The 72,089-nt window shown below is 31.9% G+C and overlaps 2 protein-coding genes and 1 long non-coding RNA gene across 3 annotated transcripts in view; 2 read left to right on the top strand and 1 right to left on the bottom strand.

Moving 5' to 3' along the window:
- The window catches only part of LOC143078437 (uncharacterized), a 15,819-nt gene extending 14,060 nt beyond the window's left edge, over positions 1–1,759 (top strand). The window contains exons 12-14 of the mRNA XM_076253307.1: positions 272–333; positions 987–1,070; positions 1,452–1,759. Of these exons, the coding sequence (XP_076109422.1) occupies positions 272–333; positions 987–1,070; positions 1,452–1,605 (300 nt within the window). The 3' untranslated portion in view covers positions 1,606–1,759. The remainder of the gene's footprint in view (positions 1–271; positions 334–986; positions 1,071–1,451) is intronic.
- A 9,401-nt stretch (positions 1,760–11,160) lies between these two features.
- On the bottom strand, positions 11,161–14,295 carry LOC143078438 (uncharacterized). Its single transcript, XR_012979222.1, has 3 exons — positions 14,088–14,295; positions 13,419–13,655; positions 11,161–11,391 (listed from the first exon to the last, which is right to left on the bottom strand). It is a non-coding gene; the product is annotated as an uncharacterized LOC143078438 (long non-coding RNA).
- A 10,231-nt stretch (positions 14,296–24,526) lies between these two features.
- On the top strand, positions 24,527–51,645 carry LOC143080809 (23 kDa integral membrane protein-like). The gene is made up of 7 exons (XM_076256866.1): positions 24,527–24,706; positions 25,100–25,327; positions 34,877–34,951; positions 39,039–39,146; positions 47,234–47,410; positions 48,633–48,716; positions 50,287–51,645. The coding sequence occupies exons 1-7, from the start codon at positions 24,635–24,637 to the stop codon at positions 50,347–50,349; spliced, it is 807 nt and encodes a 268-aa protein (XP_076112981.1). The 5' UTR covers positions 24,527–24,634; the 3' UTR covers positions 50,350–51,645.
- The last annotated feature ends 20,444 nt before the right edge of the window (positions 51,646–72,089 follow it).

Below are 72,089 nucleotides of genomic sequence, written 5' to 3' on the forward strand. Positions count from 1 at the left end.
AATTTATAAGACAAAAATGATTCTAAATATATATTAATCTTTAATATGTACAATCAATATGTGTTCAAGTAAATTGGCGCAAATGAGTTCCGAAAACTGGCACAAATGATACATTTGAAGAAAAAAAATTGGTGCAAATGATACCCCTGAAAAACAGTAATTGGCGCAAAAGGAGTGCTGCCTTAGTTCGTAAGCGTTTATTCTTATTTTTGATAATTTCGTTTCTATAAACAATTTCATTTTAACCGTAATAAGTTTCATTTAATTTCAGCTGGTCTATGATATTGGTTTAACTCTATCGCAGAAATTATTGTATTATCCGAAACTGCCAGGGTAAGTTGTCATTTTTATGCCTCATCAAGTAAAAGATGGGGTTGATATTATTTATCCCTGCATGTCCGTCCTTCTGTTTCATCATGGGCATATACTAGTAGTTAATTATAACTCCTCCAACAGTTTAAAATGAAGTAAGTTTTCACTGTGCTGGCTGTTTGTACATATATATTGATGGTGAGCATGTGGTCAGGGTTTTAATTTTTTTTTTAAAACAAATATTTGTTCTTTTTGGAAAGGGGGCTTAATTCGTTTCTACTGGAATCACTAACCAGTCAAACATTGAGGTTATGAGTTCGAACCCCGTGTTGGTGAACTCGACTTCCATGTTAGTTGACTAACCGGGATTGTCAGTTCTCCGATCGAAGGTCAGTGGTTTTCTTATAATGAAAAACTGGACACCACGAAAGAGTCTAAAAGCGTTAAAAACAGAATTAAACAATCAATTCATTTGGGAGACTGTTTAACTTCGTCGGTTTTTTTTAGTATTTACTTGCATATATGAGGAACGTTTTTTACACGTTTTAATTGTTTCTATACTGCACTACGTGCTCTTAAATATTACTATGCATGTCTTTTTAAATCTTTCTTAATATTTGTAGCAAAACGACTCCAATAACTATTCCAGTAATCATTTTTAAATCTCGTTACAGGAAACCATACACCTCAGCAGTAGTAGAGCAGATACGGGGACTTGCAGACTGCAAATTAAAAGAACTGTTTACTGTTAATACTACGTATGTATTGTTTTGGTTTGGTAATTTTATAAGAATATCTATTAGATTCATAGACAATGCGACGTTGCTTAGAAAGATTGACAAACAAACAAAATATTAAAAAGAAAACCAAGGCACACGAATCAAATAGGCACTTATTAATTTTTAAAAAGCGAAGAAATTTTAACATGTCAATTATAAATATTAAATGAATAATACTTCATTTTAAAAATTGTACTGTGTAAAATAGGATTACCTATGAGACAGCATCCCAGCAGAGACAAAATGACATAACAGTTTAGCCACTACGCTACGTATCGTTTTAGAATGCATACTCTCCATTGTGTAAATGTTGTCGTTTGATTACGCATTTATTACATTTTTTTTTTAACTCTTTTTCAGTTTTGCTTCAAAGTACATCAGAGACGTGGTCTTGAAGGAGATAATGATTTGGCTATTGTGCCGAAGCAGCAAATGTCCATACCAATTTGCCAACAATAAATGTTTGTCAACAGAACATCGAGTTGTGAGGAAAGGATTGAGAATTTCGATTTAAATGTGTATTCACGTCTCAAAAAATCAATTTGTAGCTAAAGTTTATTACTTCTTAAAAATACATAACAGACGAGACAAAAAACAACTATAAAAACTCTGATAAAAACCGATCTTCTTCTATCTATAGCATTTATAATAATAAAAGCCTTGAACAATACGCAATGGCACAATTTGAAAATAAAATATAAAATATATTACTATATAGTGTTTCCATATTATTGCGAAAAGGGAATATTAAACAATTATGAAAAACGGTTTTCCTTTTTTCCAAAATTTGTGTCTTTATAATTTAAAGAATGAGATTATCAAATGACAACTGCATGTGGTTTATTGATCCGATTTCTTTTACGAAATCTTTTCAAATTTTCCTAACTTGTCGGCTATTACGTATTCTTTCATGGTAATTTTTCGCGATACACCGAATGTTTAGTTGCGAGAAAAGCATGATTATTTAATTTTTAGGAACTGATTGTACTTGTATTTTTATGATTATCTGGCTTTCTTTAAATGACATTCACAATGAAATAATCAATAATGAATATGCACAAGAGAACAGTTGCAGATATGTTTAAATGTATTTATCTTTAATCTTTCGTCTTGTTTTTGTAAATGTGCAGTGGGTATGTCTTGATCCAGTGTCAAAGTTTATTAGTGTTCTTCTCAACAATAGGTGTACATTCATGCCAGGAAGATATCAATAATACATTGGGGTGGTGCTTATCTGTAAAATGTTTCGTAAATGATTGGTTCTGGTTGTATTTTGGTCACTCCTCCCAATCATCCAGATTGATGGTTGTAGTAATTATTTGGACTGATATCATTTCAAGCTCGATTTGATATGCTTAATAAAATTTCTACAGGTCATAAAAATTGTATTTTGGTGTACGTTTAATATGTATTAGATATAGTTAATGATTATTTTGTGTGCCCAATAATGTTTTTATTTACTCAAGGATTTGTTAACACGTTTTGTTTATCAATGTTTTTTCAGTGTCAACTTATTAAGAAAAGAATAAGAATAAGAATTTTATTAGGCTGAAATCCAAACAATCGGATTGTTATTATGCATTTGTATCATTCAACAATATTCTTTTATAACTGCTGTGTACTTTATTCTGAAAGAGATCGAAAACGAAATCCCGCCACTAGGGATATAATCTTTAATGTTATTATTTACCCCAAAAAATTAAAAACAAATTAGATATTAAATGTTTAAGTCATTTTCGACCATAAATCAATCTTTTTATATTTTCTATTAATACATTTGAGAACATTTGATATCAAAATATGAACAAATAATCGTTTTCAATATTTAAAATTGCACAACAGAACATATGCTCAATTTAGATGTGGAGTTGCGCCTTTAAAATTGAAACTGGTCGTTACAAAATACTAGATTTCGATAAACCATCGTGTTTCAATTGTGATAATATAGAAGATGAAAACATGTTTTGTTAACATGTCATTCATATGAAGATCTAAGCCAGTCTTTATTAATTGATATAAATCATCACCATAATTATATGTTTTTAACTTTATCGGATGATAAAAATGGAAATGTTTGTAGTTCTGTAGCAGAAACCTGCCATAATGTGACGAAATAGTATTACTATTGTTTACAATGGTCTTATGGAGATGATATTTTTTTATGTGCAAATGTATATACATGTATTGAATGTGCATGGTAATACTGCACTTTTTGTTGTTTTATCTAAATAACAAAACTATGTTTTATTCTGATGTTTTAATATTGTAAATAACAGTGTCTAATAGTTCTTATAAAAATGACACATGCATTCTAAATTTTATGAATGTACATTGAATTTCATAGTGTGTTAATATTTGTTTGTATGTGATAAGACTATAGTAAACTATTATACTTTAATCAGAGACATATATGTCTCTGCTTTAATATAATAGAAGCGGAAGCGGATTATGTAAAATGTGAAATGTCAAAAATTAATTTTATGGGTCAATAAATTCAAAATAAATTATTGCCATTCATTATAAATAAATTTCTACCAAAAATAAGATTCAAAGAACTTTTTATTATTCATATTAACAATAACAACGTACGTACACACATGTTGGCGTATGAATACACAACGTCAGAGTGGGCGTATCGCCATAAAAATTGACAACATTGAAAATAAAACTAATACTTTTAACCAATCAGAAGACAGTAAATACTACAAATTTATTTATTAAGACATGTTCCAAAAATAATCAGTTATTGATTAAAAAAAAATCCGCAACTTATATACGAATAATAAACAAATCTGAGAATGTATTTTTGTAGTTATAATGACGATGTGCACAGAACAAAATAAAGTTTACAATTTATAGTATTATAGTTTTTATTTATACTTATTACATTTTCTTTGTTCATTGTTAGTCTGATTTCATTGTCTAAATACGTAAAATGTCTATCTGATGATTAAATGATTCATTGCTGGGTAGCTGGTGGCTTTACTTCAGTGGCAAATATTTCAGGCATATTCAGGGCAAGTTTACAATTTAAACAAACCATACATATACGATACGGAATGAGATGAGTTCTTCTTTTATTTTTTATAAGAATTACGAAAACATAGTTTTTCTATATAGTATGCACGCCCGTAACGGTGTGAAAAGGGTTCATTATCAGCAGGTCATATATTAGCAGGTGATGTTATAAGTGAAGAAATAAATGGTCGATAGATGCCTACAGGGAGGGGCAATATCTGCAGTTGATGTTAAAAGTAAAGAAAGAACCTATGCAGGAGCAGATCAAGAATTTAAGGTTAAGGGGGGCACAAACGTTAATTGTTTTCAAATAAAATCAAAGTTTTATTTTATTTTCTCGATACATTGTTAACGGTCGCAGGACATTTTGACGAACAAATTTTAACTACTAGGCGACATTTGAGCGCCGACATTTTAGCGAAAACTTACCTGTTTATACTTTGGGCATAAGTTCAGTGTAGTTCATAGCGAACAATTAATGGTCAAGAGTCGTTCCATGCCAATTATAATGAATAATGTCATAGTTGTCACCCAGCTATTATGTTGTTTTTTCATTGATACTACTATCAAATTGTAAGCAACAACATATTAAATAATAATACGAAGTATAGACAAATGTGCAAAATCTAGACAAGATAACCAAATGCTAGAAGAAATTTTTAACGTGTGATTAAATCTTTTAGACATGCAGTGCTGTGTTTTAATGGACATCATATGTTTTATTTTATGCTCTCCTCCTGGGTATGAGTTATAGTGCACCCTTGAGACCAAGTATCAAGTGAATGACTGACAGATGGACGGAGAATATATCCATGTTCCGCGAGAGCCTCTGAGTTATTATGGTTAATTCTACTTCATTACAATCTCAGAACACCCCGAACTTATGCCCTAATGGATTAATATTGCATATTCGAGTTTATAAAGCTACATGCAGTTATAAAGCTGCAATCCAAAACAGACGCCAAGGATCATGCGAACATTAATTTTATTTTGATTCTGAGTTTCTCTGCAACCTAATCTACATCAAGACACCAGGATTTGTTGAACCCTTATCTATATAGTAATATCAGGTAATATCTTAAGATGCATTTACGAAGTTGTGCTGGTGGGTGTATATTTTGTTTAGGGATCACATGCATGTAGTACGGTTGCACGGCTCGAGGGCCTTGATAGACCCTTTGATAGTTTACAAACTTTCTCAATTTGATGGAGAGAAAAATATTGTGGTCAAGCAGATAACAAAATTGTTTGTCAATCAGTAATTATTTTCAAGATCTTTTTTAACTGGTAAATAATAGGGAAACGACAATGAAACAATGAAAATCACAAAGGTGAAGCCATGTAACAGTAACAGTGAAAGGGAGATAACACTTTTATACAAATATACACCAAGCGTATTTTGTTTACTTTTCTTCAAAATCATTAATTGTTTTTTTATAATATAATTTTCTTTTCGTAAGTCATCTAAAGTGATATACCGACTAGACCAATGATTATATTTACATACAAACACGCTTTCTCGACCAAACCAATAACAACGTTTTATACCTGTTGTTTACAATTTGGTTCTTAGTAGCCGTATCTATATGTATGGTATTAAGACATGAATTGGTTCTAGAATTACTTCCGGTTCTGCAATAACTTGGTTCTAAATTAACACACGCTGACGTCTACTTATCGATTATTTTTCAAATTTTTAGACATGAGCGCCAACGTAGACCACCATGATATTTTATTATGTGAAAGATACATAAGAGTACAGTTGATGGTTGAAAATTTCAAGATGGTCTACGTTGGCGCTGATGTCAAATTTTGTCTCCGAACATGACGAAATTGTAGATTTTTTATACTTTTCCGTCGTTAAGGGCTTTTCAAGGTCTCAGTTTGAACATATTTGAGTACATAACACCTAAAAATAAGGTTCTACATGGACGGTCAGATACTGCAGTTCATTACACAGGCATGATGGGTTTCAACTTCAAAGTTTAAAAATTCTGGAAAAAGGGGGCAAGAAACGGCCCTTATCATACCTTGTCCTTTACTTCTACCTATTATCTTGGATGTAAAATCTAGGTGGCGCCAGCGATCTATATTTACTTCCTTTTAACCTGTAACGTAAGGGTACCCAAATTGCACCGAGTACCCAAATTGCACCTATTTAGAAAAAAATAGCAACGGAAATCTTACAAGATTTCCTAGAGACTAAACAATTTGTATTTTTATGATTTGATACTATGCACTCTTTCAACATAGGTAAACATTATATAAATAACACATAGCTGAGAGGGTGATAGAGCAGATTGGTACCCCGAGAAAACATTGTCAACCGCGGCGAAGCCAAGGTTGACAATGCTTTTTCAAGGGGTACCAATCTGCTCTATCACCCTCTCAGCTATGTGTTATTTAATTTATTATACTGAACGTCCTACCATTTTTGTCTTTTACAGATAAATTTTATTTCAAAAGGATTTTCTATGACGTCACGTACATAACAGCGTTACGAGTATTAGAAATAAACAACAAGATGTTTTTTTTTTTATTTTGACAGTTAAATAATAAAATTTGATCCAAAACGTCAAACTTAAGCATTGTATTCAACTACTTGATGTAAATTCAATCCATTGTCCTTTAAATTGTCGATTTTTGATTGGTTGAGACGAGAGGGTAACATTCCAAAAAATTGTCACCCTCTCAGCTATGTGATAGAGTAAAATGACACCCTCGTATTAGCCAATCAAAATATGGCATTTTAACGTGAAGTATAATAAATTTAAATATACACAAAACGTTCACAGTATTTATCACACTGATTTATCAACAGATGGACTGTTTACTGGAAAAGCAAAATGTACGAAAACGTCACCATGCGACGTCATCAAAACGTCATCTTTTTAAAATTAGCAAATACAATATATTGTAAGTATCCATTTCGTAAAATATGAAGAGTAAGCATGGACTAATATCCAATTGTTCAAAATATTTGAAGAAATTAGACAAAAGCTCGGTTATTAGAATTTTGACGATGTGAATTTAAGCATGGATGCAATTTGGGTACTCCTCATTACAGAATCATGGATAGTTTGGAGGTTGATTCAAACCCATTTTTTTATAACTCAATATGGATTAAAAATTAAATTGGTGTACCTATACAATAAAGAAGGATAGGGCTACAAAATAAACACAGTATGGACATTTTTTTCTTGATCATAAAAAAACGTAGGTGAAAAAATTGTCAAAATAGGTGCAATTTGGGTACCGTCACGTTAGCGTCTACCATTGGAGGTAGCGAAATTGCATGATTTGACAGGAGAGCGAAATAAACAAGGGGAGCAATTTTATCGAACCGCATTCCGGACTGGCCAAACAGTGACTAAATAAAATACTGTACAGAATTCAAAAATGAACACACTAATATCGTTCAGCATATTCATTTGATGTTTTATAACGACGTTGAAAAAACATTGATGGTATCATTTATGATGATTAACTCTCTTTCAGATTTAACCCGGCGTTTTCCTATAAAAGAATATCGAAAATTCGTTCTGTATTACACATAAGGAGTTCTATTATCATTCGCACTTTCGAATACAATTTACCTTATTGGAATACACTTACCACAACTTAAACAGTCTTTATGATTCCATATTTCTACTCTTTCAACCAGGTATTTCCTTCCCAAATATACCCACCAGAAAGGATTTCTTTCTCTATTAGTAACTACCATATACACGATTCCACTAGGTAATAGTCTTTCTACACCGTGACTAGAATTATACTGTGCAGTAGGACTGTATGTTGAACTTTGACCTGTTGGATTTTTATGTGCAACGTCTTCGACACATTTTTCACTTTTTCTCCCTGTTTGGTGGAAAATTATATCTATTATTATTTTCATTTGTAATGGTTATGGTTTGGGTGCCAACAAAATCTTTTTGGTGTAAATGTTTATTATCTTAAAAGAGTGAGAAAATCTGTATTATTTGAAAAGAGTGAGAAAATATAAAAAATAACAATATCATAAAGATCGTATGTAAGTTCTTTATATGGATATCTCTCATTCATTGGATGTTCTTATTTAATAGAATATGTAATTGTTTGGGTATTCATTATTGATTAACTTAATCGCATGCATGAAATCTCACCAAACAAGTTATAAGCAGTTTAGTTGCTTTGATTCATTACGTCTTCAAATTGAAAGGACAACTAAAAAATATAAGTAATACTTGAAATAAGCATTTTGAAAATGCGAACTGGTTTTACCCAAAGTTACATACCTTGACAGTTTTTGACGAGTACATCTTTGAGTATTTGTGTTTGTTTTGTAATTGTCGAGTTAACGAAGTCCATCATTTTTTGAAAATTTAAATCATCACACTTCTTAAAATCTTCACCAGTGTTGCCTGAAATGGTAAAATGACAGCCAGAAGACAGAGTATACATAGATAACAAAGAAACCCACACATATTAATGTCCCCATTACAGAATCTTGTAGCATTGCAGAGGGTGTTTGAAAAGTAGTCATTTGTTGACAAATATAAAAGTTTAACAACAAACTGTCACGCAAACTAATCATTTGTTATTTGATAGCACCATCTGTGTAAACTTGATTCTTTGAAATATACATTCTTTCCGTGTTATACCTACAATAAACAGTAAAAATGGACGACGATGCTATAACATTTGCCTACATCTTTCAGTGTCTGGTTCGACTGACTGTTCTCTTCGTTTGTACTCACATTGCCCAAAGACAAAGATTGCATTTTCGTTTCGTGTGTCATCGGTTTATCAAAAAGACTAAAACAGTCAGTCAACTTGAACCAAACGTTGCCATAAAGTTCCAAACAGTTTAAAATTATTCCAGAAGGAGTTTCTAATGAACCAGCATGGGTGTTGACACAAAATTTCAAAATTGTATTTGTTGTACCGTCTCAATTGTATTTTATGTTTTGTTATCTCTCTTCTTTTCTTATTTAACTTAGAAATTTAAAAAAGGCGAGATGCTTGTTTTACTGATATTGAACAACTCCAATTTTGTTTTGATAAAAACCCACGCGCACACAATATAAGTGGAGTCTTGTTTCATATGAAATTTGATTGATAAAAGAACACCTTGAACTTGCAATACTTTATAATAATATCAATGCAATAAATCACCAATTCTTCAATGGTAGAATAGAAGGAATTCGATTCTTCCGTTTGTTCGGTTATTTCAGTACCGTTGTGGTCGTCAAATTCAGAACCTTTTCCATGTGAAATCAACTGCCCCTAGTTTTATTGTTTTCGACACTATTTAGATCGATGCTATTAACTTAACTATATATACTTTCTATTTTTATTTTATGAAGACATCACAAGAAACTCTCAGTTAGACGACACATAAGGCATACTACACTTACTATAGTTAACAAAGACACTGGAATAACATACCACAGCTACCTGTCACATCGGCTAATCAACCTGAATTATAATGTATATTATACACATAAAATCACATTTTACCAACATGTCATCAGTAGTTCTGTGACATTTCAGGGAAATAAGTCGCAAACCGTAGAAGGTGTTGATTACACAGATAAGGTACTTTCTTTCCCTATCGACCTGCCCGCCCAGCCTAAATTAACCAAGGAACTTTTTATTTACAACATGTAGTCTTCAACTGTTGGCACATATGGAGCACGATCTGCTTACCATTCTGGAGCACCTGAGATCATCCCTAATTTTTGGTGGGATTCGTGTTGATTAGTCTTCAGATTTCTATGTTGTGTCTTGTGTAGCATTATTTATCTGTTTATCTTCTTTCTTTTTTAACCATGGCGTTGTCAGATTGTTTTCGATCCATGAGTTTGAATGTCCATCGGGTATCTTTTGTCCCTCTTTTGGCAAGTATATACAATGGCAAGTTGTAAATCGCCTGAAGTCCACTTCAGTATATCATAAATTAAACAGAAACAATCTAAGGTCTTCAATAATCATTAACTTATTCATAAAACAAAGAACACACTAGGATTTGCCACATATAAACCATTTATCAGGTTCCTGATTTGCAAGGTCACATGAATGATAGTTTTGATGATCTCAATTCTCCCTTTTTTATTCAATCAGGTTTGTCACAAAACATACATAAAAGACAGTACAGAAAAGAAGAAAAGTACTTAAAACTGTGAAATAATGGTATAATAGAAAACACAACTCAAATTTAGAATCAATATTATACCTTAACACAGATTCTACAGAGTTTCTGAAATGCCAGCTCAATGTACTTTTCTGCTTATAAATCATTCCGCCTCACTCTGAAATTGATAAAATTTTCCAAAAAACTCATCATTGTTGACAAGTTGACACGTCGACAGGAAGACAATATGACTACAACAAATACAACTCTTTCAACAATGTCAACTTCAATTTGTGTGTATATGTCCGTATACTCCAGTTGACCAAAAGATACAATGTTCGCTTTATTATTTAGAAAGAGTGTTTTTGCACATTCAAAATACCATATACGTTATTCCATTTAGTAAACATTTTACATTATTGAATTCGTCATCAAGATTCTTCAACTTCGTACTATATTTGACAAACATTTAAACTTTTTATTATTTTGTAAATATAACGGATCTATAAACAGGAGGTTTAGATACTTTATAAACAGGATTTACCTACAATTTTCGTTGGAAAATTCCTGTACCATGTTAGGAACATTTTCATTTGTTCCGTTGATTGTCAAAACGATTGCTAATCACAAAGCACAATACATATAATCATTAAAAGTCTTTAAACCAAAACGAACACATAGTTTAAACAGTCTACGACAAATCATACTAAACGAGTTCCAAACTTTCGTTTCAAATATGATTAATTATGAAACATCCCTTAATGGACACGCACACTTCATGCAATAGCACTGACTGATTCCAATAATGAGAGTCACAAAGAATAACATCGCCACATAGAAAATGCAATATATTAAGAACACGCCTACAAGTTATAACTTGAGCGAAGGGAACACGATTTTGAATGATAATGATAACAAATGTATTACTCTAGTTATGACATTGACTTTTATTTCAATTTGAACAAGTTTTCAAAGCAAATACTTTGACTTCAAGTAGATTCAAAGCTACAGTCCCTTGGATTTGGAGCTTGACGTAACGACCCCTCATTCTTTTGGTACATCCGAGCACTAAGTGTTCACCTTTCTGGCTTGGACCTTTGTAGTGTGCACATAACTTCATATCGTTCAAAGTTGGTCCCACAGTAACATCCATGTTTCGAGTTCGTTCGGCTAAATATAAAACAGACAGGATTAGGTTGTCAAAAGTATTTATATGTCAAACTAGTTATAAAATAATTGGTAGTATGTTTGATGATTCTTTTGTATTATGATTTTGATGTCATTATTTTAACATATGCGAATATTGTTCTTCACAGTAGGGACAGTGTCTGACTGGAATCGTGTTTTTTTTTAGCGTTTTGATTTTTTTAATGAGACCACGTTTTTTTCGAGAGAAGTCCTGGTTGTTTTAAGTGCGGTCAAGGTTTTTATCGAGGGAATAAAATCAAATAAAACTGGCTTTAATTGTTATATGTGAGTGCAAATAAAGTTCTTTTCAAAGTATGAAAAGGTTAAATAAAGTATTACGCCAATTTGATAATGCTGTATTACAATTCACGTACATTTAAGGAAAACATCTGTCATTTTGTATATATTATTGTTTGACACTTCTTATAAAAGAGGAACGAAAGATACCACTGTCTGTCATGATGACAGACTGCTTATTCGTCGTGCTTAAGCCAACCCATTTACTCCTGCCCCGCAACTTAGACACCGGTCGTGTTAATTGTTCACACATTGATTATTATTTTTCATAGATGCCACCTAACAGAAAGGCACCGTATATTAAGGTTTCCATCTAAGTGAAAGTCAAACTCATAGATGGAAAACAAACTGACAACGCCATGGCCAAAAAATAAATACAAACAGACAAATAATAGTTCAGAAGACACAACATAGAAAACTAAAGACCAAGCAATGTAAACCCCACCAAAAACTGGGGGCTCTCAGGTGCTCCGGAAGGGTAAGCAGATCCTGCTCCACATGTGGCACCCGTCGTGTTGATTATGTTATTACAAATTCGGTAAATAGACTATAAACTACATGGTCTCCACCATATGCATATATTACTATATTTATCAAATATGTATGCGCGCAAATGAAGACTGTTCAAAGCATGCACTCTCACTGTATTCAACTCGCTTGCGTTTACCTTAGGTACTAGTTTGGATCGATCTCACATGTCCAAACCCATGGTCACATGATTGAATCTAAACCATATTTAATATTTTACGTAGGGAACCAAGATTTATTTTCGACTCCGTATAATAAATACGTGATGTGAACAATCTTCGAGTTAGAATACCGATATTGATTCCGTACAGGAATTATTGTAATGTAGACAATATTTATGTGAGCACAAACAAATATACATAAATGGGGAAATGTTGTATGATTGCAAATATTAAGACAACTTTCCACAAAAGTTCAAACGACCTTCAAAAATGAGAAAAACACATAATTTATAGAAGGCTTTAAAGGTCCTCGACATAAAAAAATGTGAAACAATTCAAACAAGAAAACTAACTACATAATTATTACATTGCAATTCCCCCCTAAAAAATATAAAAGACATGAAATCAACAAAAACCACTGATTACAGACTCTTGGCTTGGCGAGGCACCTTTAGAATGTGGCGGGTTTATATATGTTTGTAAGCGCCAAATCATAGATCTCTAACTTTGGACAATGGTGTGACAGCACATCATAAGAACACTCTGTAAAAACAGTTGCAAATGTTTCATTTACTATATGTTTTGATAATAATTTGTTTCATCGTTCTAGAAAGAGAAAACAAAATCTACTATATATACTCTGTGATGGGATGATATTCACATTGAAGAAGGGTAAATATGATAAATTTCCACGTAGGTGACTTATATAAAAATATAAGCATGTAAAGTTATAAATGCATGTCTGTTTGCTTCGTTTTCTTCGTAACAATTTAGTTAATTGTTATTTTTTCAATGAAACAAGCAAAAGAAGGATGAAAGAAAAACGCAAATTAAGCAGACAAATTGAAATATTCTATAGCAACGGCATAATTTATGTACAAAACATCAAACGGAAACAAAAATGTTCGTTATAGTATCTAAAATATCTAAGCAACATCTTGCGAAACAACTTTATTCCAAGTAACGAGTCCTTTTATTAATAGCATTTGTTGAAAACAGTTTATCTTATTGGAATTCACTCACCACAACAAATTTCACGATTCCATATTTCTACTCTTTCAACCAGGTATTCCCTTCCCAAATTTACCCACCAGAAAGGATTTTTCTCAGTGTAAGTATGTATCATATGCTCGTAACCACTAGGTGTAAGACCATCTACACCGTGACTTGAGTTATAATCAGCGCTAGGACTGAGTGTTGAACTTTGACCAGTTGACTTTTTGAATGAAACATTTTCCACGCATTTGTTCATTCTCCTTTCTGTTTGGTGAAAAAAATACATATACATTACTAGTATTTACGTTTATAACGGTTCTGGTTTCCATGACTAAAGACCTCCTTTTGTGCAAAATGCGTTAATCCTACAAAAAGAGTCAGAAATCGATCATTACTATATGACTGTACATTACATACAAAAAAGTCATGTGTAAGTTCTTAATGTGATTTTCAGTTTGCTAACATACGTGGGATTTCCCGAATTTAAGATATGAGTTTGTAATTGTTTGTGTATCCATTCATGTTTTGTTACAGTATTAATAAACGTTATTGTATACATGTAGTATCACAAAATAAAATGTGATCAGTTTATATTTGCTTTGATTATAACGTCTTCGAATTGAATGGATATCTAAAAAGTGAATCTTGAATTGAGCGTTTTGAAAATACGAAATTATTTTCTTCAAATTTACATACCTGGACAGTTTTTGACGAGCATATCCTGTAGTATTTGTGTCTGTTTTGTTATAGTGAGGTTAACATAGTTCATCGTTTTTTGTAGATTTGAATCATCACACTTCATAAGATTTTCACCATTTTTGCCTGAAATGGTATTATGACACCCAGAAGACAGAGTATACAAAAGTAACAAAGAAACCACAAATATTAATGTTTCCATTACAGAATCCTGTAGCATTGTAGAGGGTGTTTGACATGTAGACATTTGTTGACAAATATAAAAGTTATAACAAAAAACTGTCACGCAAAATAATCATTTGTTATTTGATAGCACCATCTGTGTAAACTTGATCATTTGAAATATACATTCTTTCCGTGTTATACCTACCATAAACAGTAAAAATGAACGAAGATGCCATAACATTTGCCTTCCTTTTTCAGTTTCCGGCTTCGACTGATTGTTCCTCTTCGTTTGTATTCACCTTGCCAAAAGAGAAACATTGCATTTTCTTTTCGTATGTCATCGATTTATCAAAGAGACTAAAACATTCAGTCAACTGGAACCAAACATTGCCCTAAATATCCAAACAGTTTTAAAATTGTCCCAGAAGGAGTTGCTAATAAACCAGCATGGGTGTTGACACCAAATATAAAAGTTGTATTTTGTACCGTTTTTATTGTATTTTATGATTTTTTTTCTTTCTTCTTTTCTTATTTAACTAGCAATATTTAAATAAGGCATGATTCTGGTTTTAATGACATTAAACAACTCCATTTTATTTTATAAAACCTCGCGTACACAATATAGGAAGATGTTTCATAGAAAATAAGATTGATAAAAGAACACCTTGTACTTTTGTACATTACTAATTATATAATCCTTTTTAACAATAGCAATGCAACATATTACCAATTGTTCCATGGTAGAATAGAGAGATTTATATTCTTCCGTCTGTTCGGTTATTTTTGTAGCATTGATATCGTCAAATTCAGAATCTTTTCCATGTTAATTGCCCGTATTATTCATTGTGTTCGACACTTATAAGATCGATGATTTTAAAGTTACTATATTTTCTATTTTGTTTATGAAGGCAACACAAGAAACTCTCAGTTAGACAACTCATAAAGCATATCATACTTACTATAATTGACCAAGAAACTAACACATTGTCTAACCAACCTGTAATGTATATTATACACATTTAATAATTTTTTACCAGCATGTTAGCAGTAGTTCTAAGACATTTTTGGGAAATAAACCGTAACCTGTAGAAGGTGGTGATTACACAGATAAGGTACTTTCTTTTCCCTTACCGACCTGCCTGCCCAAACTTAACTTACCAAAGCATTTTTAAATTACAACATATAGTCTTCAACTTTTGGCAGGTCTATACAATGGCAAGTTGTTAATCGCCCCAAATCCATTTCAGTGTATCATTGATTGAACAGAGATAATAAAAAGTCTTCAATATTCATCAAATTCTCCAATAACAAAGAACACGTTATTGTATGCCGTTAATCAACCATTTGCTAGGTTCCTGATTTGCAAGGTCACATGAATAATAGTTTTGGAGATTTCAATCCTCCTTTTTTTATTCCACCAGTTTTGTCATAAAACATACACAAAAGACCTTATGTCCGCATACTCCAGTGGACCCGAATATAAAATGGTTGCCTTATTATTTACAAAAAGTGTTTTTGCACATTCAAAATACTTTATAAGTAATTCCATTTCGTAAACATTTTATAATATTGAATTCGTCCTAAAGGTTCCATCTTTGTACTATATTTAACATTAAAACTTTGTATTATTTTGTCAATATAACGGATATATGAACAGGAGGTTTATAATATGTACACTGCTCTCAACTCCCTACATGTAATTTCTGTTGTGTATATATTCATGTATATCATCTAATTGTAACAAGACATGTTGTATCAACAGGTTCATATTATAAACAAATATTTACTCACCATATCTTTGATATTAATCCCTATTGGAAATCAAAATCATTAATCCATTTTTTTTATGAATGAACTACACATCCCTTTAACAAATCGCACGTGGTAAATGATCACTCGACCAGAAATTTAATGTAATCGAAATTAACATAACAAAAGACTTGATGTACGATAAAATTGAAACTGCTTAATAAATACAGGTAGCCTTTGTGAGAAATAAATGAAGATAAAAAAACAAACTTTATTCAAATAATTATATATGGTGAGATGTATAGATATATAGATCGATATTGATTGCAGGTACATGTACATTTGTACAAGGATAGATAATATTTATAAAGGTTGATGTTAATAATTTATCTAGTGGGAGTTTTTTTCTCATTTGCTTTTCCCCGACAAATGAGACTGTAAAAATTGGGCCCCCTTAGTTGCTTCCCTGGGCAACTGAGGGTTGATGAAACAGGTGATTGTTAATAAAATATGTTTAATATTAAAAAAAAAAAAAAAAAAAAATAAAACAGGAGGTTTAGCTAGCTTTATAAACAGGCTTTACCCATAATTATCGTTTGAAAAAAATTCCTGTACCATGTCAAAAACGACTTTCACTTGTTCTGTTGAATTTTTAAAATACCAATTAAGGATATTCTAACTCAGGAACAGATAACCTTTGCTGCCAAACTTTGAGGAATAATTCGGTCCATAATGCTCTTCTACTTCGTACTTTATTTGGCATTTTTAACTCTTTTTGATTCGAGCCTCACTGAATAATCGTTTGTAGACGAAAAGCGCGTCTAGCGCAAACGCAACATTTCAATCCTGGTATCTATAATAAGTTTATTTACAACCACTGGGTCGATGCCACTGCTGGTGGAGTTTTATTCCCCGAGGGTACCACCAGCCAAGTAGTCAGCACTTCTGTGTTGACATGAATTATCAATGATATGGTCATAATTATAAATTATCTGTTAACAAAACGCGTATGGCGCAAATATTTTTTTTTATCCTGGTATCTATGATGAGTTTATTTGATTGATAGCGTTCGAATTTACCAGATTATATGGACATCCCTTTTTTTAATTTACTTTGGAGTTCGTTTTTTTTTTGCAATTTCTTACTTGATCGTCAATGACCAAGGATTTAAAAGAGTGATCGCGCTTCTTGCAAACAAAACTATACGCCTGGTATCTTTGATGATTTCTTTTTTACATTTCTAATACTTAATACTTTTATATCCCAAATTCATGTATTTAGTTTTGATATTATATTTGTTATTCTCATCGGATTTTGCTTAGTTCGTTTATGTGTGTGTTACATTTTAATGTTGTGTCGTTGTTCTCCTATATTTAATGCGTTTCCCTCAGTATAGTTTGTAACCCGGATTTGTTGTTTTTTCTATCGATTTATGAGTTTCGAACAGCGGTATACTACTGTTGCCTTTATTTTACAATTATATTCAAATCCATTAAAATTTCGCTCACCTACAATAATTCCATAGGTTATATAAACAAGGTCCACCTTTGGTGAAACAGCACGTGCTGTATTATAAAGTAGTTTCATACAAAAGTAAAATCACAAAAATACTGAACTCCGAGAAAAATTCAATCTGAAAGTCCCTTATCACATGGCAAAATCAAATGAAAAAACACATCAAACGAATGGACAACAACTGTCATATTACTTACTTGGTATAGGCATTTTCAAATGTTGAAAATGGTGGATTTAACCTTATTTTATAGCCCTAAAGCTCTCACTTGTACGACAGTCTCATCAAATTCCGTTATATTTACAACGATGTGTGAACAAAACAGACATAATAAATAAAATAGTCAAAATAAGGGTACAGCAGTCATCACTGTGTTACAATCTTAAACATCATTTACAAAAAAGTACAACTAATAATCAGTTCATTATCACTGAACTAGTATATATTTGTTTAGGGGCCAGCTGAAGGACGCCTCCGGGTGCAAGAATTTCTCGCTACATTGAAGACCTGTTGGTGACCTTCTGCTGTTGTTTTTTCTATGGTCGGGTTGTTGTCTCTTTGGCACATTCCCCATTTCCATTCTCAATTTTATCATCGCCCTCCGATTTGTATACTTCTTTTCAGGTCCTTTCAGTAAAGACATTCTACATAAAAAAAAGATGTAAGGTCAATTTCCCCTGAATCCATTCTACAGAAGTTCTATTTTCTAAACGTTAATTGTATTTACTAAAATTGATGTATCAAAATTCATTTACGTCGTATTGACCACATTTTGTCGTATTTTTGACCAAATTATTATTACTTTAAATGCTTCAAAACAGCAATCTGTATTATCAAAAATAAAGTTTTGAATAGACGATGTCACTGAGAAATTTGCAATAAAGGAATGACAAATCATTTTCATAGGGTGGAGAACTCTAAGGAAAATTCAAAACGAAAATTCCCTTAATGGCAAAATCAAATGCTCAAACACATCAAAAGAATGGAAAACAATTGTCATACTCCTGACTTAGTACTGGCATTTTCTTATTTAGAAAACAGTGTTTTAAACGTAGTAAGCTAGCTAAACATCTTACTTGTATGACAGCTGCAAGAAATTCCTTTAAATAATCAAACGTTTTGCATCTTTTTTTTTCAATTGAGACAATAAACTACCAGTACTTAATATGATCAAAATTAGTTAAAAAAAACTTTCTGATTTCGAACATGTATGAAATACAAATACAAGGTAAATTGGTCCTATTTCTTTCAAGTAGAAAAACAAACAAAACAGTGGTGAAAGACAAAAAGCCAATCTATAGTCATCAAAACCTTCAAATTACAACTAAATGCAGTATGAATCAAAAACTTTGGTAACAGTGCTATACATAGAACGAAGATGATGACACATTTAGTTTTGGAATGAAAACAATGTTCCTTTATTATTATTAAAACTATTTAAGAAGATAATGTTACGCCACATGTACATACATGTGTGTATATATGATAGTGATTATAGCGAATAAATAAATTGGCTATCCGGTGACTTTTCTTTCTTTTTAATTTGCAAGTGGAAAACTATTTGAGAACGTTCCATCTACATAATTGTGAAGGATCTGAATTGGCCAGCCTTTCACCGGGCATTCAATATTGTGTTTATAAAATAATATGTGGTTTGAACTATTGACCATAGATCAAATAAAATTGATGACAGCATCTATATGTCACCGTAACATCCCATACTGCATTGCAAGCGATAGCTACAGAATATGTCAACTCCTATTATCGCAATAGAACAAATGTTAAGATTTTTAAAAATATAAGTTCAACCAGGTCTTGATTTGTGTTTTATTTTAAAAATACCTAATAAATTAAGAAAAAGAGTTATAATATTTATTATTCAAATCACGGGCCGTTGATAGACAGCATGATTCCTTTCACTGATTTGGCTACAAGCTTACCTTTTATGAAATCCGCGTTTCTTTAAATCAGTAAAGAAATTGGCAGATGCTACACTCTTGGACGAAACATTTTCCAGTAGGAACATCAAACCATGGGCTGATTATACGCTTTGGGACGAAACGTCTCTGAGTAAGTACATCGACCCATGTACTGGGTAAAATATTATTACATGAAGATAAAAGCATATATAACGATTTTCTTTTTGCAGTTAAAGAGAAAGTATCATCGCGGTCCAAATAATCTTAATGTTTATAGATCAATTACTTTCAACCTGTTTGAACCAGCCTGCACCTACCAACATTTAATGAAAATAGAGTTATCCCGCTTATTACCACGTATTTGACGATGCTATCATATAACAAATGAGCTGCGACGGATATAAATCGATCATTTGCAAGTGCACGTATACACGTTTTTAATTAATTTTGAAACATTATGAAATAAGAAATAAATGATGAATTTTGAGAATTGTATAGGTTTCTTTAATCACTTATTTTGCAAACAGTAACAGACCTTCCGTAGTGGTTTATCAACCCGAAATAGGTTAACAGACGAATTGATATTCATTTGCATAAGGCAAATTTTTTTCCGACGCCTCTCAATTAATGGGCAAATGAGATAGAAAATACTGTACCAAGCCAACTAAATGAAGGCGACTTCGTACATATATATATATATATTTTCATCGGATCTTTTGCATTTTGCAATATTCCTTTACATGTTTTATTAAAGAAATACCATTTTCTGCAGTTTATAAAGATGTTTCTTGAGTCCGTTTTGATCATTTGTAAACTAAACATACAAGCTTGATTCTCACACTATAATTAATATTATTGCTGCTATCAGATGAATGGGTATGTAGAAATAAATTAAAGATGACCATCTTCTCTAAATGTCGTTAAATCTTTTTTTTTCATTTGAATATCACTGCTCATTAATTCATGTCAAAATGAATTCAATTAAAACAAACAATTTTTGAACTCTTAAAAAGAAATCAAACATATAGCGATTGTTAAAGTACACTATTTCCATGCAATATAGTTAGTTTATTTCAAACCAAAAGCAATACAGCTTATAGGTATATCATAAATATGTACATGTATATCATAACAGAACATTTTAAATACAATAGGAGGCAAGACTACATAGTATAAATCATTCAGAAGATTGTCATGAAAATTTTATATGCAAACACAGGTGACGAAGGAATTTTTAGAAATCTTTCCCTACTTTATTAACATAATGGGAACACAGAGTGGATTGTGTCGGATAAAAAGGTGTTCAGACTACATAATTGAAAAATACTGAAGCATTTCATTAGACTGGTAATTTATGCATGGTTCGCTTTGTTTAGTTTTAACTGTATACAGGTGTATTACCACAATTAATTTTCCCCTATTAGTCTTTGATAAATTTGCACTTTTCAAAAAATTGTGCAGTTTATCTGTTTCAAATAACGGAATACTTGGCACGAGTACAGTTTTATCCTGTCCAGTACAATAGAAAAAAATTCACATAAAATTTCATTGCATATTAGATAATAACTTTAACTGGAAGTTAATACATCAAATTTTCCCCTTATTTAACTTGTGTAAGAGCTTTAGAAACCATGTAACCTCAAGTTTTCAAAATATTCTATAGAAACCCAAAATAAAATAAAAAAACAATGGTGCTTTGACATTTTTATGATCCAGAAATGTTTTACTGCAATAAAATGTAGGATTAATTACCTACAATTCAACCGAATATTTCTTTTGACCTATTTTCGTATGCAACCAGATGTGATGTTCCATGATTTGGTGGTATTACACCTGAAGCTATTTTGATCCTTCAATTATTAATACTATTCTCTGACAGAATAACAAAGTATACAATCAACAATCAATATCAGTAAATGACTTTAAAGTGTAATCGATTCACTACATTTCCTATAATTCACATCATGCATAGTACCGCAACTGAAAAATTCCTTTGATTATGTTAGAAAAAAAAACGTTTTTTTATTTATGTATATATAAATTATGCATTGCCTCTTTTCTTTTATACCTTACCATTCTCTATCATATATTATGAAAAAATGTCGGGGTAAACGACCTTGTTAAAACAATTTTCAATATTTTTTTTCCTTGAAAAGCATGCTACATACATCTCCTTGATGTTGCTTTATATTCGAGCTGTATGAGATATTTTTCTCTTGCGGTATTTTTTTTTTAGCTTGTATGGTGGGTGATACATGTTGTATTTTGAAACAGATTTTATTTTCTTTACACCAGACTAGTGTTTTGTCTACAAACAAAACTCACAAGGGGCGCTCGGAACAAAATAGTTGTGAAACAAAATAAATCCAGAAAGACGTTGATGAAGATAAAATAAATAAATAATAATGAACCGAATCGACTTAAAGCCATGTTTTTTACCGACAACGAAAAAAATTAATAATATGAAATTTCATTTCCAAAAAGTTTACCCCGAAACAATAACGCAACATTTTCATTCCATGTCACCACAGTGTTGATGTGAACTTATGAACAGGAACATCAACGGTCTAATATTAATATATATTAAAAAAACGAGAGCCACTTATGAACCACATCAACAAACGAAAACCACAGTACAACAAGTTCCTGACTTAGGACAGGTGCAAACAAATGAAGCGGATTTAAACTTTTTAATATTATTGCATTTCCGACTATTGCATGTTTTATGTTTTTATACTTCAAGTTGGCTTATTGCAACAAATATAATTCTTTAGAGATAATTTACTCTACAGATTGAATTAATAGGATAAAAATAAAATAAGATGTAAAAGGAAATTACCTTCTTTGTGGTTTTATTAGTCTCAAAATTGAAGACGACATGTATTTTTGTGCGACTTTATATTGTGTATCACAATATTCACTTTCCCATGTTCTATAAGGTCATTTGAATCTTATTTTCAGCACTGATTGCTCGAGCCTCATTGCTCAACTAAAAGTTATATTGTTTGATGTCTTTAATACTCAAACAAAATTAGATTATGTTGACATTCAATAAAAGTAAGATAACAATTGCACACGCAAAACTGTCATTTGCAGTTCAATTCTATACGTCAGTCCAATTATGTAACTTTTATATACCTCAAAAGTGCAGTTGTAAAGTACACGATATGCAGGAGTGGATCCAGGAGGCTTCATATGGTAGAAAATTTGCGTCTTTCAGTATGTTTGTTCTTTATTTGACTCCCGTTTTCTTTTAATTTGGTAGGCTTCGCCGTGTCTTCCTTTTGGAATGTTCTGGATTCGTCACAGATATGCTATGCAATAGTATACCAATACTCAGAATCATTCAGATGTTTATACTATTAACCAACCTAGAACATGCCTCCAACACAATTAATCAGGATTCTCTCATAACATTTGATACATATTTGATGATCATTAGAAACATAAAGTAATACATTTCTAAAAACAAACAATTGTAGAAAGTGATAATTATTTTTTTTTACATTCAATTAATTCAATAGCAATATTTATAGTTGTATTGACCAACTTCAAGCGTAATTTGAAATTAAATGTAATTGATATTTCATTGTAATTTTTCTGACGATGTTTATGGCATCTTTTTTTCCCGTTTTTTTATGCATTATTTATTTATTTTCCTTCTATCAGTTACTTTTTGTGCTGTAATATGACTCACACGTAACAACATTGTTGTTTTGAAGCATAACATCATATTATGTTTCATCCTTTTTACTCTACAGCATGTAAACTAGAATTATTACATCACATGTATGTTTCATAAGAATCCCTTCTTTTGATTGGTTGACAACAGTCGAAGGGCATAAGAATATAATATTTTATATGCAATTAAACCAAAACATTTATGGCAGCATGAGTTAATGGTGACAACGTCAGAACAATGCTAAGAAAACAAACGGAAAAATTGATATAACTTCTGCACTTCATTCAAAATGTACTTCTGCCAACGCTTTTACATCCGAAGAAATTTAAAAAAAGAAGCATTTAATACGTTGATAAAGATTACACAAAATTAAAAGCAAATTTATAAAATAATATAAGTTCACACAGATAGACTGAAATGTAAAAAAAAGTCATTTCAAACAAAAATATACGAAATAAGCAAAACTTTGGAAAAAAGCATCGTAAAAGATTTTCATTATCATCATAAGAGTATAATTGTAGTGTTAAACACTTGTTTAGAAAAAAAAAAAAAATTGGATAAAGAAAGTAAAATATTCTCATTTAGGTTTGACAAAAAGAAAACAAACCAGGCATTATTATAATTTAAGCTGTTTTTTTTTTGTGAGCGATGAATGCGTCTTTTTGATAGCAGTCTTACTATATGTTGTATTACATCATATAACAATCTTTCAATAAAATAAATTCATCATAGATCAGGATTTTGTGATCAGTCCAAACCTGTTTGTGGTTTTCTTTATTTTTCAGGTATTTTAACTATTCATCTTACTTTCATAATTAGTTTTTGAAGACTAACTTTTAATATCACTCAGATATACTGTTGCTCCGCAGCTATGAATTATTGTTGGCCTTTTCACTTCGCTAGTATTAAAGTTATCACACGTTATCACAAAATGACGACTACCATTCATTCACTGGAATATAAAAAAGAGAAAACAGCATAAGTTTAGAATGAAACAGAAAATATGCACATTTTAAAAAGAACATTTTTTAAAACTTTTAATGTACCAATATGATTTTTAAATAAATAACAAAAATATGGAAAGATCAATTTTAAAATGTCAGTCAGAAATAGCATGTCAATTCTTTTCAATTAGTTTGACACATCCTTATAAAGTGGTATAGTTTTGTTAGCGCTGCTGGATCTTTTTTACCGTATGGAATATTGTTTGTTTTATACGTCACTCTCAGAATAAAAACGATTTCTTTTTTAAAACTATGACACCATTGTACAATAACATTCTATGACGCAATAGACAGCATACCAAACAGAACATAGATTTTAACATAATACTGACAATTTAATCAATAGCTAAATTAAAGAATATATTCCTCTCAGCCATTTAAAATTGAACATATTTCCAATTCCACGGATAAAATCCATCCTTTCAACTGAACGTGTTAATCGATTACTGAGAGTCAATTTCACTGTAGCTGATGTGCTGTTTAAAGATCTACGATGGAAGGATACCACTAAATTAATGCAAATGGGAAAATGCAGCATCGAAACGATATCAAAAATTATTCTTATTACAATCAACGTCATATTTATTGTAAGTCTTCTTATATGTATTTTTTAACTATTGGTAAGATTCCAAAATTTTTTTAAATTTTCAATGTTAAAAAGTTGTTCAAAAGTTAACTTAAGTTGAAAAAAAACTGCATAACATTAAGCCGTTCTTGAAAGTGCAAAAAGCAATAAGAAACAAAAGAAAAAAATCAACCAACGTGCATTTGTTAAACATTTTTAATAACTTGTAACTGACATGAAATCTTTTCATTTAATCGCGACTAAAGCAAAGAAAACTGACTTTACTATTTGCTTTAATAAACGATTTTTCTTTATTGTTCAACTTTAACTTTGTAAATTTTGATTAAGAATTAAAGTATTTGAAGAACAAAATGTTAATTAATTCACTAATTTAAATGTAATCTTTTGTTTTTAGGCTATAGGATTTGTTATAGCAGCATTCGGGATAGTAGTTGCCTCCGGAAGTAACATATTTGGAGGCTATATTGAACCTTTATTTCGAGATGCAGGTGGAAATGAATCTGTTGGTTCCTTTTTTCTCTATGTAGCAATATCCGCTGCCGTTTTAGGCAGCCTTATTCTCGTAATAGCGTCAGTTGGAGCTTGTGGTGCCTGCTGCAATAAGAAATGTTTGCTGTATTCGGTAAGTTTGTATGTTGCACTTTCATCTATCTCAGCATTTTTTTTTTTGGCTATCCAAATTGATTCTGTTGTTGTTTGGGGTGTATAAAATCTTATTATTTGGCGTTTATTAAAACATGAAATATATATTTTAAGATAAAAATCCTTAAAAACACAGACAAACGCCTAAATATCAATAAACGTCTTTTAGTCATGTTATGCTTTATATATAGAATGTACTTGAAAGATAAAATCATAAATCGCTCACGTGGGAATTGCTTCAATTGTTTTCACAAGTCCAAGAAATTTACGTTGCACGCAAACTATTTAGTACCGATCTGTAATCTATACTACTATAACGTGTCTACCATCCTTTATTTTTTATGTTTGAACTTCTGAATAACCTTATCCAAGACCGATTGTACTTTCCTATACAATTTATGACTTCACTGTGCGGATTTCATTGCATAGCACCATCGTCGATTTTAGAGTTATCAGTTGGTTTGGTACATGTAATTTGAACTTACTTTGAGTAACTGTGATTTATAAAAACAAAAAAACAAAAACAAAACGATGTTGTATGACCTAGTGACTTGGATGTGAGCAACTAATTTTTATTACGATATTATATAATCTGTATTTCCTATATAATCAATATCATATTCTGAACAACTTTTATCGTCTGGAATTTTGTCAGAGGAAATACCTTAACAGGTGTCAGATTTTATTAATAAGTCAGTCTATGTTTTTTTTTATTTTCCTAGACTCGGTGCGATTTAAATTGACAAATTGTTAAGTCAACAGTTAAGTGTTGATAACCGTACGTTAACATGACAATGCAATTTAGGTTTTTTGTTATGTTGGGTTGATGCCACGTACGTATCAACAACTTTTTCTGAGGCTTATTGATATTAGAAAGGATCTAATAGAGGTTAAAAAAAATGACACTTCTCTGTTATAATTATGTTTTTGTTTCTTTACCATGGCATTGATGTTTCTTTATAGTTTTTAATAATTATTCAAGTTAAACAGAAAGAAATTTAATGTCATTAAAACGTGGGTTGTAAAAAATATACAATTAATTGACAAAAAAGCGGTGGACAAGGATTACAATTGTTCATGAAGTTTCAGAAGGTACATTAAATATTCAACAACAAACAGCTCAACTTTAGATATTACGGAAATAACCAAACAACAACATTCAAAACAAAATTAGACCATAATAGACATCTAAAGACATATTTCGTTTATATTTATCAGTAACTTAACCAACGGATTCCGGATGTGAACAAAGTTTAGACATATTGTCAATGCTTGTGACTTTGTCGTTGATTACTTTTGTCATATTCATGGTCTGTCTTACCTTCAATTTGAGGTTTTCCGATTTTTGTTATCCCTATGTGTCATCAAACGTAATCAAAATGAATAATTTACTGTGTATTTAAAAATACTACATCAACAGAATCAGAATTCACGTATTGTATGTCTGCATTCTTAAAGGAAAGACATCTATGTTTTACATTCTAATATATTGAAATTGGTGGAGCATTTTTTTGTATCTGGTACCTTTGGTTACTATTTACACCACTGAGACGATGTCACTGTTTGTAGAATTTTACCAGGCATAGACTACCTTATCCGTATTTGGCACTACTTTTTGGTACCTTTGATAACTATTTCTACTCCGAGGGTATCTCCAGCCCAGTAGTCAGCACTTCGGTTATGACATGAATAGCAATTATATGGTCATTTGTATGAATTAAGTGTTTGCAAATGTATGAATCATTCGAAATATTTAGGATTTTCTTATCCCAGGCATAGAGTACCTTAGCCGTATTTTGCACAGCTTTTTGGAATTTTGGGTCCTCAATGCTCTTTAACGTCATACTTGATTTCTAACTATTTTATCACCGCGTCACGAGTCTTATGTAGACGAAACGAGCGTCTGACATATCAACTTATAAACCGGGTACCATTGATAACTATTTACACTAATTGATCGAGGCCACTGCTGGTGGACGTTTAGTCCCCGAGAGTATCATCAACGCAGTAGTTAGCACTTTGGTGTTGACATAAATATCAATTATATGATACTTTTAATTTGTATAACTTAACTGTTTGCAAAAGTATGAATTATTCAGAACACTAAGGATTTTCTTATCCCAGATATATATTACCTTAGCCGTATTTGGCATAACTTTTTGGAATTGTGGGTCCTGTATGTTTTTCAACTTTATACTTGTTTGACTTTCTAACAATGTTGATCGGAGAGTCACTGATGAGTCATTTGTAGACGAAAAGCGTGTCTGTCGTTTCAAATTATAAGCCTGGTACCTTTGATAACTATTTAGGTACCAATACCTAGTAGGGAGTTTGGTTTCGCATTTTTGCCAGATTTAATGCAATGTTTACAAACACTTTTGTTGACGCAATTTTACAAAACAAAATGAGATGAAAGACATATGATTTTTATTGGATTTCTTGATAGATATATGTAAACAGTTTGAGAAAAGGTTTTACTTCAAAAGATTGAAATTCTTCTGGCCAAATATTGGGGAAATATATGACACCTTTACCTTTTTTGCAATATTTTATAACAAATAAATGCAGATTGTTGCCAAGGAGACATTAAAAAGAAATAATATTTTACCATTTTTACTACTGGATATAAAATCTATGGAAGAGTCTGATAACATACATATGCAAATATATGTCATAATCAGTAAGCTTAATTTGCAAATAAGCAATGAAAAGCGGATGCTACAATTTATGAGGGTAAATTTTGATATTTTTCCACTGGGTCGAGGCCACTGCTGGTGGACGTTTCGTCCCCGAGGGTATCTTCAGCCCAGAAGTGAGCACTTCGGTGTTGACATGAATATCAATTATATTGTCATTTTTATAAATTAACTATTTGCAAAAGTATGAATTATTCAAAATATTAAGGATTTTCTTATCCCAGACACAGAGTACTTTAATCGTATTTGGCACAACTTTTTTGGAATTTTAGTTCCTCAATGCTCATCAACTTTAAACTTGTTTAGCTTTCTTATTATTTTGATTAGATGAGTCATATGTAGACGAAACGCGCGTCTGTCATATCAAATCATAAGCCTGGTACCTTTGATACCTATTGTACCATATAAACTAATATATATGTAACAAGCTAATCAAGGTCATGTATGGGACAAACAAACGCGCTTTATGACGACAGTTTTCATAACTACTGTCCTGTTTTATTCTTGTGCAACATCTTTAAATAACCTAGATTGGAGATCTTAATTTGAATAGCGCATGCGTGATACATGTGTCTTGATTTGATTAGTGTAAATGCAGGTTTTAGTGTTATAATGTTAAAAAAAATAGTCATTTTCCACTTATATCGCGACTACGGGGAAGCAGATTGGGAAGGTTTGGAAGGAAACAAGATTAAGAAAATCTATTAAACATTTGACAGATTCAGTGATACAAAGAAATCTTACTGACATTTCATGAACATGGATTTTTTTGGGGTAAAATTCGATTTTGACCGCTCGAAACATATGCCTCTTAACTGGTTAAAAATTGAGCTTTTTATCAATACCCAATTTGTGTTTAAATTTATTTACAAATTTCTCATTTATGAATTCGCTTTCACCATAGGAACTAGTAGCATTTGGCAACTATCCGACTGATCGAAAATCCTTGATCCGATAATCACAAAAAATTTAATATAAACGTTTTCGAGATATATTTAAAATAGATTTTCCATAATAATGTAGATACATGATCTTTGTTCCTAAGCAGTGTATTTGATTAAAATGTAATTATATAGACTTTATAAAATTGGTTTGTTGACAAGTGAGATATTTGATCTTCAAGAGACGTGAAACAGTTTAACATGAATAAATTTTTAATGACAAATTATTGATAATCCATACATGTTGATATAATTTTCTTTTGAAATATCAGGAAATTTCCTTTAGTCTATTGATCAATCTAAATTCGGTAACAAGCCAATTATAAGTTAAATGTATGTAGCAACATATAAATAAGAAGATCTAGTATGATTTCCAATAATACGAGTTCCAACGGAGACCAAATAAAGTAGATGTAAGCAATTACAGGTCATGGTAACAAAAACCATCACGAGCAAAATGAAAAACGAAGAAAAGACAAACAACAGAAAACTAAAGATTCACTAACATGAACTCAACCAACAAACAACAGTACACAGAAAACTAAAGATTCACTAACATGACCTCAACCAACAAACAACAGTACACAGAAAACTAAAGATTCACTAACATGACCTCAACCAACAAACAACAGTACACAGAAAACTAAAGATTCACTAACATGACCTCAACCAACAATCAACAGTACACAGAAAACTAAAGATTCACTAACATGAACTCAACCAACAAACTGGGGAGGAATCTGGTGCTTTGGATTAGTGAGAATTTCTTGCTCAAATAGATATACCCGTCATTTTAGTATTGTTAAATACATTTACGAGTCATATACAGCAATTAAGCATCTTAAAATCAACCCTATTTATATATATGTTTTTTAAATATGTCTATTGGTTATTTGTGTCATTGGGATTGGGTCTCATTGACGTATTCACCAGATCTTCTATTATTTATACCACTTATACTGATGAAAAAAATATTTAATATTTTGCATCGATTGACGTATATGTGACATAGCATAAAATACAATTTGATAAGCTTGCTTTTGTCATTATAAAAGACCTCCAGAACATGTAGAGCAGCAACAATGCCAAACATTTAATTTGGTTTAAGTAAAACATTATGAATTGTTGAAAAGATTGTGTTTTTGCTTTAATGCCCTCATCATGAACACTCAAAGCCAAAATATCTGATTAAAAGGTATAATAAAAAGAATATTGGAACAGGCAAAGAAGTATGATCAAGAGTTAGAATTCTTTTTAATCTTTCTTTAGCAAGAATGCATGTGTGAGTGTGTTATCTTAAATCAATTTGCCTTTTTCTGCACAAATTTCTATTATTCATCGAAAACTAATTGTATTTAAAAAAAAAAAAGAATATAAGGGAAGTTGTACTTTAATTACGTATTCGAACGTACAAATAGCTGTTTTATGAATCATTGCTTAGGCAATTGAAAAACATCTGAATATTAAAACATTGATTGTAAATATTGACTGACAGAGTAGCAATGTTAGTTTAATTGAATTTGCAAAATTATTTTTCATAAGAAAATTTCAAATTACAAAATAAATCATGATAAAAACGAAACATTCACAATTGAGCGGATGCTACCATATCGGACTTCGTCTCGACCAAACTATACTGTCTTAATGTAGTATACGTTCATATCATGCATACACAAATATTTTTGATGAGCTTGCTATTAGTGCTCCATGCATATCAAAACATACTGGAGTAGAATATCCAAGAAAACAACTTAAAAAAAAAAGCTTTGAAAATTTGTCAGGCTTTTTCATACATATATCTTCTATATAAATCAGCATTGGCACAACGAACAGTACAAATACATGTAACGAACGGTACTAAAGGGAAAAAAGTATGAAATTATATGTTCAAGCCCTTACAGTTGTCTATAAGTGTTTACATCCACTTGCATTTTGATGGATAATTGTCTCATCGGAAATCATACTCCATGTCCTTATTTTAATATAAGAAGAATGACTCGTAAAGTGACATAACTAAAGGTGATTCGAGCTTTAATTTCTTTACCGTAAAGATGTAGGCAGACTTTTACTCTCAAGTATCCATATATTATCAATCCTTAATCTGTACAAAGCCGTTTATTTAGTCTATAAAATTCTTAACAAATTAGAGTATGCTCATATATTTGACCATATATTTATGACGTGAGGCCACCAAATGAGACTGAAGCAGAAACAGTCAAATCGTTTGGTGTAAAAATAATATTTATGTTGGTCCCACTGCTTGATTAGGATATAGTAACTGTTTGTTATGGACAATGTAATAGTATCCCTTGTTTCGGAACTACTCAATTCTGATACGTATCTAAATGTTTCTGTTAATGTTCTGCGATGATTGGGATGATAAATGCATATCCATTTTCTTTTGAAAATTCTTTTTTTTTTAAATCAAGATACTAATGTCATGTTTACTCGAGCTTTGACAAATAAAAAAAATTATAGTGAATGATCGAAATACCTTAAAAGCTCGGGAACAAAACGAAAACAGCAAACATTTTAATGGAGGAAATGTTTGAAATGTCAAAGCGGTATATGAAAGTTTTATGCAAATGGTTGCTTCCTTTCCCATAGAGTGAAAGAAATGTGATACAACGACAAATAAAAATGGCCATAAAATGTTATAGATCTATGTTTTAAAATGTTTTAAACAATGCTTAATTGACAAATAGATAAGTCATTCAGGCAATCCCGTTTAGTAATAATACGTTTTTACTAATGTGTATGTACCAACGTCGGTAACATGAAATGATTGATAAAGTTCATTGATCACTGATCTATTTGCTGATTTTACAATCCATTATATAAAAAACTTAGTACATATTGTTTAACTGCAAAAAATGTTTAAAAAGATCAATAAGTTTATAAAGTAAGTTCAACATTCACTTGCAATTAGTTAAATGACTTACAAATTTCAGAAAAAAATGCGAAACCAAAACTCTCTTTCTCTCTAAATATTCACGTACGCATTCAATTAGAAAGTTTACAGAGAATCATAAGCATTTCGAGTTTTTATATTAGAGAGTTTGAATTTTATCATTTTTTTTTATACAAATGTCTAACAAAGACACTGGCAATAAATTAGTTGTATTTTCAAACATATTGTTGATTGATACATTTATAGAAGGAGAGGTTTACATTGTCACCGCTCTCGGTTTCGCTACTTTTGAAGTACGTGCAATTCTCTCAGGTTTTGTCTTTTACCGTGGTTTGCATCTTATTAATCCTTTTATGAGATTATAACATTGATAAATTCTGTTGCCTCAATTTTAAAAACTGAAATTTTGACATATTTTACCAAATTTTTAGTATCTAACACCAAAAAGTATAAAAAGGACACCCTTAACCAACACCAAAAGTCTGTGTAAATTAGAAATTTATACTGTTCTACGAATACAAAAAACAAATCTTATTTAACGCATCATTCAAAAAAATTGAGCAAACATCTTTCTGTCAATGGAATGACATTAATGACCTTCGAACCTAAGCTTCTAATTAAACTGTTTACCTCTATCTGTATAACGGTTGACGACATGCTTTTAAAGTATTCCTATAATGTTGTGAGTGAAATGTGAATTTATTTAAAAGAAATCAAGGTGTATTGTACTTTCATAAGATGAACGACGTTTATTTATTAGTATCCAAAAAAATTTTACACTAGAAATTATTTTGATAAGTAAAATGATAATCTCAACATTTTAATCATGATTGAAAAGAAACCTCAAATTAACAAAGATATCAAATTCAAAACGGAAGGCCTCATATCGAATGACAAACACATCAAACGAATGGATAATAACTGAACGCAAGATAATAACTAAATGTTTCTGGTTTTCAAAGACTATTTAAACTGACCAGCTGGTTCGATATCTCCTGTGTACGTCATTCGCCCCGTACAGAAATAGTGTTGTTGTTTTGGTCCATTAGGTTTATGAAAAAATCATTTCTAAACTTGTGGACCTATTCATAAAAAGCAATAATTAAAATGTTGATAACATTGATATATTGATACTGTTAATAGAGACATCTACGTGAAAAAAAATCAAAACAGCAAGAATGATCATCATTTCATTAAAAAATCTATGGTTGTTTTTTTCCAATAGCGAGAGTTAATTACATGACAATCATCAGATAATCATATGCACTTAACCGTATTGAATACAGTCAATGTTATCGGCAATGACGTAATACGGATTAAAAACAACTTAAAATGCATCTTGTTTATCTGTACACGGTTATTTACCAGATCATATATACAACAAGCAACAAAATATTCTACTTAAACCAGACTGACAAGTTTTCAGATCATATTATCCTTCTAAGTCTTAAAGTATAATCACAATCCTAATACTTCATTAAGATGCAAATGACGATATACTACTTTTGCAGCTAGTTAAAATTTCAATGCACGCAAAAATTAATTGTGTTATTGCTTCGACGAGTTTAAACCGCAGTAACAATAAACGCAGTAGAATATCAACTAGAAATCCTTTTAAAACACTCTATATAGGATTGGTGCTTATCTTTTGAATCCTGCAATAGTATACGCCTGCTTATGAGATTGCGACTAATGAATAGTGAAAATATAGGCAAAATTTAATTCATTTTCATAGGTTCAACATCCTGCCACAATATTGGAAAGATGTATCACAAAGTTGGCCTTGTACATAAAATGAATTTCATCTTAATTCAAAGGGTAACTTTATTTCCATGTTGAAGCAATTGTTCGATTTCTTGTACATATCTCCAACCAATTTGACCATGGAACACGGTTTGTTGACGTCAAAACTGAAATCATATCTCGTGACGGAGAGTACTCGTGAAGATATCAGGGATTGGTTTGCTACATCTAAATATCTGTTTCTCAGTAGACATTGCAATCAAATTTCTTTTTAATTTTCTAGTTCATGAATTATCATTGTGCAAACGACTTATCACCCAATGATAACTTGACATTAGTATTATGACGGGTGCTTTAGGTGGAACAGAAATTTGTAAATGTTATAAGCACCATCGTGCAGTTCTTCTTGCTAATTTTGTTTGTTATATTTTGTTTACTCTAATTCGTTCTTTCAGTAAATTAATGATTTAAAGTGAGACAAAAAGCTTACAATTTACCAAAATAGCCATGCATTGGACAAAATATTGTCATAAATAAAAATAACGAAATAATCTAAAATTCGCAGTACTCTAGACAAGTTGTAAATATTTTTTTTTTAATTTTTGTCTCGAATTTCCAGACTTCAGGGACACAAAATTCTCAAAACAAGAAAACACAATTAGGTCTATTAATATCGACCTTTATTTTGAAGAATTCCTACAATTAAAACCAAATAAGCAAATATAATTGTACTACTGACTTTTTTAAAGTGAATTCGTTAAGACTTACCAACACATGCGAAAATTTCTATATCATATTAAAGGGAAAAAAAGTATGAAAGAATTCGCCATAGATCTAATGGACAACAATGTTTGTTTTTTTGTTTTTTTTTTTGTTTTTTTATTTTTTTTTATCAAATAGCAAATAAGCACGATACTCGTTTTAACTACTAAACTTAAAATAGCGTCAACATTGATCAACGGTTATTTCAGTACAAAAATCCACAATAGCAATGTAAGACATGCAACTAGTGATTTATGTATCTTCGAAGTGCTGTTTCGTGATATTCTGCAGAAACTTCATCTTTCAAATGTTGATTAAACATTCTGATATTGCAATATCATAGCACTAGGGCTGTATAGAGCTTGTAATTAAAATAAATTGTTAGAGTTCTCATAAAAGCTCTTCATTTAGGTTATCCCAACTATATTATACATAATCATTTCATAATACTTTAACAAAGTTTTTTTTATTTTTAGTATGTTGCAGCAATGGTTGTCATCTTAGTTATTGAGATAGCGTCAGTTGTTGTCTGTGTTTTAAAATGGGATTGGGTAAGTTATATTTGTTCTATATATGTGTTTTGTTAAAAATAGAAAACTTTAATTGTATCTTCAAAGTTTTAAAATGTCAACAAAGCAACAACTGGTTTACTGAACCTTTCAGTTTGAGCTTATTTTGTGATTATGTCATAGAAATATCGTCCTAATCTCTGTATGAGGTTCGGATTCTTACTCCGATATCTTCAATGACAATCTTTACAATTTTATGCTATTACAAAAACGTTTTTCTGCGCTTTGTACTAATATTACTACCATGCTCAATTGAAAGTTTCTTATAAAGGACTTTTCCACGAAAAAATGGATTCTCAGATAAAAATTCCTTGATTTAGGTAATGAAAAATCTTCCTTTGAGAAGAATCATACCGTTTCCAACAACAAATACATCTAAAACATCAAAGTGCGTGACTTTTAATTTGACAACATATTTTTTGAGTTTGGTAGATCGATATCTCAAATTTACATAAGCTCGTTACTTATTGTGCACCCTTACTGGTAGACTCGTTTTTGTACTCATATGAATCAGAATTCATACAAAACTTTCTAACAGAATAAAAGAAAAACAACCAGAAAAGTTTTTTAAATTCACTGACAGAAATATTTTAAATGTCTTGTCACTCAATAACCATTTCAAATAAGAAAAAAAACCAGACAAAGAATAGTAAAGAATACATAAAGACAAGAGTGGTATATCGCTGTTCAAAAGACATTAAAGACAACAAACAAAACAAAAAACTGAGCAACATAATCAAAACCTGGGTGTGATCTCAGTTGCGGATTCTGCTCCGCATGTGGTAGTCGTCGTATTGCTCATGTAAGTCAAATTCGGTAGGCCATATTCTGCGAAAAAGGGTCTGGATAGTAGTTATGACAATTGGAACATTATAACTTTTACCGTTACCATCATGGACTGGTTGCCTGACGTGTGAATAAACTCACTAGAGACATGTTTTCGCGGTCTTAGATCTTTAGATGTCCGATAGTGTCATTGTGATTGAGTGTGGCTTCTCAAGGTGGATGATAGATAAATTGTAGGATATACATGTTCCTACCCTATACGCCGATGCAACCGTCATTTAATTTGGATTTTATGTTATTCCCTCAGTTTGATTTATATCTACTTACTTGATGTATGATGCAGGAAAGTAGGTTGACTACTGTTGCCTACATTTATGAACGAATAATGATGCCTCCTCTAAATGTTTTGCCGTATGGGCTATACCAAACTTTAACACAGAGATGTAAGGTACCAAAGTGACATTAAATATAAAAAAGAAGATGTGGTATGATTGCCAATGAGACAACTGTCCACAAGAGACCAAAATGACACAAACATTACAACAATGTAAAACAATTCAAACGAGAAAACTAACGGCCTTATTTATATAAAAAAAAAATAACGAAAAACAAATATGTAACACACAAACAAACGACAACCATTGAATTACAGGCTCCTGACTTGGGACAGGCACATACTCTGAAAGTACTTTAATTCGTGGGTATCATTTTCGTGGTTTGAGCAATTTTTACATGTTCAAAATTAAACTTTGACCCGTGTAAATCGTAGTGATAACACTAATTAACCCATGATAAAGTGTTCAACAGATTAAAGACCATCAACGGTGTTAATTAGGCAATAAACATGTCATCTAAAGAAAACAGTAACATAAACAAATGCTATAAACGTATCTTGAATTGCCAAACAATTCAAAATCAAGCCCAGCATGAAATAATATTATTTCCCATATGCACGAGAACTATGAGGATATATAATAAACACTTTATCTACTAGCATTTCAAAACCGGAAATCTGACTAGCATCGATCAAATATATTTTTTATGAGAATCGAAAGATCAAAAACTGTACAGTTTAGGTTATTAAAGATTAAATGGGTATAATCATGCATGCGGTTCTAGTTCAGTGACTGATATTAAAGTATTCTCAGATTTGGCATTATTCAATATATTCTCTAGATCATATCAGTAATCAAACCTACCGATGGGGATCTTTCAATGCCTTGATTTGGACAATGGCTGTTTCATTTCGTTGGACACTTAAATTCGTGGATAAAGTCATCCAAGAAAACCACGAAAATTGGTACCCCACGAAAAAAGTACTTTCACAGTACATAAATAATGTGGCGGGGTTAAACATGTTAGCCAGATCCCAACCCTCCCCTAACCTGGGACAATGGCATAACAGTACAACATAAGAACGAACTATAAAAATCAGTTGAAAAAGGATTAACTCATCAGATGGAAAAAAATACAAGTGTTAAAACTCATTAGTCGATCAGAACCATAAGGTCCCGGGATGTTGAGTCATTTCAAGAAACAATGATCATGTGACAAGTAAACTCATTATTATCTAACTTTCATTACTGTTGATAAATGGGGAATTTGCAAGGAGCCATCTACCCAGAAAACATACTCTTAATTATATTGTTTTCTAATATATAACTGCACACATTTCTCCAGGGTTTTTAACCTGTGTATAGCTAACGTTCTTACTGTCCATTTAATAGTCTTTAATATTTTAATGATCTAAAATGTTTTACATGACTATTTTGTCTCTAGAACATACAATGACCAATCAACACGCACCTTCTCTAAAATCGACGCTGTATACCTTCATTAGCCTCGCAATCAACACAGTGTTCAACATACCGAAGCGAACAAAACCACTGTGTATGATGTATTTCTTTTATAAATTACAGTTCAATTAAGCAACATCTAGGAAAACCAACGCGTTATCTATCGACCCCGCTAAAATTTGCTGATATTATTAAAACTGTTTTAATAAGTTTTACAATTGATAGCTGAATTTTCATATTGTATTGAAATTCATCCTTAAACATATATATATATATATATATATATATATATATATATATATATATATATATATATATATATATATATATATATATATATATATATATATATATATATATATATATATATCTGGCAATATATGCCTTAATAATGTACGAATAAAGCTCTTAATCATATCTAACTTTTTAAATATGATAATCAAAAAGTTAAGTAGATATCAATAGTTTTTTATCCTTAAATATATATACTTCCTTAATTTTGAGAAAAATAACATTTTTCATTCAGATAACTACAGACGCTATATTTTATTAAAACTTATGAATATATCACAATAGTAAAGCATACGATGTGTTATCTAGAAATCTTATCGTTGCCTCATTGATTTTTACTCCATATTGAATTTTAACTTGTTTTGATTGTTTTTTTGATCGGTAATATTTTCATCTATTTCTAAATTTATTTATTTTTTCTTTTTCTTTTTCTATCTACATTTAACTTGTACCTGTTTCTGTATATGCTAGTAAGCAAAATTTTCGGAATTTTCTGTTTTAATGCTCCTCAATATCGCAATTGATTTGATTTGATTTGATTTGCCCGTTTTCCTGTTCTAGCGCTACTGATAGGTCTGTTATAAACGAAACTCTCGAAGTGTGGAATAAATTATACTACACAATCGCTGTGTTCATGAAACTGCTGGAGGACGTTTTGCAACTCTACGGTATCTCTAGTCAAGTAGTGTAGTCAGCAGTGTTTTGTTGACATGTAGTATTATTGATTTTTTCCTTTTTGTAAACTTATTATATAAGAATAGCAATAAAATCAGGTTTAATCTACCACCATGTTGTACCAAGGCAGGAAAATGACAGTTGTTAACTATTCGCCTGATGTGTTTGAGCTTTTGATTTTGCCATTTGCTTCAGGATTTTCCGGTTAAAATATTCCTAGTTTGGTATTCTTGTTATTTTACTTTTCATTGTTTCTTAAAATATTGAATTACTAGAATCCGAAATACTGAAAACGTCCTCACCAGACATAAAAATTTCCTAAAATTTATGATTACATAGTGTTTAGGAAGTATACGCAACATGGAACACTACGTTACTAGTTTCACTTAGGGGTAAATGAATGGGCATATTTTAAAACTCATTAGTGTAGACCGTGTTATGCTGTATGTTTGTACGCTCTGCGACAATTAATTAATTTTTAAACAATTTTCTAAAACATGTATCTTTATTTCCTTATCAAGGTTGAATCTCAACTGAAAAGTGCCTTACAGATATCCATAAATGACCAGTATGCTGGATCCTCAGCAACAGATCCGATATCTGTGGCATGGAACTATGCATTTGTTACGGTATGTACTATCATTACCGTACATTGTCAAAATGTTGATCAAATCTTTTCCTTTGAGTATAATAGAGTCTACAAAATTATCACATTAACTTTAACGTACCTATATTTATTTTTATTCACTTTACATTTTTTTGTACATATATTTACAGAGTAAAATGTATATTCTGTTTAAACAATTAAGCAGGCTCGAGGTACAAAGATATGGTACAAAAATCAACCAAAGAAATCCATTAGGTTTGGCCCCAATAACTTTTAAAATGTTAATATCATTGAAAAAGCTCAAAATGATCTCCCTTTGGTGCAAAAGTGTCATTTTTATGCCCCACCTACGATAGTAGAGGGGCATTATGTTTTCTGGTCTGTGCCTCCGTTCGTTCGTCCGTCCGTCTGTGCGTCCGTCTGTGCGTCCGTTCGCTTCAGGTTAAAGTTTTTGGTCAAGTTAGTTTTTGAAGATGTTGAAGTCCAATCAACTTGAAACTTAGTACACATGTTCCCCATGATATGATCTTTCTAATGTTTTGACCCCAATTTCGTGGTCCACTGAACATAGAAAATGATAGTGCGAAGTTCAGGTTAAAGTTTTTGGTCAAGGTAGTTTTTGATGAAGTTAAAGTTACATCAACTTGAAACTTAGTACACATGTTCCCTATGATATGATTTTTCTAATTTTAATTCCAAATTAAAGGTTTAACCCCAATTTTCACGGTCCACTGAACATAGAAAATGATATTGCGAGTGGGGCATCCGTGTACTATGGACACATTCTTGTTTGGTATTAAAATTAAAATATCTTTTTAATTCATCGGTGACCTATATTTTTTGTTATTGTTTTCATATAAGCTGTTCATAAACTAAATAATTGTAAAATTTAAGCGAATTCTGTAATTAAGTTCTTTTTTTATTTCGATATTACCTCTATTTCTCCTATCAGTTCAACAGAAAAAAAGGCCATTAACAAAAATGTATGCTTCTTTCGGATGCAGATTGTGAGCTTAAATGAACGGTGACCCCATTAATTATTTCATTTTTCTATTAAGTATATGATAAAATTCATTTATAGAAAAATATAGCGGTATCCTATATAAGAAACAAAAGATTTTTACCCGCGAGCCCCCTTAAACATGGCTGTTTATATTTGACACATCATTGCAATTTGTCATGTTGGATGCACCGATGAAAAATCAGAAGTTTTAACATCTTATTTTGATCTGCGCTTTTCCTTTGTCTTACAAATATGAGTTTGGTTAAGGTTTAGAATGTTAATTTGATTTACAAAAAAAAAACAACAAGAAGATTTCTTCATCATGCATGTTCATATATTTCATAATGAGTGTGAATTGTTTTTAGATTCAAATCAACTGATGTAAGGCATACACGCGATTCTACGTCAGAATCAATATGAATCTATTCATTCGGTCCCAGTACCTAAAATCTTTCTATCCTTTATGGTGGGTTTAACATATATAGATAAATAAAAAGATAAGAAAGCAATGATATGTGCCTTTTTGAGCTTCTTTGTTTAAAATGTGTGGTTTTTTTTTTTTTTATCGTGATAAAGATTATAACACAATGTTCACTGCTGTATCCCTATTTTTTGACGTTGTTACCTATTATGTCTCTGTTTTGATCACGCATCATTGTCAATATAATCAAATCTGGTGTGACTGTCATACAAGTGAGAGGTTTAGCTAGCTGTAAAACCAGTTTCAATCCGCCATTGTCTACATAAGAAAATGCCTGTACCAAGTCAGGAATATGACAGTTGTTATCCATTCGTGTGATGTGTTTGAGCTTTTGATTTTGCCATTTGGTTAGGGACTTTCCGTTTTGAATTTTCCTCGGAGTTCAGATTTTACTTTTGAATATCGTTAGTTATCAACTTGAGTTATTCAATTCAAAAAATATTGATTAAGTCGTCTTTCTCTTATCAAAAAGTCTGCTAAAATATTTTCTATTTCGCAAGCTGTATTTCAAATATATTTCCGCTCACGATATTGAAAATAGTGTGTCATGAACCCATACTATTGTAAAACAGACCAAATCAATGTATGACAGATGTTTTCCATTCGGTTGATGTTTTTGAGATTTTGGTTTTGCAATTTGATAAGGGATTTTCCTCTAAGGTCGGTATTTTTGTTATCTTTACTTTCTCCAACCTTTTTTTACGCATCAGAATGACACCAACTTTGTCAATAAAGACATTTTAGGTGATAAATGCCAGTGTTTTGTTTCGATGGAAGAAATCACTGATTACGTTTGCCAATGGTCCGTAGTGATCTTCATGATATTTAGCAGTCGCCATTTCCCTTACGAGTAGTCATAAAATAATACCGCACTTTCGTGACACAATGTAGGAAATGCCTTGGAAATCAAGGGTTCTTAATCTCTTATCAATACCACACTCCGTTTGATGGGATATAAGAAATATCTATTCATAGAGGGAATAGATAACAGGTCACAACTATAAGAAAGTACTTGTTAGATGATTTTTAAATAGAAACAAGAAGATGTGGTATGATTGCCAATGAGACAACTGTCCACAAGATACCAAAATGACACAGACATTAACAATTTTGGGTCAACGTACGGCCTTCAACAATGAGCAAAACCCATACCACATAGTCTTCTATTTAAAAGGCCCCGATATGACAATGTAAAACAATTCAAACGAGAAAACTAACGGCCTTATCTATAATACTAAAATTACGAGGTCCAATTTGTCAGCCGTCATCACGTAAAAACGACGAATAAAAAAAATTCAACTTTATATATAACTAATATAGTACAAAGGTGTAGATTAAAACTTACACCACTCCAGGCCCTTTTGTTTTCCACGTAATTAATATTGCCAATAATTAAGAAGTTCCGGGTCGAGTCCGATACCGATACCAATAGTATATTCACCTGTTATCGATTACCTCATCTGTACGTTCCGCATCTGACAGGCGCACCACCAAACGGTGTATTCAGGATTAATATGCTATATAGTATTACACGGGTCATAATCACAGGGTTGATACTACTTAATTGTCGAATTGTTACCTTTTGTAGTATTTTAATCAGTTAGACTTTCTAAGATAACAATACGAATACTAAAAATCTGGACTAAAATAAGACGTATAGGTACAGTTTTCAATTTGTTAGCGGGCATGACGTAAAACAGCGAATCAAAAAATTCAATATTTATAATTAATATAGGACAATGCTGTTGATTAAAAAATACTCCATTCCAGGACCTTTTGTTTTCCAAATAATTAATATTATCAATAATTGATAAGTTCCAGTTCGACGGGTTCAAACAGAAAGATTTGAAAACAGAGAAAACTGTATCTTATAATCAGCATGACTTTATCAGATGACAATACTAATACTAAAATAAGGCTTGCGCATAGTTATATACTTTAATTCAGTCATGGACCCGCGATATACGGGTGTGTTCTAGTTTATATAAAAAATGAACGAAAAACAAATATATAACACATAAACAAAGACAACCACTGAATTACAGGCTACTGACTTGGGACAGGCACATACATAAATAATGTGACGGGGTTAAACATGTTAGACCCAATAAAGGATTTTTTTATCAGCTCACCTGGCACAAAGGGTCAAGTGAGCTTTTCTCATCACTTGGTGTCCGTCGTCTGTCGTCTGTCGTCCGTCGTTAACTGTTACAAAAATCTTCTCCTCTGAAACTACTGGACTAAATATAACCAATAATGGCCACAATCATCATAAGGGTTTCTTATTTCAAAAATGTGTCCGACGACCCTACCAACCAACCAAGATGGCCGCCATGGCTAAAAATAGAACACAAGGATAACATGTAGAGTTTGGCTTATATCTCTGAACCCAAAGCATTTAGAGCAAATCTGACACGCATTAAATTGTTTATCAGGTCAGGATATATCTGTCCTGAAATGTTTAGACAAATCGGACAATACTTTGTTGAGTTGCTGCTCCTGAATTGGTAATTTTAAGAAAATTTTGCAGTTTTTAGTTTTTATCTGTAATATTATTATAGATAGATATAAATTGTAAACTGCAATAATGTTCAGCAAAACAGGATCTACAAATAAGTTATCCTGACCAAAACGGTCAATTGACCCCTTAAGGAGTTATTGTCCTTTATGATAATTTTTGACAAATTTTTGTAAATTTTTGTAATCTTACAAAATCTTCTCCTCTGAAACTACCAAGACAAATTTATCCAAACCTAGTCACAATCATTATTAGGGTATATAATCTTGAAAATGTGTCCGATGACCCGGCCAGAAAACCAACATGGCCACCATGGCTTAAAATAGAACGTTTGGATTAAATGCAGTTTTTGGCTTGTTTCTCTGAAAATAAATCATTTAAAGCAAAATTGTCACGGTAAAAATGTTCATCAGGAAATGATCTATCTGTCCTGACATTTTCAGACGAATCAGACAAGCTTTGTTTGGTTTCTGCCCCTGAACTAGTAATTTTAGGAAAATTTTGCCGTTTTTGGTTATTATTTTGAATATTATTATAGATAGAGATCAACTGTAAAGAGCAATAATGTTCAGCAAAGTAAGATTAAGAAATAAGTCAACATAACCAAAATTATCAATTGACCCCTTAAGAAGTTATTGCCTTTAAAGTAAAATTTAACATTTTTTTGTAAATTTTTGTAATCTTTTACAAAAGCCTTCTCCTGAAACAACTGAGACAAATTGAACCAAATTTGGTCACAATCAGCATTATGGTATGATGTATCTAGTTTAAAAAAATGTGTCTGATGACCCTGCCTGTCAACCAACATGGCAGACATGGCTAAAAAAAGAACATAGGGGGGAAATGTAGTCTTTCACTTATCTATAATACTAAAATTACGAGGTCCAATTTGTCAGCCGTCATCACGTAAAAACGACGAATAAAAAAATTCAACTTTATATATAACTAATATAGTACAAAGGTGTAGATTAAAAATTACACCACTCCAGGCCCTTTTGTTTTCCACGTAATTATTATTGCCAATAATTAAGAAGTTCCGGGTCGAGTCCGATACCGATACCAATAGTATATTCACCTGTTACCGATTACCTCATCTGTACGTTCCGCATCTGACAGGCGCACCACCAAACGGTGTATTCAGGATTAATATGCTATATAGTATTACACGGGTCATAATCACAGGGTTGATACTATTTAATTGTCGAATTGTTACCTATTGTAGTATTTTAATCAGTTAGACTTTCTAAGATAACAATACGAATACTAAAAATCTGGACTAAAATAAGGCGTATAGGTACAGTTTTCAATTTGTTAGCGGGCATGACGTAAAACAGCGAATCAAAAAATTCAATATTTATAACTAATATAGGACAATGCTGTTGATTAAAAAAATACTCCATTCCAGGACCTTTTGTTTTCCAAATAATTAATATTATCAATAATTGATAAGTTCCAGTTCGACGGGTTCAAACAGAAAGATTTGAAAACAGAGAAAACTGTATCTTATAATCAGCATGACTTTATCAGATGACAATACTAATATTAAAATAAGGCTTGCGCATAGTTATATACTTTAATTCAGTCATGGACCCGCGATATACGGGTGTGTTCTAGTTTATATAAAAAATGAACGAAAAACAAATATATAACACATAAACAAAGACAACCACTGAATTACAGGCTACTGACTTGGGACAGGCACATACATAAATAATGTGACGGGGTTAAACATGTTAGACCCAATAAAGGATTTTTTTATCATCTCAACTGGCACAAAGGGTCAAGTGAGCTTTTCTCATCACTTGGTGTCCGTCGTCTGTCGTCTGTCGTCCGTCGTTAACTGTTACAAAAATCTTCTCCTCTGAAACTACTGGACTAAATATAACCAATAATGGCCACAATCATCATAAGGGTTTCTTATTTCAAAAATGTGTCCGACGACCCTACCAACCAACCAAGATGGCCGCCATGGCTAAAAATAGAACACAAGGATAACATGTAGAGTTTGGCTTATATCTCTGAACCCAAAGCATTTAGAGCAAATCTGACACGCATTAAATTGTTTATCAGGTCAGGATATATCTGTCCTGAAATGTTTAGACAAATCGGACAATACTTTGTTGGGTTGCTGCTCCTGAATTGGTAATTTTAAGAAAATTTTGCAGTTTTTAGTTTTTATCTGTAATATTATTATAGATAGATATAAATTGTAAACTGCAATAATGTTCAGCAAAACAGGATCTACAAATAAGTTATCCTGACCAAAACGGTCAATTGACCCCTTAAGGAGTTATTGTCCTTTATGATAATTTTTAACAAATTTTTGTAAATTTTTATAATCTTACAAAATCTTCTCCTCTGAAACTACCAAGACAAATTTATCCAAACCTAGTCACAATCATTATTAGGGTATATAATCTTGAAAATGTGTCCGATGACCCGGCCAGAAAACCAACATGGCCACCATGGCTTAAAATAGAACGTTTGGATAAAATGCAGTTTTTGGCTTGTTTCTCTGAAAATAAATCATTTAAAGCAAAATTGTCACGGTAAAAATGTTCATCAGGAAATGATCTATCTGTCCTGACATTTTCAGACGAATCAGACAAGCTTTGTTTGGTTTCTGCCCCTGAACTAGTAATTTTAGGAAAATTTTGCCGTTTTTGGTTATTATTTTGAATATTATTATAGATAGAGATCAACTGTGAAGAGCAATAATGTTCAGCAAAGTAAGATTTAGAAATAAGTCAACATAACCAAAATTATCAATTGACCCCTTAAGAAGTTATTGCCTTTAAAGTAAAATTTAACATTTTTTTGTAAATTTTTGTAATCTTTTACAAAAGCCTTCTCCTGAAACAACTGAGACAAATTGAACCAAATTTGGTCACAATCAGCATTATGGTATGATGTATCTAGTTAAAAAAAAATGTGTCTGATGACCCTGCCTGTCAACCAACATGGCAGACATGGTTAAAAAAAGAACATAGGGGGGAAATGTAGTCTTTCACTTATCTATAATACTAAAATTACGAGGTCCAATTTGTCAGCCGTCATCACGTAAAAACGACGAATAAAAAAATTCAACTTTATATATAACTAATATAGTACAAAGGTGTAGATTAAAAATTACACCACTCCAGGCCCTTTTGTTTCCCACGTAATTATTATTGCCAATAATTAAGAAGTTCCGGGTCGAGTCCGATACCGATACCAATAGTATATTCACCTGTTACCGATTACCTGATCTGTACGTTCCGCATCTGACAGGCGCACCACCAAACGGTGTATTCAGGATAAATATGCTATATTGTATTACACGGGTAATAATCACAGGGTTGATACTACTTAATTGTCGAATTGTTACCTATTGTAGTATTTTAATCAGTTAGACTTTCTAAGATAACAATACGAATACTAAAAATCTGGACTAAAATAAGGCGTATAGGTACAGTTTACAATTTGTTAGCGGGCATGACGTAAAACAGCGAATCAAAAAATTCAATATTTATAACTAATATAGGACAATGCTGTTGATTAAAAAATACTCCATTCCAGGACCTTTTGTTTTCTAAATAATTAATATTATCAATAATTGATAAGTTCCAGTTCGACGGGTTCAAACAGAAAGATTTGAAAGCAGAGAAAACTGTATCTTATAATCAGCATGACTTTATCAGATGACAATACTAATACTGAAATAAGGCTTGCGCATAGTTATATACTTTATTTCAGTCATGGACCCGCGATATACGGGTGTGTTCTAGTATCTCTGAAACTTAAGCAAACGTGTAACGGTTGCATTATTTCATGCATCAATTGTAAATAAAAATATCAGGTGAGCGACACAGGGTCCTTGAAGCCTCTATTTTATTTGTGCGTCAATACCCGGGGTCAATACCTTATGATGACTTTTAAATCTTTAATGTTATTCCTATGATGAAATTTGCAACCAACAACATATTTATACATAACAGAAGATGTAATCAAAGAAACACATAGAAGCTTCTCTACAAACTACATGAATTTGCATAATTTCTACCTCATCTGTGAAGACAATGATTTTTTGGAAATCATTTATTAATCTTTTTCAATTATTCTTGACAGTTTCATTGCTGTGGTGTGTATAACTCTACTGACTTGTCGTCTGCTAAGAAATGGAATTCAACAAAGAAAATACCAGACACGTGCTGTATTGTAACAGGAAATTTTCCTGACCAAAGTGGTCCCACTGATCCTTCATGTCCCAACAAACCAACAACAGGAAACTCTCATGCACACAAGGTACGGACAATTACTTTTGATTGTTTCTTTTTTAATTGCACTGCATTTAGCTTGTATTTTTGTTTTTGTTTGATTAAAATTAATACAAAAAGGTATCTACGATTAGAATGGAGTTGATACAGTTGAAATCGTCACCTTTATCTTGGGACATTTTAAGTTTTGAAATTTATATTATATCATATGAAAAACGTTGATATTGTTTGGATAACTTACCTTACATAATTCGAAAAACAACATGAACTGCTTTTGTGCCAATCTGAAAGCATGACACATAAGGAGTTTTAACAGGTAAATATGTTGATGATGATGATTGAAGTCTGTTTGCTGTTCAGTGGTAAATTACGAAGAAGTAATTGCATAGTCAAGGGAAAAAATGTTAATATGATATGAAGCCCACTGAGCACTAAAACGATTCACTGATCAGAATAAGCAGGTGCAAATTCCAAAGGTTACATTGTACATATCATCTTGGTCGCGACCAGTATTTGTTCTTACTGCTAAATTCCGCGTGCTCAGCAAACATTGAGCTAATACAAAAAAGTAACCAAAGTGTTTTATCTGGTCGGTGATCGAAGATTCAACCATCAATAATCGTGGCGGGCATATTTAAAACCGTTGCGGTTAAAATGTTATAGTAATGATAGTTTTTTTCTTTTTTTTTTAACTTTTGCTTGAATTTAAACACTTCGACAGGAAAGCAGTATGGTCATTAACAGACTCGTGTGACAGCAAATCTTTTGCTGAATGTGAAAAGAACCGTTTTTTTCGAAAGTATTTGGCACAAATGAAATCATACTAATTAGAGGTGTTAAACATGTTAAATGATTCAGAACATTTTATCTTTTTTTCTCGTAATTTTAGCGGATTAATTCGAACATATCTGATTTTCAAAAAACTAACTATAATGCTTTTAAAATAAAAGTTCGAGGATAAATACACCAGCAGTGATATCAATCTTAAAAAGCATATCAATGATAAACATGCCGACTGTGTTTGAATTGATTAATAAAGGCAACAGTAGTATACCGCTGTTCAAAAATCGTAATTCTATGGACAAAAAACAAAATCGGGGAAAACAAACTAAAACTGAGGGAAACGCATTAAATATAAGAGGAGAACAACGACACAACATTCAAATGTAACACACATAGCAACGGACTAAACTTTTAGGAATAAATGTAGAATTTCCATTATTTTATATGGCTGTTTATGTTTTTTCTAGGGCTGTTATGAATCTATCCTGGACTTAATATTACAATACAACGATTATATAATAGGCATTTCGGCTGCGATTGCTACACTGCAGGTTGGTCTCATTAATATACTGATACAGCTGTTTAGTTCTATCTATAACAAAATCAAAAGTTGTTGAATTAATCTATTCTTTAGGATTCGAGAGTCACTGATGACTTTTTTGTAGACGAAACGCGCGTCTGGCGTGCATACTAAATTTAGTCCTGGTATCTATGATGAGTTTATTTACAACCACTGGGTCGATGCCACTGCTGGTGGAGATTTATTTCCCCGAGGGTATCACAAGCCCAGTAGGCAGCACTTTTTGTGCCGACATGAATTGTCATTGGTATGGTTATATTTATAAATTAACTTTTCACAATTTTTTTAATTTTTTGAAATACTAAGACTTTTCTACCTCAGGCATAGATTACCTTAGCAGTATTTGGCAAAACTGTTAGGAATTTTGGTTCTCCATGCTTTTCAACTTCGTACTTTATTTGGCCTTTTTAACTTTTTTGGATTCGAGCGTCACTGATGAGTCTTTTGTAGACGAAACGCGCGTCTGGCGTATATACTAAATTTAGTCCTGGTATCTATGATGAGTTAATTTATTCTTTAAGGTCATATGATACAGTTTCGATCTCACGATGAATTTTTTACGAAAATTTGCATTGAATCTATTTTTCATCTAAAAGTTTACCTTCATGTGCTTCTTTAAGAAACAAAAGGGGTCGAATTTTTAGACATTTACCCAAAACTTCATTTCTATCCATTGGATAGATACACCTAACTTTTTTTAAGAAACATTATGAAAATCTTTTTTACATAAATATGCTCTTCATATGAACACCAATTCTATGGAATTGTTTTTAGCAAAGTTTCGGGATTTTAGAAGAAAAAAAAACGGCATTTTTTGCGGTATATTTAATTGAGTTAAATTTAAAAAAAAATCAATGTTGACTTTTTATTAAAATTGGTACAAATAATCTGCATATGTAATCAAACCCAACGCCTTTCCCAAAACAAGGGTCCATGTAGTTTTCAATTAAAATCAGTTTAAATCATTGAGTAGAAAAATGCATATTTTCCAGTCATAGTTTAACGTCGCAAAAATAACATTTTTCGTAAGCAAGGTCATAACCTCCCCTGTAACTGTATCGTATGCCCTTTGCATCAACACTAATTCAAATATTGACCATGCAGGTTCTGTAATTTAATACCGTTATCGGTTTTCGACCTCTTAAAATCTTCCATAGTTTTGGTGGGTTAGCACGTTAATTGTCATTTTACATCACATGCAGTTATTCGAAAAAATGAATAAAAAAAGATAAAACATGGCTTTTTGTTTAAATAGGCTGATACATATCTTTAACATTTATGTACATATTCATGTACTTGCAATATAACGAAGATGGTGTATTTTTGCAAAATAGTGCAGGACAAGAGTTTATCTATGTTATCTCTTTATATATCTGTATTGGGCGGAGCAATGCATTATTTGATTAACATATCTCTGAGGAGAAATCGTATTTAATGATTGTACATTTAGAACAAAAAACTTTAATCTAACTGAACTGAACTTTTGTACCTGACCATTGAATGTCATGTCATTTTTGTACAATTATAAATATTTATTACAGATATTTACACTAGTTGCTGCCATCGTGATAGCTAGGACAAGAAATAAAATTCGTCCAACGTGACAAAACTAACCTGCATTACAGCTCCTTTATGAAGTGACCCTTTCATTACAGATTGTAGTATGGTTTAATTAAATTCGTTGGCAGTCGAAGTATATGTTATAGTTAATTACCTGAACATGGGAATAATATTATGATTTATCAGAAAAAATTATTAAATTGACTGTTAATAAATAAATATTTTTATGAAACTAAGGTTTCAAATATCTTATGCTAAGCTGACCGTAGATTGATGTGACTACATTTTGTTTTTGTCGTGTAGCTTTTCGGCTGCTGCGGTTCTTATATATATTTGACTTTCAAATATTCAGCTTTGAGCGTTCCTGATGAAATTTAATTTTCTTCTAGCGCATTGGATTTGTAAAGTTTTGCATTCTCTTTTTCAACATTAGTATGGTAATTATATTGAAATAAGAAGAACTGTACTGAAATATGAAGGAGATTACCTAAACACTGTCATGCTAATGCTATTATCTCCGATATATTATGGATACCTTAAAAGCTATGTACTATTATCAATTCTTAATGTTTTTTCTTACTTTTTAAAAGAAATATATGTATTCCTTTGTCGACTTTGACCAAAAACGTTGGATAGAAAAAAAACAACATCAATATTTTTCAATTAGATGGTACAGGAATAAATGAGATCAAAACCTAGGAAGATATGCAAATTATTGTATTTAATTGATTTTGTATCAAATATGCACCGATTGAAACCGGGAATCAAAAGTAAAATGGTAATAGACGCTGCAACTACTTCTTCCTGCTTTACAAGCTAATCAAGTACAATGTTAATTCCAATGTCATTCTCCTTCTATGATGAGATCTGAACTGTGTGAAAAGAGTCACCTATTTTATTTCTTGTCCTGCCGTTTTCGAGTTCGTTAATTTATTATAAGCGGAATCCTTTTGATATTTATGCTATTAGGACGACGTTCGAAAACAAAATCTCATTAGTGTGTATAGTATCAAGGTATAAATATCTAAACAAAGTTTTCTTTTTCGTTCTTGGTAAGTGACAAAACTAATTAGTCAACCATCAAGGTAAATCATTTCCCAAAAGGACCATAAGTATTACGTCGGAGATCTTGTATTATCAATTTCTGACGTGAAAGCAGAAAGCATGATATGTTTCTTGTTAATTATATATAAGCTTTAAATTTGTATTGTTCATATTTTGAATAAAATGTTACACTTGCGTAAATTAATGTATTCATGAACATGATTGTTTTTAGTTAGATAATTAATAATGCAATCACCATGATTTTTACTGGACACGTAAGCACCTGAATAAACATTTTTTTTATGACGCTTGCTTTACTATGTCATTGTGCATCTATGTTTAATCTACAGTAAATCAGATTGCTTTATCTACAGTAATTCGGATTGCTTTATCTACAGTAATTCGGATTGCTTTATCTACAGTAATTCGGATTGCTTTATCTACAGTAATTCGGATTGTTTTATCTACAGTAATTCGGATTGCTTTATCTACAGTAATTCGGATTGCTTTATCTACAGTAATTCAGATTGCTTTATCTACAGTAATTCAGATTGTTTTATCTACAGTAATTCAGATTGCTTTATATACAGTAATTCAGATTGCTTTATCTACAGTAAATCAGATTGGATATCTGATCATGGTTAACCAAAATGAAAACATTTTTTTCTTGTTTTAGGGTCCTTTTTCAAACACGTAAACGTTCTACTGCATCAAACTTTGAACTGATATTTAGGAACGAAAAAAAAACACGATGTCCTTGTTATTTTATTTCAAATTTGGAATTTGAATTTCAAATGGAAAATGCATGACTTGTCATTTTGGTTACAATGGATAATTGCTATTTGGTATACATTCTTCTAGGAAAACGGTGGTGTAACCTATGTAAGACTTCTATATTTTACTTATATAAGATGACCAAATCAAACATTCAACTCACATTGATAGTTTTCAAAGTTGTATTAAATTTCATATTTTATAACATATGATATGAAAAGAGTCCGGTAATAGGAATGAAACATATCCGAAATACAAAAAGCAAATCTGACAGAATCCCCTCTTTAGATCTAATGTTCTGAATCTGAAGACACTCATATAATTTTGTTTTGTATTTATCATTTAGCGGCCTTTTTTAGCGTGCTGTGGGAAAAACCATTTCATTGTTTACTTCTACGTCATTTGGTCTCTGGTGGAGATTTGTTTTATTGACAATCATACAACATATACAGATATTAATAGTATATAACAAATTGTGATATATTCACGAACCTTACCTTAAATACGTATCCTTCAGACTTCTGATGTTGCTATGATACACTTAATCCCAGTGTTGGGGTAGCATTTACAGATAAGTGTCATTGTAACACTACTACAACACTGAAATATGTGTTCTCTAGAGTTCGCGCTGTCTTTGCAAATGTTCGATAGCGCAAATATATCATGTCAATTTATATCATAGATATTACATCAGGACAATTTTTACTTAACATTCTATTTAATATTACTGATAAAAATTATCTATACCGTAGATATACTTTGCTGTTCCGGGTTGAACATTCTGCGTACTAATACAAATAAAATACATTGTGTAATGTCAAATAAAACAAAACCAAATGGATGCACTTATTTTCGTCTATCATGGCTGTCATCTTGTTTGAATTTGTCAGAAATTCCTTGTATTGAAAACTCTTCTAAATAGATTTAGAATTTTCTTTTTTTTATATATATATTCTAAACTGCAATGATATATCACATTCGAGTCGACTATTTTATGTATATTTAATTTTTTTTTTTATTTACGTACATTGCTTTATTGTCATTTCCTTTTTTTGTCATTTTATTTGTGTTACATATTAACAGATACATGTATATAACTATAAAAATTATATTAATTCTTTATATTACAAAAATGTGGTTTGAACCAAACTACATTGTTGAAGGCCGTACGTTGACCTATAGCTGTTAAATTTCTGTGTCAATTTGGTCTCTTGTGGAGAGTGGTCTCATTGGCAATCATACACATCTTCTTATTTGTAATGACAAAATTATCAGAACTAGTTCATATTTCAAACTTCATTGTGTGATCAATTCTCATAATTTAGCATGATTTGGCAGAATAGGACACATTTGCATGACTTAAATGAAAACATGTGATAAAAAATGGAATGGAAGTATGAGATGGTACTTTATATTTAATATTCAACATAAAGGGTGATAAAAAAAATGTGTGTGACCACGTATTTATAAGTTGATTTTAAGAATCATGAGATGTGAAATCGTAGCAAGGTAATGATAGCAGATGACTTAAAAAAGGAAGTTTCTAGAAGTAACTGTGAATTCCTTTGTTGTTATCATTATTAGAAATAAAGCACTTCGTGTACATTAAAATGACAACTGTGGGTTTTTATACTGGCTTTTAGACACATACTTGTTGTCTTTATACACCATACGATATTTCGTACAATTTTGATTTCTTTTTATGTCACTTTTCTTCTCAGAAAGTGTTGGGCTTGTGTTCGAGAGAAAAGCAAGCATTGAAAATAACCTTAACTGTTCCAATTCTTAGCTGCAGTATAAAACAGTATTGCGTCAATGTTTAATAAATAAAACGTTGGTTTGGATTCGACATCGACCTTATATTGCATATTTCTTTCAATCCTTATTTCCAATTAACGTCGATTCATTTATCCGATCTCTCTTATAGTCTTCGATTTCAGATTTCGGATGAATTTTTTATAAGCAACTAGTTTTTATGAGCAGTATTAATCAGTTTACGCTAATAATTTAAATACGTGCATTCGTTTTAATTGCTTCAACGTTCCTTAAAAACTTAGATTTTTTTTCTCTTTACACATTCACCTACGCTGTACTCTTATGGTTTGAAAAAAATGACATGACAGAATTTTGTCGACATATAAATCATTGGAACTTTCCTTTTTAATAATTATGTCAATGCAATGATCATTCATTAATACCGGTATTGTTGTTAAACAACACTTTCTAAACCGCAAATAAAGAATACACATTTAAAGAGGAATTAAATGATTGATTATCATTACATTTGAATTTTTGCTGCTCACATTTCTTGGGCAACTTTAATAGGTGTCTCGTAGCTTTCACTTGATTTGTTTGTATTTGTCTAAATTGTGTTATATTGCTAACAGTCTAATAATAATAATAATAATAATAATAAAATAATAATAATAATAATAATAATAATAATAATAATAATAATAATAATAATAATAATAATAATAATAATAATAATAATAATAATAATTATCATTATAATATTAATAACTCATGTTATTATTGTTATTATTATTATTATTTTGTTTTATCATTAGTTTTTAGATTCAATACGGTAAGTAAGAGTGTACTTTGTATATTAGTAGCAGATATCCTAATTATTATCAGTTTTTATATTTGTATGGTTATGTAATGAGGACATTAGTCCATACACAAATGTACCCTGTGTTAGTGATACGAGTTATTTTTATAGCTTATTGACACAAAATTCCTATCTAAAACAACAGATAATCATAATTCGTAGTAAAACGATTTTTTGGAAATATGTTTTCATAAACAAAGGAAGTATGAATAAAATTTGCTGCATTTGTGTATCAAATCTATTCTTTTCACATATTTTTAATTTTCTTTACAGAATAAATATCTTCATGTTAATTATTTAGCATTAATGAAACGAATCCTTAATTGTTGTAAAAGACGTGAACACCTTTTATTCAAGTTTTTTAGTGTCTTTCATGTTTTATAATTACTAAAGTTCAATAGTCTTAAAAAGGAAACTTATATAATATATCCATTGTTTTCATTATTTAATATTTTCAAAGAAATCCTATGCTTTATTTCTTGAAATTATTATACAGTACTGTACATTTCTAAAGAGATTAAATTTTAAATGACAACATTACAAAAATGTGACTTCAAAGGGTTGAAATAATAGATAAAAAAGAGGAAAAATGTATTAAATTACAAACAGAGCATCTTTGGCATCAATGCATGGTTAGTATGTCAGCACTAAAAGGATAGAGACTGATTTGTATAATGACATGAACTAATGCATTATTATATGGCTGTTGCATGTTATCTACTTCTCGTACAAACAGTTAAGTTTCTTATCACACTAAATTCCAAGTATGCAACCGATTCGCGCCACATCAATAATACTGGAAACAAACTTATGTTCGCGAATACTTTATTTCGCGTAAAGACTTTTCGAACCCCATTTCACGGCGATTTAGTTTCGCAATTTTTAAATTTGCCTTATTTAGTTCAACGAGGAAATATTCAAATTTAAATATTCGCGACCATTTACAGTCGCGATATTTTTTTCTACTCGCGAAAGACGTGAAAATAAATCGCAATAATAAGTTGGTTTACAGTAGTTAGTTTTACAATAACTTTGAAACCTGGCTTTGATTGCTGTTAAAATTGTTGTTGAGAAATTTAGAAAGAGGTTTTGATGTGCACTTGGAAGATCAAGCAACATACCTTGTTTGCAAGGTCACTTGTGTAGTTTATGTATCCAATACAATGATGGACAAACTTTCTTTGTCTTTGGTTGATATTCCAAAGTAACACAGAACCGACCTATTTTCTGAAGGATTTTCTCTTCAGTAAGTGTAGCGGGTGTATATGTTGAGCGTCCACGAAATTGTCAATGCTAGTACTTAATTTTTTTTTATTCATAAAAAAATTAAGGTATGTTATGTTATTTACACAAAAAAAAATGTTGTTTGTGGATTTATCTGCGGGGGCTGTCGGAAAATACGCGAAGTACAAGCATAACGCTATGGTAACGTTGTAACCATAACGCTTTACTCTGTGACGTTATTATATATGCATTAGCCATCACGACGATTAAACGTATATAGAAAACACAACGCATTTATTGAGATTCTTCAACATTTATTGTGTCGTGACTGACGGGAAATTAGTTCAACAATGGAAACGAAATTAAAGGCAATACGTACCGGCAACAGAGCAGCAGGGACGAAGCTATGGACCAAATTCGAGGAACTAAAGGAGAATCCTGAAAACGTTGAAATGGAGGAAGTCAAAGCCATAGAGAATGCCGTAAACCAGAAAAAGTAGATTTTACAGGATTTAAAAAAGATGATTGAAGCACTAGACGAGGATGTCATAGAACAAGAAATTACAGACTCGGATGAGTATATGTTTAATTAAGACAGTAAACTTCGGCAAATACGAAAATTTACGCAAACAATCAAATCTTTAAACAATACTTCTGATTTCAAAGAAAAGTCAACAATGATAGCTAACGCTGAATGCTATATATACCTACATATAACGCTAGTAGTACAAACACATCAGCCGTTTACACGCTAAACACTAGAGAAAGAATTCCATCAGAGGAAGATCCTACCGGAAATCAATCACGCAACTTTACTGGCACGAATTCACAATCATACAATACTCAAGAAGAATGTTCGTATATACAACCACCAGCCCAACTACCAAATGTATTTAGTAACAACCATAGATTACCTAAATTAGATTTGCCACATTTTGACGGGGATATTTTGCAGTGGAGCACATTTTGGGACTCTTACGAATCTACCATACATTCTAAAAGTAGTCTTACGCCAATCCAAAAGTTAAGCTATCTTAAACCTCAGCTTCAGGGAGGCGCCGCGCAAACAGTAGAGGAATTGCTTTAATTAATGGTAACTACGAAACTGCAGTCAACCTTCTCAGAGATCGGTTAGGACAACCAAGCAAACTGATACATGCTAACATGAAAGAACTCATGAACATACCCGCACCTACAAATGATGCTTTAAGCTTAATGTCTTACGGAGACAAATTCGAATCATATGTGCGAGGCTTAGAGTCACTTGGTCAAACAGCATAGATGTATGGTTCGCTTTTGATATCAGTAGTTTTGGACAAGCTACCGATTGACATACGAAAATCTATTGCACGAGAACACGGGAGACATAATTTAATATTGAATAATCTACGAAAATCAATATCTAAAGAGATTGACATACTTGAAGCTGGAGAAGGAGTCATAGATTCAGACAGATTGTACGCCACTGCATTTTTTATGGCTATGCAATCACATTCATGCAAGAGCAAATTCACAGATACACTCAAGAAGGTAAATACACGTACATGTATTTTTTGTTCAGGTGAGCACTTTTCGAAGGAGTGCTCTGAAGTAACAGACGCAAACACTAGAAATCAAATTGTAAAACAGAAACAGTTATGCTTTAACTGTTGAGGGTCCCATCGAGTAAGTCTATAAAACGATGCAAAAAGTGTGACGGAAAGCATTATACAAGTATATGTAAAGGAAAAGAGGTAGTTCCAGGTACGACACTGACACTAGTCAGCTATAGAGGTAGTTGAAATAACAGACGAGACAAGTGTTATGCATTCATTACAACAAAGTCATGACATTCTTCTTAAAACAGCAACTGCACCAGTTACATATAATGATCAAGAAGTAGAATGTAACATCTCATTTGACGAGGGAGCGTTCTTTTATAACTCAGAAATTAGCTGATAAATTAGAAATACAACCTACAGAAAAAGTAAACATTCATCTGTCTGCGTTCGGAGATTTATCTCAGAAGGTTCGCAACTTAGACACTGCAACAATACAGTTTCAGACCGACACAGGAGAAAAAGTCTATATCGACACACTTATGGTTCCAGAGATTGCCGTCTCGATTCGGAACAAGAATGTACAGACTACAAGGGACTTGCCACATTTTAAAGGACTTAAACTTGCACATTCTGTGTAAAGTACAGAACGTTTTGAAATTGATTTACTCATAGGCGCTCACTACTACTGGGAAATTATCGAGGATCAAATCATAAGATGAAAAGGACCCACCGCTGTTCAGTCAAAGATAGGATATCTAATATCAGGACCAATCAATAGAAACATCAACCATGCGCCAACATATACATATCACAACTATTGACAACGAGAAAGGAAATTCCAAGAGAAAGTTGCCTTGGAAACATGATTGACCGTTGCTAAAAGAAAACCAGATAACACATCACAATGGCTCGTACAAAGTAAATCGCACATGAACCCATTTGAGGAAAATTCCCAAGGAAGCAACTATCTAACAAGACCGCCCGAACGAACACACCCTCAACTGGTTGATTCAAGAAGCCACATAGATACACAACAGGAATGTATACCGCTTAAAGAAATTTACTGCTTAGTGAAGCTGCCGTGTGTGACAGAAGAAACATCCATGAATGGACTATGAGATGATAACTTTAATTGTGATCAGTTAAGTTAAGTGACTTAAGTATTTTATTTGAGATGGACATTAATTTTAATTTTCATTTATCTACATTGTGAACATTTTTCGTAATATATTTCATTTTTGTCGGCCCCAGAATGTCGGATAATACGCGAAGTACAAACATTACGCTAGGTAACCATAACGCTTTACTCTGTGACGTTATTATATATGCATAAGCCATCACGGCGATTACACGTATATAGAAAACACAACGCATTTATTGAGATTCTTCAACAGGGTCAACAACACTCTTAGCTGTCACGGAGGTAGGACAATATATTTTTTCCAACGGAGTTTTGAACAGAGTGTGATATGAATAAGTGATATGAAATAAACTTGTCAAAGATACCAGGATTGAAAGTGTGTACGCCAGACGCACGTTTAGTCTAAAAAAAGACTCATCATAGACGCTTGAATAAAAAAAGTTTAAGTCCAAATAAAGTACGATGTTGAAGAGCATTGAGTACCCTAAATTTATAAAAAAAATTGCCAAAGTGTAATTTGGTTGCCATTTGTATCTAATGTGCTACGAATTCGTGACATTTCCATTCGCTAAATTTCATGTCAATACCGACTTTAAACAGTCATGTTGGATTTGCTATGACCTGATAATTATTCCAATTAATTATATAAAACACTCACATTTTTCATAATGTTAGCTTTTGATCGAAGGTTTACAAATACAACAGAGCTTAAATGGCAATTTTAGCAAACTGGGTGACTGTACCTTTTGCAGGTATACATCTTGTATTTTTCAACTTTTCTTATTAATCAAATTTATTTATTTTTTATTCCAATTTTTTTCATATTTCTTTTCTTTCCATGTTTTATTATTTTGTTAATTTTTTTATTGGCAAATATAGGTTTAGAAACTCATTGCAGCAGGATTACTATTAGTATCATGTTTAAATCAGAGACCAGACTATTACTACATAACATATATTGTGTTAGCTACTCATTACTACCGACCGTGCAAGAGCTATATAGCCAGTCAAGGTCGTTAAAAACTTCCATTTGTTGTACTCATTACTTATTGTAAGTTGTGTGGGACATTTTTCAGTTATTTTATATTTAAAGTATGTTCATCAAACCATATGTGTCATGTATATTCAATTGAAAAAACAAACAGATGTTTTAGACTACCTAAGATCAAAAGATAGTAACATGTACAGTCTTCAAGATACACACTATTCTGAAAAAGACAAACGATTTGTTAAGAAACAATGGGGTGGATAATGTGTCTTTAGTTCCTTTTCCAAAGAGGAGTGGCCATTTTATTTAATGACAATTTTGAATATAAGATTATATAAAGTAAAAAAAATCAAGATGGTTATTTATTAGGAATGAATATCAAAATTGTTACTTTAATTATATTATACATGTTATATGGCCCAAATAGTGACAACCCTGATTTCTATGACACAGTTGGTGAAATGATTGAGGAATTTAATAATCAGACTGTCATTGTGACAGAAGATTATAGTTAAGTGTAAAATCAAGACCTTGATACGTTTAATGACTTAAACATTAATAATCCATAAACCAAGGAAAATGTTTAGATAGAAAGCAAATTTATTATTTAACTGATACCTTTAGAGAATTATAGCCAGAAAGTAAAATGTACACTTCGAGGAAACCAAATCCTATAAAGCAGGCCAGACTAGATTTTTTAGAGTTTTACAGAGCTTTTACAAAATAGTTATAGATTAGATCACTCGCCTATTATTTTACAAATAAAGCTTAACAACCTCAGTATTAGGAGTGGTTTATGGAAATTTAACAGCTCTCTTGCATATGATCCCAATTATGTCCATATGCTTATCTTGTATATAACAGAGAAAAACCTAAACTTAGTAGACTCTAATGATATTAAGTTCATATTAAGGGATCAGTTATTTTTATAAACATTATTTCCTGACATAAGGGGGCAGAAACAATTTAATTTGCTTCATTAAAAAAGAAAGAAACAACTAAATTAGAACATTTGCTAGCTGAACTTATAAACACGTTGGAAGAAATAACCCAAAATGATGAAATTTGGAAACAGATTGAAATTGAAAAAAAAAGCAGATCTCTAAATTTTTAAACTTAGGCTGCATTTCTGTCTAACACAAACGATTCAAACGGCTAAGCGCGCACATGTTTTGATCATTTGTTTCTAACATACGTTTGCAAAGTTTACATAGACTTTGACAAACTATGCAAACGCTAAAAATGTGTCTACAGTTTGTCGTTCGTCGATTGTTAGAACAAACGCTACATTAGTGTTTTAATTCACCCTGATTAAACGAGGTATTTGTTTCTACGTTTGTCAACCGTCTGTTTACCAACAACATGTGTATGCATTATTGACAGTTCAAACCGGGTCAGTAAACAAAGATTAAACGATGTATTTGTTTCTGCCTTATGTAGCGTTTATAAAACAGCAACAAACACCACACAACGTTTACAATAATTTTTAGAAAGAAATGCACCCAAAATAAATTGAGGGGTCAATATATATGGTCAAAGAAGAAGGAGAGCAACCATAAAAATATCATGAATTTACAGACAAAATGCGTAAATAAAACATTATGAAATTAACTGATATATCAGGAAATGTTATTGAATACAAAAAACAAATCCTAAACGAAGCCAAAAAGTATTACAAAAATCTATATTCCAAAAATGAGACAATAAAATCTATTTGTTTGAATAATACTGTACCCTATAAATATATATATATATACCAAAATTATCGGAAAATATGAAAGAGTCCTTAGAAGAAGAAACATCCCTTTTTAGAGTTGACTGATGCAATTAAAAGAATCAAAAATTAGAAAAGCCCTGGATCTTATGGATACACAAATAAATTCCTAAATTGTTTTTGGATAGATATAAGTAAATTTGTGCAATCCAAAGCAATACATTATAGGCGGAATCCTATCAGATTTGTAATAAAATCAACGGTACCAATTTTGTTGCACCAGATGCTCATTTCGACAAAATATGTCTCTTCAGTGATGCTCGTGGCCAAAATATTTGAAATCCAAAGCTTATATAAAATTATATTTACAAATTATATTTACAAATTAGCATCAAGTTGTATTGCAGAAAGGATAAAATCGGTTTCATCAATCATAGTGGGAGATATTATGCAAATCGTGATTCAAGCATGAAATTTGGTATAAAGGGTTAATAAAAAAATAATTAAACAAAATCAGTTGCTGGCCATAAAATAAAAATGTTATTTTCTAAATGTCCACCGCTCATTTTGCATATTTGTGTCATATCCCTTTGGCTACATTTCGTAAATCCTTTGAAAGTTGTGTTAAAGGTAACATCCAATGTTAGTTTTGATCAAATGTAAATTGCAGTTCCTAAAGTACGATGAAACAGTACAAAAAATGGAGAAAACAGTGACTTCCGGTTCCAATATGGCGGCAAAATCGTTGAAAAATGTCAATTTTTATCATTCCCATCTACTTAACAAGATATACCACTTACTTTGTTAAGTTCAAATGCCTAGTTTGGTTATAAATACATGTTGCTTATCTTATAATTTCTGCCACTACACAAACCCTTACAAGGAAGGCAAAACGGTAGCATTTACAGTCACCAACACAGCTGAATTTCTTACATCCGCACATCCAAAGTTCCTGACACGAGGATGCAACGGCAGCTAAAGAAGTCCATTTTGGTTTCCAACTGTCATTGATTTTTTTCTGTGAACCAACCCCAGTGTTCATAACTTGGTACATGCACCTGTCAAATGCGCCAAAACATGTCCACCTTGATATGCTTCTCTTATGGTGTGCTCCGGAAGAATGCCTCTGGTAGGCGGAATAGCATCATAAGGCTTTCCTGTTAAAAATTTGTTTTTCAAATCGTGCCTCGTTAAAAGCAAATGTTTATGTTGCCATACATGATGCAAATAAATGCTTCTATGATATCCATGTATGTCTTCATATTAAAGCGGAGAAACGCCCGTTACTTCTAGAAATATTTCCAACGTCTGTCAAGCTTACATCTTCACTTTCCAACGAAATGCCGACACAGTGTCACATCCACTAAATGTATGGAAGAAAGGAAGAGCAGCTACACAAGGACCAACCGCAGCTGATGTTATTTGCAGGAAGCCATCGAAAGTATTTATTCCTACAAAAACCTATCTACAATTTGTCCAGACCGAATCTAGCTGCTATTCCCAACAATTCTACATCTGTGTAAGTACTACTTTTAATTACTTTTGACAACCTTTTTAAGCAGTATACACAAACATGTGTGTATCTGTATTGAAATAGCAAAAACAAAGTTTAATCCACCATTTTCTACATAAGAAAATGCCTGTACCAAGCCAGGAATATGACAGTTGTTATCCATTCTGACATTTGATTAGGGACTTTCCGTTTTAAATTTCCCTCGCATTTCAGTATTTTTGTAATTTTGCTTTTTATTCATTGTTTCGGTTATTTTGAAATCAGGTTTAAGTAATAAAAATCACAGATCATTAGATGACTTTAATATATATTTACATTTAAATTTAGAACAGAAACAGCGTAAAAAGCTTTCGGAGTAATGACATGTATATGAAAGCAGTACATATGTTCGAAGCCGTGTCAGTAGCCTTGCACTTATTTCTAACTTGACAATTACCTTTTGAACTAGCTGCTTACCAGTAGCAGTATCGATAAAGTGTTTGAAAATGAAAATAACAGAACTAGTATATAAGTCCAAAGCATTCTTGTTTATGAGTCATTGTCACCTGGAATGAATCACTTAGTCATTACAGGCATTATCGAACATTATGTTTATATATTATAGTTCACCTCGGCATGAGGCGTATCTGCTACAGCATTTTGGAATGTTTAGTGTTTAAATTTTGACGTATTTCATATTGGATTTTCACTTCCGACTTATTTTGCTTAGAGTGACAATGACGAATATGCACGTCTGCCATATTAGATTGTTAACTTGGTATCGTTGTAGAGGGTTCCACGTGTCCTAAGTCAGGAATCTGAAGTACAGTAGTTGTCGTTTGTTTATGTATTTAACTTCTCGTTTCTGGTTTTATTATATAGATTAGACCGTTGGTTTTCCCGTTTGAATGGTTTTACACGTCTAGTAATTTTGGGGCCCTTTATAGCTTGTTGTTCGGTGTGAGCAAAAGCTCTGTGTTGAAGGTCGTTGATTGACCTATAATGGTTGACTTTTATAAATTGTTTTTTGGATGGAGAGTTGTCTCATTGGCACTCATACCACATCTTCCTATATCTATATCAAAATAATCAGGAATACAATCGCTGTGCTAATTCGAAAGGTTTTCTTTTTTTCTTTAACACATGATCAAAATATTTTTCCAAACTGCCGTTTCGAAAATTTCTTTAAATTTTGATCTTTGATCAACAGGTAAAAATGCTTTGTAATTGGAACTGAAATGTTGTAAACAATGATTTATAGCCTCAATTTTCAGGTTATTTTATTTGCTGAATTAATGGATTAGACACAAATAAATCATACTAGTCTTATGAAGCCGTCTCCATAAATTTCAGGTACACTTTATAACTAATGAAAGATTGGCTTAGATTAGAAATATTCCTTTGGTATCGTCCGACTCTCTTGTTCTTGCATATTGACAATAGATAATCTAAATATTATTTCTGAACCGATAACTAATTGAACGTTTAATAACAAAAATGAAGAACTTGAATATTTGTTTCTGTAGTAACTACAGACAAACTTAAATAAAAGAGAAAACTCTCAACGAAGATTACTCTCCATATACATTTCGGATACAACATTTTATTTTTACTCGTCTTACAAACTAACATCTGGGTTTTTATAAGGTTTTTATCGAATATTCTTATAAACTTTTATTGTGGTAGGTGATACATTTTTTAAATAAAGGCAATATTAGTATACCACTGTTCAATATTCATCAATTGATAAAAAAAAATTATTCATCTTTTATTCATGCTGTTAGGTTAAAGTTATTTCTACGGTTATGTATCTGATGAATAGCTGACTAATATTTCAACCTTTTTAAACTCGCCACGATCAATCACTGAAATTAAAAAAGAAAGACTGTGACTATGAATCTATTCCATCGAACTGGAGATAAAGAATACTACAAATACAGTTATGTCTGCCTCATATCTTGACTTACATCTAGAAATTGACAATGAGAGTCGGTTGAAAACAAAACATTACGACAAAAGAGATGATTTCAGCTTCCCAGTTGTGAACTTTCCATTTCTATGTAGCAACATCCAGGCAGCGCCTGCATACGGAGTACATACCTCCCAATTGATACAATATTTCCGGGCTTGTATTTCCTATGATGATTTCCTTGATAGAGGATTGCTGCTCACAATGACGCTTTTAAACCAAGAGTTCCAAATGACGAAGTCAAAATCGTCCCTTCGTAAATTTAACGGACGCCATCACGAGTTAGTTGACCGTTACGGAATAACCGTTTCACAGATAATATCGAATATGTTTCTTGTGTCGTAACTACTATACTCTTCCCTTTTTATACATGTGACCTACCGAATTAGACTATCTACAGGATTTGTAATAACATGAGCAAAAAGACGGGTGCCACATGTGGAGCAGCATCTGCTTACCCTTCCGTAGCACCTGAGATCACCGCCAGTTTTTTGGTGGGGTTTGTGTTGCTTAGTCTTTGGTTTTCTATGTTGTGTCTTCTGTACTAATTTTTTCTGTTTATCTTTTTATTTCTAGCCATGGCGTTGTCAGTTTATTTTCGATCTATGAGTTTGACTGTCCGTCTGGTATCTTCTCTTTTCTAACCTTGACAGCTTCATACTAAAAATTAAGTTGATAAGGTCGAGTCAATTGTTTTTCAAATAAGCGCAGGAAGGCTAAATACATGATAATATTGGATGACTGTTGAACATCCAATGGCAAATTAATCGTATGAAATAAGATATCTATTTTTTCCCCGAGGGTATCACCAGCCCAGTAGTCAACACTTCGGTGTTGACATGAATATCAGTAATGTGGTCATTTCTATAAATTTCCTGTTTACAAAACTTTGAATTTTTCGAAAACTAAGGATTTTCTTATCCCAGACATAGATTACCTTAGCCGTATTTGGCACAACTTTTTGGAATTTTGGATCCTCAATGCTGTTCAACTTTGTACTTGTTTGGCTTTATAAATATTTTGATATGAGCGTCACTGATGAGTATTATATAGACGAAACACGCGTCTGGCGTACTAAATTATAATCCTGGTACCTTTGATAACTATTTAAATACCAATTAAGGTCAAAAGATTGAAAGCAAAAATAAAAGTTGTGAAACTTAATCCAATTAAAAATTAGAAAAAGGAATAAAAAGTCACTCTGGTGGAGGATCGAAGTGTGAAGGATAATAGTAACAGCAGTAAACTTCCGTTGAGTCAGTTTTCTTTAGATGACATCCATTATCACTACTGTTCTTCCTTTTATCTTCGTTATCCATCTTCACATATTTGTCCTGGACAGTCATTCCACGTACACGCTGGTCAATGTAACTGAGAAGAAGTAGCGTCAGACCTATTGTACATATAATTAATACTGTAAAAATCATGTATTAAATATATAGTTCTACATACGTACAAATTACGTTTTTTCTACTTATACATTGAAAAGGATTTGCTGACTATTAAACGTCGAGGGACAATAACCGCACCTTTGCCGAAAAGACGATTTTTTCACATTATTCCAGTTTTAAAAAGGGGAGAGTATCTTTATTCAGTTATCATTATTGAAACATTGATAATTATTATGAGTTTACTGTTAGCAGAATATGTACATAAAGAGGACTATTATAGGATTAATCGACTTTTTAAAGATATATTTTGGTGTATAAACTCGACCAATTCACTCACAAACAATTAAAAGTTCGAAAGACTTTTAAAAATATGTTTGTGAGTGACCAATAAATTTCTCCTTTCGTAACCTTTATTCCACGTAAATTGTCAATTTGTGGTATTGAAGGCACCTGGCGCATGAGTAAATTTCTTGGTAAACGCCAAAAATATCCATGAAATCTGAAAAAAATAAACTGAGAGAATATCTTAATGTTTTGGTTTATTATTTAATTTGACGACGAATGCGCAGTAGAAATAAATATATTTAACATCGAGACGGCGTGCTATTATCGCCGCTATCATTTGTACATTGGTTACAAAAAAAAAGTAGTTCTGTCAATGACGCCTATCTAAAAATAAACAACATCAAGATTCACTTCCGTAAGCCATCTGTACCAATCATATTAATGTATTCTCTAATATGCAAATCATATACGAATTATTGTCCTATATCTACACTTGATGGATTCCAATTACTAATCTAACATAACAGTAATATATTGTTGACGCCGCCACCAGACACAGCACGCTCCTGTCAAATAAACTCATCATAGATACCAGGATAAAAAAAATAATATATATGTGGAACAGGATCTGCTTACCCTTTCGGAGAACCAGTTTTTGTAGGGGTTCGTGTTGATTAGTCTTTAGTTTTCAATGATGTGTCATGTGTACTATTATTTGTCTGTTTGTCTTTTTCATTTTTAGCCATGGCTTTGTCAGTTTGTTTTCATTCTATGAGTTTGAATGTCCCTCTCGTATTTTCGCCCCTCTTTTCTATCTTCCAAACTTGTTTGTTGCTCATCTTTCATTTTTGCTAAGTGCTTTATATATATGTCCGTTTATGCTTCTTCGTTACATATATTACGTGACTCTGTACTTATACATCTCGTCACTGTGTTATTATCCTATGGTAAATTTGTGTATTCTTGTCTTTAATTTTTACTAATATGCTGTTGTCTGTTCTATGGTCGGGTTGTTGTCTCTGTGGCACATTATCCATTTCCATTCTCAATTTTATTGGTCTGTAATACCATTTGGTGCTTCTTTGTTACATGTTTAAATGATGTTTTAGTGATTAAGATTATAGCACAATGTTGACTGCTGTATTATTGACGTATTTATCTATTATGTCTGTTTGTTTTGTTCACGCATCGTTGTCAATATAATGCAATTTGAAGCCACTGTCATACAAGTGAGAATTTTAGCTAGCTAGAAAACCAGGTTCAATCCACCATTTTCTACATAAGAAAATGCCTGTCCCAAGTCAGGAATATGACAGTGGTTATCCAATCGTTTATTTTTTTTAAGCTTTTGATTTTGCCATTTGATTGGGTATTTTCCGTTTTGAATTTTCCTCGGAGTTCAGTATTCTTGTGATTTTCCTATTTTCTAAGAGTTCAGGAACGTAATCCATTATGACACATTTCGTGGGGCTGATTATTATTAATTAGAATTTTAATATCCAAGAAAAAAGAAACTAATTTAAAACGCCGTAAACAGACTAGCCAATAATTATTAATAGTTTCTTATGATATTTCATTTTGACACGAAAATCGCACACGTCGGCCTTCTATGTGTCCCTTTTCTCAGAAGATTCACATTATTACCTTTTCAAATGTATATTATTATAAAAAAACAAATAAGATTAAACAATATAACTGTTGACTACATATAGAAATTTTAAACTAGGATAATGTCTACTTATAAATATCTACCGTACGTTCAGTTATTAATCCGGTGTCTTATCCAATATGTGTTTATGCAAAAACACATTTTTGAACTAAAACTAATATGTATCCTCACTAGTTAAATATCTGTTCGCGGAAAAAGACTGTTTAAACTTTAATTATAACGTAATTTTTTCATAGAAGATTCGCATCATGTCCTTTTTTAATGTAAGCTTACATATAATTTAGGCGTGGTTTATTCGTGTAAAGAAGCTCGTGTCTGCATGTGCTACTCTTATTGGTTGTTCCTTTTTTAGAAGAGATACACGTGGTAGAACTAATCTTTGTTATTATGTTTGGATAGAAGGGCGCTATTTTATATTGTGAAGCAAATATTTTCTTTATTGTTAAAAAGGGAAGATCAAAATGTTTGAAATTATGAAGCTTATGCGACAGTTAACGTGGTGCGCATGTGTAAACAACTTCCAGGTAACTGCAGAACATATTGAGGGTCGTAAAAATAACATTAGTGACGCTTTATCTCGTTTGCAGATGGAAAAATTCCACCGCCTCGCTCCACATGTAGAGAAGCTGCCACAAAACTGCCCGAGTGTCTACGAAGTAATGTGGTGTTGAATGAAACAGTCAAACAATTGTGGACACATGCTGTTGCTAATACAACAAGACCTTTGTATAAGATAGGGTTTTCTCATTTTGCTAGATTTTGTTGCTAAATGGTATTACATATAATTCACACGATCTACCTCTTATATCAGAGGACGTTCTCATCTACTTTATAGCACATTGTTTTAAAGTTTTGAAACTCAAACACACTTCTATAAAAAAAAAAAAGTATTTATGTGGTATAAGACATGCTTATTTTAAGTCAGGATATCATAATCCTCTAGAAACGCCTCTTGGCGAATGTTTACCAAGACTCACTCTGATTTTAAAATCTGTTAAACGCATACAAGGCTCACAAACTAGAACTAGGTTGCTGATTACTCTTCCAATTTTACAGGCAATCTGCTTCAGAATGAGAAGAGGCGTGTTTGATAAATATATTGATTGTTTGATAGAAACAACTTGCATAGTTGCGTTTTTTGCCTTTTTGAGATGTGGAGAATTTACCGTCATGAATGTTGATGTGTTTGCCCCCCTAACTAGCTTGTGCATATCTGATATTATTTTAAAGATTGATTATGCTATTCTGAGACTTAAATATCTAAAACTGATCCATTCCGAAAGGGAATAGATATTAAACTTTTTAAAATAAATAACTCTATTTACCCTTTTTTTGGCTCTAAAGAGATATTTAAGTATTAGGCATTCTGAATTTGGAAAAATTCAGAATTGGATTTCCATCTGATCCGCTTTTTATAACAGGTTAAAGGGAAGCTTTAAGAAGACAATTTTTTCTAGTGAAAATTGAAGAATATTTTTAGAACTTTGCAGTTATGATCCAGACTTGTATAATGGTCATTCTTTCAGATCTGGGGCCGCAACTAGTGCGGGGAAATCACGCGTAGAAGATCATATGATCAAAGTACTTCGTCGATGGAAATCAGATAGTTATTGTAAAGATATCAAGATTTCCCCAACTTCTATCAAATATGCTCAACAAAGTTTAAATTTATTTTTACATATGTATATACTCATTGTGTTATATAGGATGGTTTATTATGTATATTAATACACTTTATTTTTAGTTTACGCGGTTAATTTTTACTTGTCTTTGAAACATGTTTATTATCGTTGATATATTGAAGGCTAATTAGTTATCAAAAGTACCAGGATTATAATTTTATACGCCAGACGCGCGTTTCGTCTACATAAGACTCATCAGTGACGCTCAGATCAAAATAGTTAAAAAAGCCAAATAAATACAAAGTTGAAGAGCATTGAGGACCCAAAATTCCAAAATGTTGTGCCAAATACGGCTAAGGTAATCTACTCCTGGGGTAAGAAAATCCTTAGTTTTTCGAAAAATTCAAAGTTTTGTAAACAGAAAATTTATAAAAATGACCATATAATTGATATTCATGTCTACACCGAAGTGCTGACTACTGGGCTGGTGATACCCTCGGGGACGAAACGTCCACCAGTAGTGGCATCGACCCAGTGGTGTAAATAGTTATCAAAAGTACCAGGATTATAATTTTATACGCCAGACGCGCGTTTCGTCTACATAAGACTCATCAGTGACGCTCAGATCAAAATAGTTAAAAAAGCCAAATAAATACAAAGTTGAAGAGCATTGAGGACCCAAAATTCCAAAAAGTTGTGCCAAATACGGCTAAGGTAATCTACTCCTGGGGTAAGAAAATCCTTAGTTTTTCGAAAATTTCAAAGTTTTGTAAACAGAAAATTTATAAAAATGACCATATAATTGATATTCATGTCTACACCGAAGTGCTGACTACTGGGCTGGTGATACCCTCGGGGACGAAACGTCCACCAGCAGTGGCATCGACCCAGTGGTGTAAATAGTTATCAAAAGAACCAGGATTATAATTTTATACGCCAGACGCGCGTTTCGTCTACATAAGACTCATCAGTGACGCTCAGATCAAAATAGTTAAAAAAGCCAAATAAATACAAAGTTGAAGAGCATTGAGGACCCAAAATTCCAAAATGTTGTGCCAAATACGGCTAAGGTAATCTACTCCTGGGGTAAGAAAATCCTTAGTTTTTCGAAAAATTCAAAGTTTTGTAAACAGAAAATTTATAAAATTGACCATATAATTGATATTCATGTCTACACCGAAGTGCTGACTACTGGGCTGGTGATACCCTCGGGGACGAAACGTCCACCAGCAGTGGCATCGACCCAGTGGTGTAAATAGTTATCAAAAGTACCAGGATTATAATTTTATACGCCAGACGCGCGTTTCGTCTACATAAGACTCATCAGTGACGCTCAGATCAAAATAGTTAAAAAAGCCAAATAAATACAAAGTTGAAGAGCATTGAGGACCCAAAATTCCAAAAAGTTGTGCCAAATACGGCTAAGGTAATCTACTCCTGGGGTAAGAAAATCCTTAGTTTTTCGAAAATTTCAAAGTTTTGTAAACAGAAAATTTATAAAAATGACCATATAATTGATATTCATGTCTACACCGAAGTGCTGACTACTGGGCTGGTGATACCCTCGGGGACGAAACGTCCACCAGCAGTGGCATCGACCCAGTGGTGTAAATAGTTATCAAAAGAACCAGGATTATAATTTTATACGCCAGACGCGCGTTTCGTCTACATAAGACTCATCAGTGACGCTCAGATCAAAATAGTTAAAAAAGCCAAATAAATACAAAGTTGAAGAGCATTGAGGACCCAAAATTCCAAAATGTTGTGCCAAATACGGCTAAGGTAATCTACTCCTGGGGTAAGAAAATCCTTAGTTTTTCGAAAAATTCAAAGTTTGGTAAACAGAAAATTTATAAAAATGACCATATAATTGATATTCATGTCAACACCGAAGTGCTGACTTCTGGGCTGGTGATACCCTCGGGGACGAAACGTCCACCAGCAGTGGCATCGACCCAGTGGTGTAAATAGTTATCAAAAGTACCAGGATTATAATTTTATACGCCAGACGCGCGTTTCGTCTACATAAGACTCATCAGTGACGCTCAGATCAAAATAGTTTAAAAAGCCAAATAAATACAAAGTTGAAGAGCATTGAGGACCCAAAATTCCAAAAAGTTGTGCCAAATATAAGCTAAACCACCTCAAACCATCCTTGGGGCCACTCAGCTGATTCTCATCTGAGTTTTTGGACATTAATTGAATTTTATTGTTTGGATCTATAAACCAAATTTCATTTATTCCCCCAAGAATTCAGTTATCTCATCACCACCGTCAGTTTAACTCGTTCGGCAGCCAGGCTGCGCTGTTTAAAGC

Source organism: Mytilus galloprovincialis, chromosome 6 (assembly GCF_965363235.1).
Source record: "Mytilus galloprovincialis chromosome 6, xbMytGall1.hap1.1, whole genome shotgun sequence".
Classification (NCBI taxonomy): Eukaryota; Metazoa; Mollusca; class Bivalvia; order Mytilida; family Mytilidae; genus Mytilus; species Mytilus galloprovincialis.

Bases quoted from the DNA above. Each gene is read 5' to 3' on its own strand.
- LOC143080809 (XM_076256866.1), top strand. From the start codon at position 24,635: ATGCAAATGGGAAAATGCAGCATCGAAACGATATCAAAAATTATTCTT. The intron at 24,707-25,099 runs GTAAGTCTTCTT...TTTTGTTTTTAG, and splicing joins CAATCAACGTCATATTTATT to GCTATAGGATTTGTTATAGC. The intron at 25,328-34,876 runs GTAAGTTTGTAT...TTTTATTTTTAG, and splicing joins AGAAATGTTTGCTGTATTCG to TATGTTGCAGCAATGGTTGT.